The sequence below is a fragment of the Nothobranchius furzeri genome, chromosome 10 (assembly GCF_043380555.1).
Source record: "Nothobranchius furzeri strain GRZ-AD chromosome 10, NfurGRZ-RIMD1, whole genome shotgun sequence".
Taxonomy (NCBI): domain Eukaryota; kingdom Metazoa; phylum Chordata; class Actinopteri; order Cyprinodontiformes; family Nothobranchiidae; genus Nothobranchius; species Nothobranchius furzeri.
This window is the reverse complement of record NC_091750.1, coordinates 56,824,303-56,894,272: the sequence shown is the minus strand read 5'-3', so window position 1 is coordinate 56,894,272 and position 69,970 is coordinate 56,824,303. Positions and strand designations below refer to the sequence as shown.

Sequence of the window (69,970 nt, the reverse complement as noted above, 5' to 3'; positions counted from 1 at the left end):
ACCTAATGAAACAATAAGTTCTTCTGTATCCTCTCTGGTCACTCATTAACACGGAACTGCATTGTTCCCTGCTGAGAAATGAGCTCGAGACTCTGTGAAGGACTTATTACTTTCAACCAGCTTCTGCGAAGACAATTACTTTTGTATTAAGGACCCCCGGGGGTTTGCAATATGACCCGGCAGCGGTGAGTTTAACTGGATACTGTAGGAATTCCTCAGCACTAGAATAAGTCACAGCTGCAGGCCACAAACTTTTATTTGTGAGTATTTGTGTTTTCAGGTATGACTGCATGACTCTCAGTCTAAAAATGGGACTTTCATTATTAAGGGAGCATATCATTTTTAAGTGTGGTATGTGAAATCAAACCCTGACATAATTACAAAACGGGGGGGATTAGGGCTACAAAAACTGCACCAGATACAGTTTTATTGTAAAGGTCTTGAACATTTGTTTAATCAATACCTTTGCAGTGGTCTCTAGTAGGAATGACTCAGGTGTTGGGAGACTTATTTCCTGACTTTTGGACATCTTGCCTCTGATTGGATACCAGCAACGTGACTCTACCACTGACTATGTTTTATCTCCACAAATACAAGCCTGGAGGATTCTACCGTGTGGTGGAGTTGCTAATGCTAATGGTTAACTAGTACTAGCCGAGATGTTCTCTGCTGTTTCCTGGACGCTAACAACAACAGCCTTCCCCGTCACGAGTCGAGATGAATGAGTCTACGAATGTTAAGTGACAGCGTGAAGTAGATCTGTCAGGACTTTCACTGTCCATTTTATGTCAGAAGCTATTGTAGGAGGTAGGTGTAAGAGACTATTTTCATGTTTAGCCTGCATGAAAAACAGTGACCGGTCATAATAAGATAGATGATTTTAAAAAATGGTTTTTCGGTGTTCCACACTTTTAAATCTCACAAATACTTCATGCAACTTATAATTAATCAAAAGGAAGAATCAGCGTTGGTATTTTCCTGGATTTATTTAATTTTTAAGTGACAGAATCTGCATCACATATCCCCACAATGTGGACAGTTACCCTTTTAGTCTAAAAATTACTAGAAAATAAAGTGACACAAAAAAATTTAAGCAAGGCATACATAAATACACAAAAGTTAGAAAAATATACTTGCAAGTAGGAAATAAGGGCAAACACACAACTAATGACCCTCTTCCTGTTTCAAGGTGTGAGAAATCTCTATGACGCCATCATTATGGAAAACGTTTATTATTTTCACATCTCTGGCGGCTCTTTTCACCTGTCCCTGCTGACATATTAAGCTGAGATCATTAGGGTTGTCACGGTAACCGGTGTAGCGGTAAACCCCGGTAAAAAAGTTGACAATAATAATAACCCGTCTTGTTTTTAAAAAATATATTATCTCGGTGGATTACCGTGGCTGCGGTGTAGGCGTGGTGACCCTTACCAGCCACCGTATCATCGGCTGAAGTTGCCGGCGGCACATGCGCACTTTGTTGTTTACAACCAAAACTTTCTTGAAGCTAAAGCTGAAATAATGGCCAAAGGAGGAGACGGCAGCGCTCAGGACATTTATTATCTGTCAAAGAAGACAAAGTCGGAAGTACGGGCATTTTTTGGATATCTGAAGAATGCCGAGGGACAGCTGATAGAAGACGGCTATCCTGTTTGCAGCACGTGCAGAAAAAGTGTCTGTGAAAGGCAGCAACGCTTCAAATCTCATGACACATCTGCGTGACCATCACCCACAACTCTACAGTCAACGCAAGGCAAGCTAACGTTAGCGTTTTAGCTAAAATGCATGATCCGAGGATTTGGGTTGAGGGAGAATGCAACAAGTCGCTATATAAAGCAGCCGCAGCGCCGCTACCTGCATACAAACCGTGTCGCGGGCACCCCCATGTTGAAATGACGCTATGCATTACGGGGCTTCCAGGGGCAGATAAGAGTTGGTCTCTCTCCGAGAATAATTATGAATTTAACAATGATTACTGCCTGATGACATTTTCCCACATCTGCTAAGCTCACTGGAAGGACACAAACCGAGGACAATACTTTCCTGATATAGGGATTATTACTCAAGTAAGGGTAAAAAAGTATCTGATTAGAAGGCTACTTGAGTACTGAGTATCATCTGAACTAATATTTTTAAATTATAAACATCAAACAGACAAAAAATAAGAAGTTATGGGCAAATATTGGTATTTTAAAGACTAAAGGGGAAAAATGTAAACAAATAAACAACATAATTACAAATTAACACGTTTTAGGCAAAATTTAGACACAAACTGAGGACAATATTTTCCTGATATACAGGGTTTATTTAGCTGTCTGAAAATGTAACACGTTTAAAAAAAATCTGCGATAATACCGAAAACCGTGATAATTTTGGTCACAATAACCGTGAGGTTAAGATTTCCCACCGTGACAACCCTAGAGATGATGATGATGAGCATACTCTTTCTTTGAGCTACATTTGTCTCCAACCAGAATAGTAATTAATTTGTTTTGATGATCAATATGTTCAGCAAGTATTCTTCTATTTAGTTAGTCAAAAAGATTAAATTATTTGTGATTGTTTCAGATAGAAAACAATAATTCTATAAAGTTTAGATATTTTTTTGCATAAAAATCTGAAAAACAAACTAGTGATGACCTTTTAGCAACAAACTGCATCCGAGGACCCCAGCTGTTAGCTCGGTGTCATCCGGCCCTGCAGGGCTTCAGTAGCTGTCTCTGTCCTGCAGCATAATGAGCTCTGCTCCGCTCAGCTGAACACAGACTCACAACACACACAGGAACACACCCATGGAGGCCCCTGCGCTCATACTGCAACCACAGTGACACCAAAGTGACTTCACCAAGGACCACGGAACTTTTCAGTTTTCACAGACGTTACAGAACACAGACTGTCTACTATCCTGTTGGAGACACCACATAAAGAGAGATCACCCAAAGTCCTTCCAGTTCTACTACAGTACATAAAAACAAAGTTAAAGGAGGTTTTCTACATTTATGGTAAGTCACTCTCGGGTAAATGTGTTTTTTTAGAGATACTGCTAACTCATCTTATATTTGGAGACACACCGTGTCCTCGTGACTACGATTTCAAACAAAAACACCAAAAAAAGCTGATGCAGAATGATAAGCAGTTTCTGCCCAGGGTGACCAATCAGCAGCAGGAGAAGCTTTTCAGAAGGAGAGTAGTCCGAACTTCTGTTATTACATGAAACATGTAAATATGGAGGAGCAAATAGACTCAATTGTACACCAAACAGTGTTCAACCAGGAACATCTGGAGTGTTCTGATCCTTATCACGATGCATCAGGAGACAGATGAGGGACTTTTTAAGGAAAGCCGTCAAGATTCTGACTTTCTTTTCTCACAATTACTTTTCTTTCCAAAACAGGCTCTGCAAACGTAAAATATTGGACAAACCAGTCAGGAAATGTCAACATCCGACATTATAAAATGCATTGAACAAACAAACCTATTATCTAGCAGCTATCAACAGGCCGAACACCCGATGCTTTATGGCAAAATGGCACTCGTGTGTTATCTTGGATGGTTTGGCTTATTGGCAGAAGCAAGTGGAAAGGAATGTGTCCGATAACCAGCTAGGACAGGTAGAGCTGGTAATGCAAACAGGTTTTCGTCATCATCGGCACACAGTCCACCATTTAAATATTTAAAAGCAAACATGCAAACATCATTCAAGGATTAGAATTTTCCACCTTCTGCTTCGTTGTTTACCATTGACATAAGACATCCAGACTTCCAGGACACTAAGACCTTCAGTTAGCAGTCACTTGGTCACACTAAACCCTTTCATTCGTGTTTATGTGTACACTGCCGTGCTTTACTCGTGCAATGATCTCACCCTTCATCAGGCAGGTGAAAAAGCATTACAATAAGAGGACACTTCCTAGTAGAGCACAAAAATCTGCACACAGGACAATCACTGGGACATTAACCCACAGGATCGTGTTTCATAAAGCAACAAATGACATATTCCAGATGAGTTTCAAAGGAGCACAAAGACACGTACTCCAAACCAGGCCAGCTTCGTTCTGCCATCTAAAAGTCTCCTCGCCACATCCAGAAATGTCCAAATAAATAAATAAACCAATCAAGAAGGTTATGTTTCAATAGTTCCTATGTAATAACACTAATTACTTAATCCTTCTCTAAGAAGAATATGCAAGAGAAGTGCCAGTAGTGATTTTTGAAGATGCCTGAGCACCAATTATGAATTTAGGAACTGCGGGTGTTTAGCTCTGGATTAAAGAGCTTAAAAAGACAAATATTTCATTCATTTAGATGCAACAGATGGAAACGCTACTCACGAAAATCTTACCATCAACACTAGATCCTGTTCCCTTTGAAACCCCCAGTCTACATTATTGGAAGTAGGCGTTTTCCCCTCTTGTAATTGATGGACCTCCTGGTGGCTGAAGTCAGGTTACAGTCCTCAATGATCTATGGAGTTGTAGGACAACAGCATTCTTTCCACGGCCTTATTGCTCCCCTGGAACTGTCTAATTATAGGCAATGAACAGACAGCATGAAAATCCAAAAAGTCATACGAGCTAGCTCTGATGGAAAGCCCAAATTCCAGACTTCAACAGTAAATACACTCCCTGAATCCCTGGGATTCATGGCTGAAGGAGGAGGATTCTGCACACTCCCAAAGTTGAAGTCTCCCAATCCCTCAAAGATCTAATTTATTGAGAAGTTTTATTGAGTTCAGAGTTACATTTTTAAACATTAGGAACGTGTACTGGTAAGAATCTGGTGATATTAATCATAACACAGATGAGACAGTGCCATATTTTGCAACACTAAAAACAAGATGATATTGACAATTTTTAAGACTGAATTTAGTTGGAAAACTCAAGCCAGACGCTTCAAAGACACGTTATCTAACCTGAACCCTCATTAAGTCAAAAAAGATGGTAAAAACTGGTGCCACCTAGCAGTCAAAGTTCAATTTGCATCGCATCAAAGATATAAGGTAAATGTTTGTCTGTAAATTCAGTAAAAAATCAATACACTTAAATATTTATTCAGTATCATCACGTAATATTTCAGTGTAGCGATATTTTCCTACATCCCTAGAAATGGTCAATCAATCAATCAATCAATCAAAGCTTTATTTATAAAGCGCCTTCCGCAACCCTGTCAGGAAGCCCAAAGCGCTGAACATGGTACAGTTGTATGTAAATATATTGAATAAATCAACAATAAAAGAAATTCAAATGGTGTCTACAAAAATTGGTGAAAAAGCAGAGAAAGATGGAAATGAAGACAAAGAGTCATAACCCAGTGTTGCCCCTACATAGGTTCAGGCGTGGCATCACTGATCCGCCCCAAAAGGTGTCCATGGACATTGTTGATATTAAAGTTGTCCAGGCCCAGACTCCCCAGCCACTTGGGCCAGCTCCTCCAAATATTCAAAGTTTTATTCTCAAAATACGCTGTAATTTAATTCAATCGAGTGACCAGGAGAGTGGCTGTGTGACGTAAAAAGTGGTGTTCCAATGACCAGACACAGCACCATTTTTCATGGCACTTATTAGAAGACCACAAAGGGGCAAAAATTACAGCAGGGGATTTTTTTGGGCGTTGGGAGTTTCAAAATGGCTCATTTTGCTGCTGCGGATGAATGCTTTTCATTTTATTTTACTTCCATTCATCTTCACCAGCAATTTTACAAATGCTCTGTGACGTCTGCTGATATAATTTCTCTCCAAGTTTCTACCAATCAACATAAGTTAACCATAAGTCCAACCAAGCAACTTTACTGGGCTGAGTAAATACCCCGGTTTAGATACTTGGTCCTTAAAGATTGTCTTCTTGGGACAACTTGGTGAAATTAAAACTTACGTATACCATGTAGGTCCGGTAAAAGTACCTGCAGGTTCTAATAGTGGAAACGAACCTCTTGAAAACCGTCCTACAACATGATGGCATAAATATAACATGTCTGCCATAGAAAGGGACGTCCAGACACACAATCCATGGCACTGTTGAGCAGCAGCATTCAGGGCAACAAGGAAACATTTGCTCAGTGTTGCATGTGAGATTTGAATTGCAAACCAAGCCATCAGGCAGACAGGGACACTGTGTGAGAGCCAACAATTACTCTTCACTTTTCCCACTGGCCCCCACCTCTACATGGCTGATGGCAAAATCCACAACTGATCTGAAAGGACTGGAGGACATGTGTTGGAGACAAACACAGAGTGGTTTTAAAACCACGTGAGGATGGGGTGCAGTTTGACAAACGAAGCTAATTAATTATCTCTTGTCGAGTCAATAATCTGGAGATTTCATCATTAAACACCAGATTAAATCAAATATGATTTAGGATTAACAACCTAGCAGTGTGTTTTGTAGAAAATGGTGCAAAAAGCAACTTGAACTAGCTTAGTTGCTTTCACTGTTGTGAATGATTGCTCAGCTTTGTGTGGTCAAGGCTGTGTTACAGCCTCTGAAGGAGGAAATTCCTTTTCAAGCAAACATTTGCAAGAAAAAAAGATCAAAACTCAAAAACTGGCAAATATTCTGATGATCCGTTTTATTTTTGCCTTCACTTTTGTCTCCCACACATTCTTCTGGCAAAACCAACTCAGGTCTGAGAAGTTCAGACTGGTTTCTGCAGTGCCGCTCATCTGTTTTGGCACCAAAAGCTGTGCAACTATTTAAAAATCGCTCTGTAAAATAGATTTTCCGTGTTCTTATCTTACTTAAATTACAAGAATTACAAGGCTTTCAACTTTAGAGCCCAAACTGGAGACGGGAAAAACGGCAAGACCACTTAAAAAAATTATCTTAATAACATCTCGAGATATCGGATACTGGACTTTTGAAAGCATGAGATTTTAAGTTAATGTGCACTGAACTTTAAACAGAGTCAAAATCACATTTTATAACCTCTAGGTCCCAAAGTTGTTTGCATTATTCATCTATAAACTATATCAGCATATGGTTTAAGGTCAAAACATCTGGTAAATATTTACGTCCTTGCTCCTCATTACTCTCTCATTCTGGAATTCATGTCCAGGATGCACAAACTAAGTTTGATTAAGGACAATTTTATTTAATTATTATCAAATCCTGATGAAAATAAGAGTAAACCCTCTACCCGTCTGAGTCATCTCAAGCTGGATCTCTTTAGAAGGAGATAATATTATCATAGTCCCGCCTACATCCCCAGTTACCTATTTTACAGATGTCTAAATTAATTGGTGTTAAGTTTTAATTATCCTACTTTTAAAACTAATAAAGAAATCCAACAGTATTGATTATATTGTTCAGGAGTCAAGGGACTTTTATACACCATTGTGCTTCAAGCACCACACATGCCATCGTGGTTAATTTTAGGAACCTGATCACAATGGGCTCATTTTACTGCTGGCAGGGCGGGTTTTCCTACCTGCAGTTGAAGCAAACAGGTGGAGGTGGAAAGGAAAGAGGAGGGGATTTGAGGCCGTAAAGCAAATGAGATTATAAATCACCAGGAAACTGTGCAATTTATCCTGAACTTTGTCACCACGAGGGTCAGGTGTGTAAACAGTGGTGAATCGGCTTAGACCGTTTCCTCCACAACACAAAATCCTTTGACATCAATGCTACACACATTTACACTATTTAGCAGTAAAAATATGTTACAATTATTTAAAAAAGAAGAAAAAGAAGCACAAATGTTTCTATTTAATAAGCTACATATTACATCGCTATTTTTACCTAAAAAAATCTTAACCTTCAAAATTACCCTTGCATTCACACAACCGACTAATCCACTGTGGTCTTATTTTATTGTTATTTTAACTACAGACACACAACCCACGTGTTAAGGCCCTGTCTGCTCAGACTCAAGCATGCACGCCCACACACACACATAAAAACATGAAGCTTTTACTTCCAGCCGTGTCAGATGGTTATAACTGCCTCTTTTATTAGTCCACATCACAGCAACATTAATGTGTTTGTAGTCAGCTCAGGCCCACATTTTCATCAGGGGCCCGTGAAACATGAGAGGGACCTCTGACAGGCCTACTGGGGTGATATATTACACAGGTCCAGTGTGCAAATAAATCCTCCATCTGCTGGAGAACGTAACAGCCTTGCCACCATATTGGGTGGGTTTCTCACTCTCCAACTATGCCCATTTTTTTGTGAGGCCCAGGGGTTTAACAACTGGCGCACTATTGAAAAAAGATCACGTGGGACTCTTCTGGGGCTTTTCTAGCCTACCTGTTAGGATTTTATATTTTAACTATTTTATTATATTTATAGTTTAATCATCATGCCCTACCATATGTCTGATTTAGTTAAAAAGTATAATAAAATGTGTTTTTAGTTGGGTAAACACCTTCCTTAGTAGAAATAAATGCAATGCAAGACCCGAGATGTCGCCAGGTCACAACAGTAGCTGGAACGCTTGTTTGCATCCAAAGTGGATGTGGCTCTTAGGGAGCCGTCTGGCTGTGTCAGCTTGCAGCCTGCAAACAGGTTTTGACTGTATGTCAAAAGAGATGTCTCAAGGATGCTTGTTCTGAAATGGCCGGTTCGGAACTTCGCTAGAAACTGAATTACTCGGGAAGTAATTCTTGTTTAATTAAACTACTTTGTTATGATTTCAGGCCAAGTTTGGCCAATCAGAATTTGACAAGTTTCTAGGTATTTACCAACATCCCTCAGAAAGCCACGTCCTCCTCAGATACAAAAGTGTTTGTAACACTGTGAATGAGAATGGCTTAAAACACTTAAGTGAGGTGAACCTTAACCTTATTTTGTATCTTATGAAGATGTGTATGAGTGTAGATAATGATTAAATTGTTATATCAAACACAAACTGATCATAAGATCATTGTAAGAGCAATATTCATTTTAACTTCATTGATTTAAGCACAGATTATTCAAATATTTCTTTTAAACATCTTGTTCATTAAACCACATGATTATTAACGTAGAAGTTGTAAAGCCTTGTAGGATTCATGTAGATTCACTTTTATTCAGAGTGAGGAATCCAGCAGTCTAGGGCAGAGAGAAGGGCTTTTGCAGGAGACCTTGACAGTTTATTTATGTCTGCGTTGAAGAACAATAAGTGAGCAAAAGGTTGATGTGTGTCTGGATCCTCCAGATGGTGTAACCTTGACTTTGCAGCTCTGGCGTGTATGAAAGGTTATGCTGTGTCAATTAGATGGTGAGAATTGACCCTTTTGATTAGGGCTGCACAATATATCGAAAAATTATCGTCATCACAATAACAGGACGTGCGACAGGCCCATTGCAAAACGCGTCAAAAATGGCGATAAATTTTTGGTTCAAACATTTCCATCCGTGTCATACATCAGCTTTTTGTAAACCAGCTCTGTTTTTTACGCGGAAGTATTATTTGACCAATCAAATGTAGCCCTTCTAAAATGCGGCCAATCAGATGGGTCCGTTCACGTAATACGCCCGCCCCCTACGTAGACCCTTAGGATGGGTGGAACGCAACACCCGAACTGAGTTAGCGGCGCCGTTCCCTTGTTCGTCATGCAGGCTCAGATTAACGAACGCACTTTGTGCTGATGTTTCTGGAATCAGCGCTGCTTTCAAACGTGAACGTGACTCCGCTCGGTGTCGTTAAGCAGCTGATAATAACCGGGCTGACTCCGACACGTGCCGGTGAACCAACCCACCTTCATGTCGCTAGTGTTCCACCGGGTGGTGATGTTAGCCCCAGGCTCCGGTTAGCTTCCAGCTAAAAGGCTACAGCACTCTCCTCCCAGTCCCACCCTGCTAAAGTGGGCCTGGAAAAGTTCCCCCACACATCAAAGTGATTTTTCATTCATGAGCTTTTATAACCTTGTTAATCAGGATAGTTGATTTGCTGCTGCACTTAAACTGTCAGTCAGAAGCTCTGCTAGCCGGTTATCTTAAGAGGAGCTAGTTCAATTTGTTAGCTTGTTAGAATCATAGTTTCATCATCTGAGCCGCTTTTTAAGATCTAGGTAAACTTGTTCAATTTGGGGTTAAAACCAAACGTTTTCACATATTTTCCATGTAGTTTTTTTGCCAGTTCCTCTTCTGAAAGGTAGATAATTGTTTTTCTCTTTCCCTCAGAAAATCTTAATATTCTCCTAGTTTGGCCCAGCACAGTTCACTTCCCAATTACAGCAACAGCCTTATATCATAACCACATAAGTGGAGAAAATGCTCAATAGCAATGAGAGAATTTGCTGTTGCATTTAAGTGATGTTAACTATTATTTAACATTTAAACTTATTTTCTGATTGTTTTTATTTATTCAAACAACACTGGTAAGGGATGTTTTTCTGTATTTGGAGCATCAGAAAAAGTTTTATGGTGGAGGTGATGTTTTAAAGTCACTGAGAAACTGCATGCATGCAGTTTGTTGTTTTGTTGCTAATACAGTAGCAGGTGCAGCTGCATATTTTTTCAATAAAAATGTTATGTTGTAATGGAATTCATGCATTAGTTTTTGTTTGCTTTGAACCCAGAGCAGAAATCTCACGCCAGACGACACCAACACTGCATACTTTAGTATTTGTTCATTTATCGTGAGTAATATCGATATCGCAATGTTAAGCACTGTTATCAAATATCACAGGTTTTCCTAATATCGTGCAGCCCTACTTTTGATTCATAATAATGGTCACAAAATGCTCACCCCTCCCGTCAGTTATGATCCCCAGACCACATTCACTGGATACCGGAACCCGCATTGCAAGAGTAAACGACCAGTCAAAGTTTTCTACCTCCAAACACCTTTTGTTGTCCGCAACTTCAAATGGTGCATTTCTTTTCGGAGGTTCGGTAAGACAGACAACCGGATGGTCCAAATGTTTGTTTTGGTCTGAGCCGCGTTGTTGGTGGAAGTTTTTAGACAAATGCGAGAAAACCACTTTATTAATTTATTTTAATCTGCAAAATATATTTATAAGTATACTATGTTAGAATGGAGGCTGCACAGTGGCGCAGTGGTTAGAGCTGTTGCCTTGCAGCAAGAAGGTCCTGGGTTCGCTTCCTCGCCTTTGGTCTTTCTGCATGGAGTTTGCATGTTCTCCCTGTGCACGCGTGGGTTCTCCGGCTTCCTCCCACAGTGCAAAAACATGACTGTTAGGTTGATTGGCCTGTCTAAATTGTCCTTAGGTGTGACGAGTGTGTGTGTGTGCGTGATTGTTTGTCCTGTGTGTCTCTTTGTTGCCCTGCGATGGACTGGCACTCTGTCCAGGGTGTACCCCACCTGATTGCCTGTTGACCGCTGGAGAAAGGCACCAGTCCCCCCGCGACACTACATGGACAAGCGGGTTTAGAAAATGGATGGATGGACTATGTTAGAATGTTGTTAAGAGGCACGGAAAAGTTTTTTAAGCTAATTTGTTTTTGAAGGTTTTCCCTGTTTTAAGCAGTTTTATATCTTTGTGTATTGTTTTCTAGGTGTCTGGTCATTTAATAAAATCTTTTTTTTTTTGTACATGTTTTGGAGAAAGTTGATAGTTCAGATTAAAATAAAACTCAGTAAACATAAGTGGCACACTGTATTTTCTGGTTAATGATTTCATTACTATGTGCTGGCAAAGAATAGAGAAGAATGTAGCTAGCTTGTGAAAAAAAAAAAGTTTAAAGATGGATTTTTATATTAAGAGAAAAATAATACACAAAATACTGGTTAGACCAGGGGTTTGGAACCTGAGGCTTTTTAGCCAGATTAATATATTATAGATAATATTTTGAAAATGCTAGTTTTAGCAGCTTTTCAGTAATATTTTACATCATTTATTCCAAATGTGAACATCCAACAGAGAAAAGGTATCCATACTTTTTTTTGCTAAAGTTTTATTTTAATTTCAAAACCTATTACCGTATTTTCCAGACTATAAGTCGCACTTATTTTCGAAGTCTGGCTGGTCCTGCGACTTATATACCAAAGTGATTTATGTACCAAATTATGTAAACCGCGCTGCTGCAGGCCGGCTCCAGACCAGGAATGAGCTCCCCTGCCCCGCCATCACTTGCGGGAGACCGTTGCATGCTGCTGCAGGCCGGCTCCAGTCCAGGTTTCAGTTCCTCTGCCCCGCTGGGAGGGTTTCGAACCTGCAGCCTGTGGCGGGATGCTGCGGGTGCTCTCCCTGCCCGCTGGGAGGGTTTGAAACACCGCCATCCTCTGCTGCAGACCGTGGCGCGCTGCTGCGCCCTGATTGTTTATTCTGTTATTGTTACCGGTACTTGTCTTGCAATGTGAAATACTTGGTCTCAGATTTTGTAAGAAAAATAATAAAATTTTGCCCCAAAATGCGACTTATAGTCCAGTGCGACTTATATATGTTTTTTTTTCTTCTTCATTATACATTTTATGGCTGGTGCGACTTATACTCCGGAAAATATGGTAATTTCTAAACTGACAACAAATCTCTCATAGTAGATATTTATGGAGTGGGTGTGTGAAGGTTTCTGACTTTAATCTAAGAAAAAAGTCAGAATCATGACTTTCTTCTCAGATTTCTGAAAATATATATATTTTTTTTTTTCAGTTGCCATAAGCCTCTTCAGATATTTCTCAAAACTGATAAACTGTCTTTTTTCCAAAAGGTCCTGTATCAATTGCAGCTGTAAATGATATTTATTCCATCAGACTGAAGGAGGGAAACACCTCTTTGGATTGTAAAGGTTGCAGACCCTCTAAACTAAAGTTTCCCACATTTTAAATGAACTATTGCTTAAAAAAATCCACCTAACCAGGAGGGTGCAACAAGCATTTTGAAAGCAAAAGTAGACCACTCACTAATATCTGTGTGTAATTGGACACTGCTATATTACAATGAGGGTCCTAAAGAAACGTATAATAGAGTAGGTGTGTCTCTGCCAGAAAACATGCAGCCACACGCCTCTGGTATCGACCCCTGATGACCTCTGACTGACATTTTTCTGTTTTTATACCTACTATGCTTTATGTGGCTTTTAGGACTTTGGGAGGTCTTTCTGCTTCTTTGACAAAAGAGGGAGGGTCCAATAAGGGATCACAATTACAGGCAAGTGAGTAGGCGACCCCAGGTATTAAAAGTGTTGCTCCCGGCAACGGGAAGACAAAGACAGGAAACAAGACAAATATCTGCAGTGACTACAATAAGTATGAACGTAAGGATGGAAACAAGATCTAGGACAAAAAGACTTTTGTTAGAAGTTATCTACAATGTATAAGACAGTAATAATTTATGACTTTTTCTAAGAAACACACTAAAAAATCTCTTTAAGTGTGGGAACTTTCAGTTGGAGGCCCTTATCTTTGACACGCATGACTAATCATTTCAGGTTCCACTACACCGTTCTTATCCGTTTACTGTTTGTGTCACCCTTCAACCTAACCTCTGATTATTCTGTGGAATTTCAATAACTTATTAATCCTGTAGAGACATTTAAACTTGAAAATGCCAATGTTTCTCCTCCTCTGGGCTCTCACTCAGCAGAATCAAATAATTGGCCGTAATACCCTTATCAATGTTTGATGTGACCTTCAGTGATGTCCTGAATGGGTTTATTTGTGCTTACACATGTGCACCCTACTAAAATGTCATCATGGTATCATTCGAAAGGTCTGGACCACATGTTGACCAACCTCCATGCTAGCTAGGGTTTAATTATTATGTGACGGCATCACCATGGTGTTACAAAGCTCTTAAAGAGCAACGTCTGCATGACATAATGTCCCAGATTTCATCAAACCGAGTAGCTGTGAGGTTTTTTACCTCTTACACAACTAGAAATAATGTGTCTGGTGGACTTTGGTCCTTCAAGTGGCCTTTCCTTTTACATGAAACAGGCACATGTGGCGTCATGCTGTTATTCTAACAATCACAGCAGTAGATTTAAAAACAAGTAGCTTACAAATAATATGATAATATGATTAACAATTCAAGTTATCACATACAGTCTGGATTAAATATTACAACAAAAACAAAAGAATCTGTGATGAATCACAGGAGGGAAGGGATGTAAAGTCCCCTGAAAAGGTCTCGGTGCAAAATAGGTGGAATTACAGCAAGGAGGCAAATCCTTTACAGGGAAGACGGAACAATGAGGGTTGGAATAACAAAAAGCAACAAGAATTAGCTGGTTTACGCCAACGATGACACCTTCCTACCATCTGACACCTTCGGTTACGGTCAAAGCACACGGAACGATACTGATTTGATCACAGTCCCGTTTGATCATCTGATATTTTAACCTGAAGCAGTTATCTTGTGTGTAATCCAGTTTTAGCTGAATAGTAAATCTCGGTGCTTTGGAACATTTGTATTTGAACTGGTCTTATGTTGCTTGCCACCAGTAAGTTCATCCGTCCAGAGGTGAGCTGGGTGAAAGGTCACATGAAGAATGTAAACATCCGAGTCCGAACCGCGCGCTCAAACACACAAAGTCATTTTCCACGGCTTGAAAAACAACACAAACTGTCCTTATTTGTCTCAGCCTGAAGTCGTAATCAGCTTTTTAAATATCTTTGTTTTTCCCCTTTTCTTAGATAAAGAGAGACTGTAAAACAAAACATGGATGACGAAAGAGCTCACGTTTCAACACCCGGTGTGTTTCTTATAGTCTTTCCCTTCTATTTACTTCCACCTTTTGTTTTCGCTTCTCTTTCTCCTTTCATCTTTTTTTGCAAACTCAATAAAACCTGGCTTTGTACATGCCTGAAGTGTTACTTAAAAGCTTCGAATTTGTATAAATTAACAAACAATTTTGTTTCAGTCCAAAAGCTTTATTAAAAAAAGAACCTTTCAGGCCAATGTGCGTGTGTTTCTGCATAAAAGTGATAAATATTTACTATCTTACTCATTGTGAAAAGCTTCCTGAATGGCCTTGGTTTGGAGAAACAGGTAATATGAGAGACTGGACTGATGAGCTATACATATTTATGTAAACAGAGGCTGTTCAGTGGGATAACTACAACAGGATTTACACCTGTTAAAGTGGTGCAAAAATAAATGCAACACATCTGAAGCCTTTAGATCATCTACACTCTGCACACAGTTGTTTATAAAGGACCCATGCAGACCTGGGCATGACATCCAGTAGCAGCAGCACACAAAAAGGGCCAGTGTGCTCTTCCTGCACCCACCATCTGACCAACACACTGCATGAGTGCATCAACAAACAGCAGTGTCTGGTTTCCCCTCAGAGCCACCAAGCAACAGCAGTGGTGCCTCTTTGTTCCCACTTTAAATAAAAGATAATCCACTCATTTAGTGAAAAGGGGCCTCTGTGCATAATTCAGAGCCAGGTATCAGTTTGACCTGAGTGAATGGATGAGGATAGGCAGACTCTGCAAGGCAGAGAGCATGGCATTAGCAATTAAATGTGTTTTGATGACAGTAGTTAAAAGAACTAGCCTCTCCAGGGCAATAAACACCTCCATTACATCAGTCTGCTGTATTTAAAGTCATAGGTAACATTTAAATCATTATAAAATAAGAGTATTTTGCAAGATCAAGGTGAAAATTTTTTGGGAAATAAAACGTGATATTAAGTTTGATTTGCAAAGGGAAAACAAAAACGGCAGCCATGTTTAATTATAATAAATTAAATATCACTTTATTGTCTAAATTATTATTTTAACATTTGTTCAAGCAAATTTTTCCAAGTGTATCAAATTACAAATTGGTTGTGTAAATAGCAATAAACAAAACTGCAGGAAGAGAAATGGCTTTCAGTCAGATGACAGTTGACAACCGAAACTGAGAAGTCCAGGCGATACTAAGAACACCTGCTGCCTGCTTTCTGTACCTGAACGTTACGGTTTCTATTTAGTTTTTAATTTATATTCCTGGTTTCCCTCGCCTGTTACTTATCGAGTGAAGAAAAGCGTAAAAAACGAGGTTAAACCCTACCGGGAACCTTCTCTGTAGAAGACTGCTGCGCCTGGTGACGTCCAGTAATGAGCTTTCCTTTTTCCTCCACGAGCAGCTACTTTACCTTATTCCCTCCCTGGGGATGAAAGGTAACGGAGGACCGAGCTGACCAATCAGAAGACGCTAAAGGTGGGCTCTTTGGGAAAACGCGACATCCTATTGGTCAAATGGTGTTAATGGGAGGAACGGGGAAAATGTGGAATTCCTTGCATTGTTTTGATTGAATCACTGAATCCTGATTGTGTAAGATTTAAAGCGGTTTAATAAAGACAAGATAGCTATTTAACTCAACATAGTTAATTAAATCAGTCAAAAAATGGCCATACATCGGAAACCATGTTTTAAACCCTATTTTTAAACTATTTATAGTTATTATATTCATTTATTTATTCATTTATTTTATTCTAGGGGGGGAATGAAGTAAATATATGTAGTATACGTATCAACACAATTTGAATGAAAGGAGTAATAAGTATTTTATCTGCCCCTTTTGTCAAAATAAAATTAGTATTACATTCCTAATGATCATTTGTGATATTATAATTGAAAATTGCCCAAACAAGATTAAAATTTTTAAGTGATCTCAAAAAGCCAACAAGAAAAATTCATAAACTGCTGCTAAAAGAATCAAACTGTCGAATTCTAAATAAAATATTAAAGAAAACCAAAAAGGTATCACAAAGTGATGCACAATGACTCAAACAGACTCAAAAGTAAAAAATCCTAAAGAAGCATTAAAAGGATTATGAAAATGTTGTTAAAAATAAAAACACTAAGGTTAAAGACAGAGACAAATAAGCATAAGCAGGACAATCCAATGAACTGAGGGGTGCTGTGTGCCAAAAGGCACAGCAGGCAATTGCTTGGGGCCACCAGGGGCCACCAGAGGGCTGACAAATTTTGAACCAATTCATAGCTACAACAGTAGTGAGACAATAAAAAGCTGTCGTTTCACAGCACCGTTGGACTTCTCACACTCCCTGGCGGGGCCCTTCACCACCTTCCCAACTGCTCAGCCAAAGACGGGCCACACACTTCCTCATTTTCAGAACCCACAACAAACACGCCATTACCGTTTCCACACAGACAGTGAAACAGCCCCAAGCTTACTTGTTTGTGTTGGACAACAGGTGTTTTTGCTTGGGCCTCCATGACCTTTCATCCCCACTGAGTAAACTTAAAATAGTTTTGTGGTTCCACGCACAGTGACTGAACACATATTTTCCATTTAAAGAAAAAACTAATTGAGCATAAAATATTGATAAGATTATCTGAGGGACATAAAACTTCAATTGCTTATTTAAAGTGAATGGATGAAGCAACTCATGATTTTTATTTTTTCTGACAACCTTGTTTTCAAGCAGCAGTCTGTGAAGTAAATGGCATTATGATCTTACCTTGTAAATATCTGTAGTATCTGATAAATCCTTCAATACAGTAATATTTGGAGTAAACCCAATTACTGATGGCCACCACAACAAAAATTGCCAGAATGCTAATGATTTTACAGAAATTAAGCTGAAGATATTAGCTGATAATCATTCACATCAAATACTGACTGCTAACAGATCATACAATTAAATATGTAATCATAACTTTTACTCATGTAAGAGGATTATTGAAATTTTAAATAAAAAGTACAAAGGAGCCATCAGTAAAAACCTTGTTTCAGCAACCTATTTAGCTGTTTTGTAATTGTTTGAAAAAGAATTAAAGGTGTGAAACATTCGTTTAATCAATAAATTTGCAGTGATATCTAATATAAATGAACGCCTTGTAAGTCATACTCTGGAGCCAAAAAACACTGGTGCACCATTTCCAGGAACTAAAAGTGAACCACATCACAGCTGAGCTTCAGACGGCAGGATTTGGAGTCTTATTTCCTGATCTTTGGACATCTCTCCTCTGATTGGCTAACAGCAACACAACTCTACCACTGACTCAGTTTGCTTTGCAACACTGATGTTTTATATCCACAAATAACACAAGCTTGGAGGAGCTTCTGCAGTGTGGTGGAGTTGCTAATGCTAACAATTAGCTTCTAATAGCAGCAACACCCTCTGTGGTTTCCTGGACGCTAACCAACAACAGCCTTCCTCGTCATGATTCAAAATGGTTGTCCATGAACGTTAAAGGTAGAGCAATCAATGTTTCTGAATTTCAGGAAAGAACCGCCCTCTCCACATTGTGCAACACTCTCCCAGCGCCTGTTTCCAAGCAGCTGCCGGCCGTAATGTGTAATAAGAGTCTCTAAAAATAGCATGCAGAACATTAGCTTACCTCTCGAGCAGAAAACCGGCAACAGCGGCGTCTGTGGGGAGTGGACTGGACCGCGTTAGCCTCTTCCTGATTTCCATGAGAGTGCAGGGGTGCACAGAGTACGCATGCGCAGGAAGTGAAAACTAACCCAGGATTGGCTTCACCAGAAATTGACATTTTTGCGGACCAATGGTTGACGTGATCCACCCAGAAGAAAAACGATTGCTATACCTTTAAGTGACAGTGTGACGTAGATCTGTCAGGATTTTCACCATCTATCTTCTATCAGAAGCTAATTTTGGAGATAGATGTAGGAGACCATTTTCATGTTCAGCCTGCATGAAAAACTCGAAAAACGATAACCCACCTAAACATATCTATATATATATATTCCATTTTTGGTTCTTTTTAAAACACAGGAAAGGCTTTTCTTTACCTTGCTGACGTACGTTTCGTTTGCCGACTGCAAAACATCCTCAGAGCTGACGCTGATGGTGGCATCACTTCCTACTCCGTTTATCCGCGGGCAGCAGAGGATGTTGTCGCCTTCTGCTGCCTGATCTCTCCTCTCCGATGATGCAGTCCCATGCGAGATCCAATGAGTAAACGCCATCGTCTCTGTTCATGGTCCCCCATCCACGTCTCCTTATCTCTATAGCTTCTTTTATCCATCTTTTGTATTTCTGTTGTCCGGTGTTTATGATCCTTGTGTTGCATCATCGGAGAGGGGAGAGCGGGCAGCAGAAGGCGACAACATCCTCTGCTCCCCGCAGATAAACGGAGTAGGAAGTGAAGCCACCATCAGCGTCAGCTCTGAAGATGTTTTGCAGTCGGCAAACGAAACGTACGTCAGCAAGGCAAAGAGAAACCTTTCCTGTGTTTTAAAAAGAACCAAAAATAGAATTAGAAACTAAACACAGTAAGAACACACCAAAGATATCCATATATATTTTATTCTCAATACAGCAAAATACAAAGAATATTCAGGACAGACTCTCATTAGTCACAATTAATACTCACTTCACAAGAATGCTTTTTTTAAATTACATGACCTAAGTTTGAAGATCAAACTCAACAGGTACCTTAAATCATATTGCATCCATCATTTATAGCATCTCCATCATCAATTCTGCTAAAACTAGTCCAAATTCAGATTTTTGTACATAGTGTTTGCTGCCGGCCTCACTCTGGAGACGCGTCATAGAAAAAGGTGTTGTACAACATACTGTATAAACTGCTACAACTGTTCTGATGAGAAATACCTCTGTTCGAAAAGACATGTTGGAACAATTGTTCAAAAAGAGACATGGTAAACATGTCTGTCTCCGGAGGACGCGGACGCACTGTACATGCCATGAGAACAACAATATACACTTAATGAAATACACAGCTCCATATTAAATATAGAGAAGACAAAATATTCGCACTTGGATTTAGAGACGTTAAAGATTATGTGGTGACTGATACTATCGGACAGTGAAGGAAAGGACAAAGTGTACGAGCACGTAAGAAAAGGACAGAAATCAAACTGATGTACAGTGTTAACAGAGGGTGATCATCTGTAACAACTTAGGGCATGAAACGAACACTAAAGTTCACGGAGGACGAAAGAAAAATGTGCATAAAGTCTTTCACAATATATTTACAGCATTTATGTTCTTAAATTTAATAAAAATGACAGCCTGTAGTAAAAATTGCCCCTTTAAGACGCGTTATATTTACAATTTACACAGCTGTATTTAAATAGAAACATGCAAATGTTAACATCTTTCTACTTAATGTCAAAAAAGACCTCTTCTTACCCTGGATTCTTTCAAGTTAGAATATTAATTACTACTTACAATGAAATCTCTTCATGACCCACTCCGATAACATTTACAGCTTCCTATTTCATAAAATCCTCATCAAGGCAAAATAGGAAGAAAACAAATATGCAAAAAGGGCAGAAAAATAAATAAGTGTGAGTAGCAAACTGTTAAAAATGATTCTACTGCTACTTTTGTTATTACTTATAAGATAGTGTAGGGAACACAAACCTCTACTTACAAAGTGTACCAGTGTATGAAGACATGACTGAGGAGTTTCTATGAGAAAACTCACCTCCAGCTTTAAGTACAAAGTGACTAGAAGTCACTTTTGTATGGTTATTTAAAAAATCTATACATAGGTATATTACACTAAATTGCAAAAGCTAAAGGCATTAGCATTTTTCAGTTAAACAGTTTTTAATAGAGGCAGAACAAAAACAAAAAGGAAGTCCCAAGCTTAAAAATGATATTCTTCCCCCGATTCCCCTTCACACAAATAGACTTTTTGTTTTTCTAATAAAAAAAATCCTGCATAGATCAAAATAATACCTCCTCTGACTTTCTCTTATTCAACTGTAAGAGAAAATAACAGTTTCCCTGCTTGCGGTAAAGGCTAGGGAGCCGGTGAAGGAAAAAAGAATGAAAAAATAAGTGACAAGCCAGAAAAATGGTAAATGCTTAGCCAAGAGAAGACGATGTAAAACAGACACCTTCGCTATGCATTTTTTTTTAGCAATTTAAAAATATCATAAAAATAATATTTGGCCCAAAGTTAGAATTTTCAGCATGTTTTGGTAGGAAGTTGGCCTAAAATAACCAAAAAGGAAAGTTTCTCTAATTAGCCGTCATGACCTTCAATCAGCTAGGTATAATATCAGCATTTGCTTGTTTATATCAGTAAATTCACATGAACAAAGGGACAATTGTTCACATATATAAGAAAGCAAATAGCATTTTCCTGCTGTGAAACATCTCCGTTTTAAAACCCTTGTTCTCATAACCTCCGTTCAATCCTGCATTTTGCTTGGCTGGAATAAAAAAAAACTGCTTGGTATATAAATATAAAGTTTGTATTGGTCATTATACGTCTTCTTTGATAAATACGATCATAAATTTAAAACTCTTCACTGATGCAACACTGCTAACCCCCTGTTGTACCAAATCAGCACAAAAAACAACCCAGTTCTCATAAAATCTACTAAATAAATAACTGTGCTGTTTATGTTGGACACAACCTTCAATACTTAAGACAAACCCTGCAGTTCTTAAGAAAAATACACTCGATTAAAAAAAAAAAAAGACTAAAAAGACAAGTAACACTGAGGAAGTGGCTCTGGTTTGAGGGAAGGTCTGAAACAACGGCGCTACAAATGTAAAAACATCTCAAAAGAGCAGAATTCTGATGCTTTTATTAATATTACTGCCAATTTCATAGTGAGAGAAGTTATTTTTATAAAGTAAAGCAAAAACCTCTTCCAACATTTTGACTTTAAGAATTGGAAATAAGTTCACGGTTTGAAACAAATAAACTGAAGATTTTATATGAATTCAGTCAGAAATGTTCCATTTAGCTGGCATTTATAGGATTATCCTCAGCTGCTAAGAGACTACAATGAAATATAAATCAAAATGGTAGCTTTAGAGCAGGGTTACTCAACCCTAGTCCTCAGCACTCCCTGTCCTGCATGTTTTCTGCTTCAAGCACACCTGGTTTACATATTTGAATAGCCTCCTCAGGAGGACATCAAGTGCTGCAGAAGCCTGTGAGTCCATCATTAATTTAGGTCAGGTGTGTGGCAGTAAACACCAGTGTTTGAAATGGCAACATGGAAAACATGCAGGAGAGGGGGGGAGCTGAGGACCGGGGTTAATAAACCTGGTTAAAAGGACTTCATCCACCAACTTACTTATATATTATTGCATGTAAATAATTTTATGACTGCTAACAATTGTGGCTAAAGCAAAAATCAAATAGAATAAAAAGAAGTAAAATCAGGTATTATTGGTGACTGTTTTCCTGTAGCTCACACACAAGGCACAAAAACGATAAAGAGAAACATTCATTTTAAAGCACCTTTGGTGTTCCTGGAAGGTACTTTGGTGGAACAAAGTTAAATAAAAAGCTAAAAGCCAAAGTAGCCCACAAACAAAATCTCAGTTTTAGTGTACTCAGAATAAATATTTCACCCAGTGCCAAAGAGATAAAAACCAGGCCTTCAGAAAATTTCATAAGAACGCAGATGAACGATCAGTTGTTTTTGATTCCTGCTGCAGCTGCGACGCTTGGTGCAGTCGAAGGGGAGAGATGTCCGAAATTTGCTCAAAAGTCTTTTTGGCAAGCTGGTGCAAAAAAGAAATATGGACACAGTGCTGGAGAGAAGTCTGCCAGGTTAACCACATGTGAGCGTATGTGGAGGACTAGAGGTGAAGGAAAGGCTGAGGTTCGGGTGTGTGACAGGAAGCAGCTTGCAGGGAGCGAATGCTCGCTATGGAATGAGATCAGAGTCCAGCCGCAGCCAGTGGAGACCCTGCCGAGTGTAACGCACCAGTTCTGTCATGCTGCTGGTGTTGAAGATCAGTGGGCCCATCGCTTTGTCCAACTCCATGAAAAAATCTGAAACAACAAAGCAAAAAAAGGGTGACCAATGGCCGGGAGATGCGAAGGCTCGGTCCTCTTAGCTGTTGTCTCCATACCAAATCGTCTCTTTCAGGACTTCTGCTAAACGTCAGCATATTGTGGCCATTTCAGCAGTGAGTGATGTCACTCATCAGCACCCAAAGTTATCCGCAGATACTTATATTGTATTCAGAGGACCAGGAGAATGGTTGTGTGATGAAAAGCCGGCTTTCAGTGGCGAGAAGCCCCAATTTGTACAAAGAAGTGGACAATAAAGAATTTCAGGGGGATTTTTTTCAGGGTTGTCAAGTTAGACATGGCAAATTTAAAGCAGCATCCATGCTTTTGTTTTCCTAACATTCCGCTTCACTATGAAATCTTCAAACTTTACAAAAACCATTTTTTGGCAACATAATTTCTCACCAAATTATAATCAGCCCAAGTTAAGCACAAGTCCCGCCCAGCGACTCTACCGGGGCATTTTAGAGTACATGCCCCTGTTCAGGTACTCATTTAGCTCCTGAAATGGCTCAGAAAACGTTTAAGGCTGACCCAGTGAAGTGGAGACACGCATGCCATGAAGGTTCTGTAAAATTACCCGGAAGTTCTGAAAGCAGAAGTGGATCTAATGTTATTCATAACCAACAAAATTTGATGAAAACACATGATTTATTCAACACCCATTCCAGGTCAGAAAATTAAACCTTCTCAAACACAAAAATTGCTACTTTCATATTGATGCAGTAGAAGTTATGATAAGATATCTACTGAGAATTAATAAGTGTCTCAACAACATCTGTATTTGTTTGCAAACACAGTTAAACTACTGAGTCACCAACTTTGAAGTAAAGATACGGCAGAAACTCCTACCTTTCTGCTCCTTGGACAGTTGCTCGGCCTGGTCCCAGATCTCGGTGGCGTACAGGAAGTTGGAGGTGACCTGGACGTAGCTAGCAGCCATCTGGTGGATGCGCTGAGGTATGGTCACGGAGGAGCTGGTGTTGCTGACAGTCGAGTAGCCTCCTGCAGTGCCGGGCGACAGTTTGGGCGATACCGGAGAGGGCATTCCAGCTGCTTTACTGTTTGAAAAAAACAAACAAAAGAACGTTTGTTGGATGTTAAGGTAGCGCGACTCGTGTTGCGAAGGACCACAGTCACCAATTCTTGTCACGTGTCTTGCCCATGTATGTCTGATCTCTGAATTGTGTGTACTGAAACTCTATTTCATTTCTCTGTATGTCTTGCACATGTGGTAAAATTGACAATAAAACTGACTTTGACTTTGAAATGTCAAAATGCATTTACTCACTAGTCACAGGATTGATGCCATTCGCAAATAGAAATATTAGGGGTGGGACTTAATTAAAAAGTAATCTGATTAATTAGAGGCTTTGTAATTAATTGATTAATCTTAATTAATTGCATTTTAATCGCGCAAGAAAACTTGCCTCAAAAGCAATTTTTCAATTAAAAATAATTAGGCAGAGAATCAAACCATACCAGTTCAATGACCTAGTGGCAGAGTGTCAGCCCTGGGACTGGGAGATTAGGGTTCAAATCCCCGTTGGGTCATCCCAAAGACTTTACAAAAATGGGACCCAATGCCTCCCTGCTTGACATTCATCTTTAAGGAGTTGGATTAGTTAATAGTTCTCGAGTGCGGCCAAGTCTGCAGCTCACCGCTCCCCACAGGGATGGGTCAAATGTGGAGGACAATTTTCACCACACAACTATGGGACTTTAACAATAGACAAAAACTCAGGCTCTTTGAATTTCTAAAAAAAATGCTTTTAAATTGTGCTTAAATAGAAAACAGAAAAAAAAGTAGTTTTGAACAGCTGCTGTGTGTCATACTTTTAAAATGCACTGCTGGCATAGGCTGGAGCTATACCAGAAGCTTCACTACACAGCTTTCTACCTTTGTGACTTATTGGTCAATTCGGATGATTGACACCTCTTAGGTATTTTTAGGGCCAACAGAATGAAGCGTGACTCATCAAAATTAGACTGACAGCTTAGTCAGCCAACGAGACTCATTGTAACACGGACATCCACAAACCAGGAAAGAGAAAAGTCCTACTGGATGTTTGAGTTCTAAGCCTGTTTATTTATTTATTTATTTTTGTCAAACTGGCTTAGTTTTCTGTCTAATCTGGTTTCAGTGTGACAAAAGAGGGGGGAATACCTTCTGTTTTAGTTTCTCTCTGGCTTCTATCTCTGTAAAACTTCAGTGTGGAATGTTGGGGGATACATATTTAGAATAAAACGGGTGAATAGAATGTGTGTAAAATGAGATTTTTGGCAGTGTTAAGAGACTGAAATGAAAGCAAAAACACTCACACAGGAAGAGGGATTTCTGATGAATTATTTGATTGTAGTTTTAGTTGTGAAAAAGGTGAAAACAAGCACTCTGTGCATAGTGAAGAACCAAAAAAATGGAGTAGTTTTAGTTGTGCTTGGAGCACAAAAATAAAGTCTTGTATCCAAGGTTCTGATGGTTTTTCTTAGATGCAGCTTGACGATGTTTATTGATATTCAGGAAAATTATTTTGCTCCTAAACTTCATAGCCCCCAATCATAGCCCTTGAGCTCAAAGGGTCCATTTTTTAATGCATTTTTTTTTCTAATTAATCATAGTTAACTATTTAAATTCCCAGCCCTAATAAATATATTTAAAATCTTAAGGTTTTAATAAACTTGAGTACCGATTTACCTAAAATAAAGAAACAGACCTCCTTTTTCCATAAGTTCACAAAGCAGCAAAGAATACATGACTTACTTTCCCATTCCAGGAGAGGGAGCCTGGGTGTTACTTAGAGAGTTCTGTGGAACAAAATCAAGAACATTATGTTCACACGACATTTCACATTTACATCCTACATCTGCACATATGGAATGGATGAACATTTTTAAACATTTGAGAATGTGTGAAACCCAAAGCACCTTCAAGTGTTCTGTGAGCGTTTTGGAGTACTTTAGAGCACTGTCTTTCCTCAGTTTGAACAACCGCAGGTAGAGGAGTGACTGGCATCGGAGGCTGGGGGAAAAAACATGCAATTATTGCACTCTGGAGAGGAAAGCAATGCGCAGGCAGATAATTTCAGCAAACTAATAATCTGATGAGGTGAGACGGTCTACTCACCAAAGCACCGCTAGCCTCTTGTCTGCTGAAGTAGCGTCTGGAGCCATGTAGCTTTTTAACTTCATAGTGTATCTGAAAGCAAAGGCAGGACATGTTCCACCAAATCTGTTTGTACAGCAGATCCACGCAATATTTTCTTCTCTGTCAAAAGCTAGTTCTTACATTACCCAGAATGCATTAGCATAACTATTTTCATGTTTTAAATCTTTTGTAACTTTAAGGACACATATACATTTTTGTTTACACAAATCTCATGACCAGACTCCATTTTTGAATGTGAACTCCACAAAACAAACACTTTGATGTCTATTCTTACTTGATGAGCTCCACTGTCTCAGCATACATGGGGAAAGGCGACTTGGCTTCTTGGGCACTCTTCTCCAGGGCGTTGCCGCACTCGATGAAGGAAACCACGGCATCAAGGTAGCAAACTGCCTTCACAAAACGGTCCAACTGTGAAGGAAGATTGGGATTTAAAACAGATTCTCGTACTACATTTCGTGTTGTTACTGATTTTAATTGGTGATTGACTTGTCCCAGCTTACCAGAGTGTCTGCATTGTGCTTGAGTTTCTTGGCTTCTTGTAAATAGTGATCAGCCGAACAGACCCTGGAAAAAATTTATTAGCAGGCCAAATAAATATTGGGCATTTATTCCTATTTCCTGTTTATTCTCTAAATATAAATCTGAAACAAAAAAAACTGCTACAATTTCAGAAGCTTAATGTTATGTCTTTATAATGTAAAATGACCGCAAAAAGTCTAGTCCTTTAAATATGGAATTTTACATAATCTTTCTGGCACTCAGACACTTTTATTCACGACCTCCCCAACCTCCTGTAGTTTCGTGCATCAAAAGCAACCCTAGAGCCCCCAAAGCAGCATTTTCCGACTCCCGCTGAGGGGTTATCCACAGTGAAAAGGGCTCCGCTTACCTGTCCTCAAAAGCCAGCTTGGCTCTCTGAGACTTCGAGCCCTCCATGGAGAGAGGAGGCACTGCCATCTGGTTATTGGATACTTTTTCCTGAACAGACAAAAATAGAGATATACTGACATTCTGAGTAAAAAAAAATGCTCTGGTAAAATGTACTGAGTGAATTTCTTTACTCATGTAAAAAGTACAGGTTCTAGAAAATACTTAAGCACAAAAAGTAAAAAATATGTTCACCTTAAACAACACAAAATAATTTCTGGATTGGGTTAAGAATTTTATTTAAACAACAACAACAACCATATGTTAAAATGTACATAAGAAAATCCCATTTGGCTGAAGCTGCGTAGCTTGTCCTCGATCCTCAAAAAGCTTTCCTAAAGAAATTATTTGTACAACCGTCTCAAAAGGAAAAAAATTCAAGACACACAAAATAGCTTTGTTTTCATCTTTTGTTTATCAGGACTGTGCTGGTACAGAAAATAACACAAATTACTGACAACCTTAATATTTTAGATTTCAAATGTTCAATTACAGTTTGGTCTCAAGAGCTGGAATTTGCATTTGTCTGCAATTATCACTGCAGCTGCAGTGGCTCTACTACTTTTGTTCCATAGACTCCAGCACTTAGAAAATGCTGAACGAGAAGGTGTCTTGTAGGTAGCGTTGGCATTTGTCTCTGAGGCACCAATCATTGACACCAAGTTCAGGAGGTGGCAGGCACAGTGATGATGTTGGTATTCTAGACCATCATCTTTATCCAACATGGCTCCAGCTTCGACAAACTCAAGATCCACATTTTGCCCTTCATCCTTGTCATTCTTTTTCTGCCTTGTCCCCTCAAAAGGTTCACCCTCTTCTTCCAGAACTCCATAGAAATGTGGGCACTGTTGACATCAGTGTTTAAGTTTGTTTAAAAAACAAACTAATTCATAATTCTAACCCGCTACTGCCTATGTTCGGCCACATTTGCGGGTTCTACTTTTTATAAACTCTATGGTTAACACTTATATGGTTAATATTTATATGTCAATGGGTTAACAGGAAGCTTTAGCTAGGCATTAGCTCCGGAAAAGCTAAGTGGAGATCTGGAGCTAGTACGGCGAAGGAACGCGTTCATAAACCCGTTCACACACGCCAGGACGAACGCGCTCACTTTTACATTCATCAGGCAAAATACGAACCAGTTCAGTTCACGTTCACAAAAAAACAAACAAAAAAAACCAACTAACAAATTCACGAACGATCATTCAATGAACGCGTTCGGGCACAACACTGGTTGACGTTTCATTGATTCCAAAAACTTTGAACTAATTTTGGGAACTCAAAATTGGTTTGGTAAGCTCAGTGACCCTTGACCTCTATGCACAGGTTAATCTAATTTATGAGAAGGGGGGTGGGGGGGGGGCAATTGTAAGTTTCCCTCCTCTTTGAATATTCTCTGAAGAACAGCAACATGGGGTCTCAAAACAACTCTCACATGACGTGAAAACATCAAGTGATGTAGACCAAAGACCTACAACATCATCTTGCTGCAGACGAAGTCACTGTGCATCATTTAACTATTCGGCGCACTTTACACAAGGAGATGCTGTATGCGAGTGATGCAGAGGAAGCCTCTTCTTTGCCCACAGCACAGAGCCACTTGAGGTATGATAAAGCACATTTGGACAAGCCAGCTTCATTTTGGAATAAGGTGCTGTGGACTGATGAAACTAAAATTGAGTAGGAAAATTATGAAGATTAAACATGGCTGCCTAACCTTTCACATCCCACTGCATGTGGTTTAGTGCACCAGAAAGTGCAGAAAATGTGTGCGACCCTTTTAGCTGTTTGCACGTTAGTGCAGTAGAGCATCTTTCCATGGTTTTAGGCTCCATCCAATGTTCCGTGACACCAGTGAAACTTTGTGTGCAATCCAGCTGTCTGTGGTGGCATAGGCTGCAACCTCACTCATAGCAGCCTTTAGATTTTTCATCTCCAGTTTAGCTTTCTCAATTTTCTTCCCTTTTTTTTGGTGCCTCAAGACATTACAGTCACACCTGGTTGTAGTTGATGCACAGGAGTTTAAAACCCTCCTGTCTGACAACATAGAGGGTTCAGACCTTGTAAAAACAAAGTTAATGATGGCATCACCCATGCTTTTCTGTGAAACTCTCTTGGTTTCCCACAGTTTAGCAGTTTGTTTGGACCACCGTTGGTGGTTAATTTCCACTTCAGACTAGTTGATGTTAGATCGTTATACCTTTCCAGGTGATTTGCGTGCTTCCTTTATACAAACAAAGAGAAGACCAGTGTAGTTAGGTACGCAAAAGTACAAGATGAAGAAGAAAAGTGTATTTGTGCAGGGCCTTCCGAAATAAAAAAAATCCCAAGGTGCTTGAACTGGTTTTCTAAGGCGCTGTCCACACGTAGCTGGGGATCTGCCAAAACGTAGATATTTTTCTACGTTTTGGCCTGTCATCCACACGAAAACGGATCTTTTTAAAAACTCCGGCCAAAGTGAAGATCTGCGTTTTCTCCGTTTTGGGTGTCTGCGTGTGGACAGACAAAACCGGAGTTTTAAGGTCCGCAACGTCACTTTCCGCGACAAAAAATGCTGACATCACATGTGCGACCTGTGTTTACACTAGCCGACAGCATGCGCTCGCTTTATCAATTGTCCAAGCGCTTTTTGCTTGTTTGTTTTTGCAAGCAGAATTGCTGCTCCTTGCGGAAGACCACAGACGAAGGACGAGGTTAAGAACGTGGGAAGTACTGCCGCCTATAGGTCAGGCATGTCCTTAACAACGTATTTATCCGGGTACGTGTGGACAGAGTTTTTTTTTAAACGAGGTGGTGTGGATGCAAGTGTTTGGAGGGGCGGATATTCGTTTTTAAAAAACCCCGGCTACGTGTGGACTAGGCTTAAAAGGGTAATTGACAAATGACTACTGTAGCAGAGCTCTCAAACAGCCTGAGACACACACACACACACACACACACACGTGTGTGTGTGTTCAGAGCTCTCAGCCTCAAAAATTAGACATTTTCCACTTGGTACAAAAACAGAGTGGGGCAGAGGATCATCTGCGACCACAACATTTATAATCTGTAATTACTTCAACATCTGCAGAAATTTGCTCACTCTGAAAATCCTATAGGATTACCAAACTTATAAACTTACTTACAAAACATGCTAAATTAGCTCATGCAGCATACCTGTATGTGTTTTTTCAGATTTGATGGTGAATTCTTAAATGCTTGAAGCTCATTGTGTTTAGGCAGGCACAGAACACAGCGCATTTGCCATGAATCGCTCTTGGAGTCAACAACTTTAAAAAGCTCTTTTAAATAAGGCCAAGGAAGAAGAATGCAGCGCTCCTTCAAATCTGCAGCATTTCTCAGACCACTGTCTTCATCTATGTTGATAGAGTTGTTCTGTGTCTCAAACCGTGCTCCCACCGAACGCCTTCTCGCTGCTCCGTTTTCCGCCTGTTTTTTTTTAACATAGATGTTCGTGTATTACGTAGTACGTGCACTACGTGAGGTATGTGTCGAAGTAACGAGGCCATTTTGAAGATAGAAGGAATAGAAAGTACTCAAATGCATGGAGTATTATTAAAAAGCCATCAGAAAATTAAATACTCAAGTAAAGTACAGACATACTTGAAAGAAATATACTATTAAGTACAGTAACAAAGTATTCGTACTGTGTTAATTTCCGCCTCTGAAACACAGTAAATAGAAAGTTTTGGATGTTACACAATGAAAGAAAGGTGAGTGAAGTCAGTAAAAGAGCATGAAGGCTTCACTCACATCAGCTTTTCCATCGCGCGTGCGTCCCTTGTCCTCTCCTTTTCTGTGTTTGGAGGTAGAACTGCTCTTGGCGCCGTGGCTCCCTTCTTTTTTACTTCCGTTCCCACTCGACAGCACGCCAGAGGACGAGTTGACTGTTCCCTTTCGACTTGGATGCTCTCCCTTAGGTGTCCGCTGAGAGCCCGACATAGAAGGAGAAGGGGCGGGCTCCTCCTTCTTCTCCGACGGTCGCTTTGAGCTGGTGGAATATGAATCATCGCTGCATTAAGGATTAAATACGAACATCAGGGGAAACTCACAACAAACCAGAGACTATAGAAAGAAGGTTACCAAGTGAAGTTAAGGAGGACGAGTAGAAAATAAACAGGCTAAACAAATGAGTCTCTGATTTTACCATCATTGGGAAAAGTTAAAGACTTTTCCACTGAGTGAATCCTAATGGGGACAAACAGATAAAATACTCACTCTTTACTGCTGTTTTTATGATGGGAAATAGACTTTTCGTCTTGCTTGAATCTTTTGCTCTCTGGCTTTGTGCCTTCCTCGTCGTTCTACAGATAAAAACAGACAAAATTAAACACACTATATGAGTATTTGGATGTATGATGGTTGTTTTGATTCGACTTGCTTTTAAACAGATTTGAACATGTACTAAGTAGAGTAAAATTACATTTCTGCAACAAAAAAAAACCATACCCCCTGCTGATTCCAACATCTAGTAGACCCGGGTGATGAAACAATTTAATCAAATAATTCAAAATAGCCAATTATGAAGATTTAATTTAGGAAAATCTGGATGTTTTTTCACTTTCGGGCAGAGAAGAAGTAGAAGCAGCCAAATCTTCCACTGCTGTGTTTTCACTCATACGCAGTTAGACCACCGTTCAGTCAGCGCTGTTGACACTAAAACCCACTACAGCTGGATTTTTACCTTTGATGATAGCTGTTAGCTAATCCAGCAGATTCTGGAACAGTCACGCAACGGAGCTTCCTGTTCAATCCAGTTACTAGCATTGATGTAGCTAATTAAGGTTCAGTCGCTAAACACACTAGTGTTTAAAGAGGAACTTTTAATGCATTTGTTTTGGTCTCCAGTAGGAACGAATGCCTTGTAAGTCGTACTCTGGGGGTAAAAAGATCAGGTGCACGTTTCAGCACAGAAAAATCAGCCAGAGAACAAAGTGGCAGAACACGACAGAATTTGGACTCTGATTTCTTGATATTTGGACATCTCGCCTCAGATACATACAACACAAAGCTAGCATTGGCACACTAGCCTCAACGTAGCGAAACATAACATTAGCAAACTAAAACCGATAAAGGCTGTCCAAACTATGTCTGATACGTAACGTGCAAAGGCTTCAATGATCACTGGAAAATAGTTATCAAAGTGTCGGTGGTTAACATAGCTGCATTCCAAGCATTAGCCTGACCCGGGTGTTGAATGTTTATAACTTTAACAGTAATTAACAGAGATCTATGGTAATTTCTTGATCTTAAAAGCAGGCTTTACAGCTTGTATTTAGTTGGACTTTGAATTCAGGTCAACTCCTATAAGGAACAATTAAACTAAAAGCAACTTTTTGAACATTTTTCTGTTATTTGTAATTTCTGTTTGGGGAAAAGGAGAAAAAATATCAAACTGAATCAAAAATCGGATTTGGAATGAAAAAAAATTCCTAAGATGTTATCTTTAAGCCATATCGCCCAGCCCTACTCTCCAGTATTTTTTTTAGCTAAAAAAAAACACCCATCCAATGGATGAAAATAAAAATCTACATTTCTTTGATTATTCTTTGGTTTAAATAGATTTTTTTTTTTGCTTCAGTAGACACCAGGATGAAGGTTTTCCTAAGAGTTTCTATTCTGAAAATAAATATAATTTTTAACCTGATTTTAAAAAATTAACCTAACAGAACCCAATAACAGGAAAAAAAACACTGAAGTGGACTCTACCTTGTGTTTCCTCTTGGACTTGCTATGCTTACTGAAGTCCTTGCTGTCTCGATCTTGAGAGTCTTCCCTCTCCACTTTGATCTCCACGGGTTCCTTGTACGGCCGCCCTGGGATCCTAGACAGCAAGCTGAGATCTATGGGAAAGGGAAAGGTTGTGCTTACATTTGGTCCAAAATAAAGAAAAGCATCAGCTACATCAACTGCAGAGCCGTTCGGACCAACCTATCTTGACGAGTAAAGACTGCGGATGAGGCTGCCTTGTGGGGTAGCGCTCCTCAGGGTCGCTGAGCGGAGACAACACCTCTTTCTCTTCCATAGGTGAAAACACACATACAGGGGTCCTGATACTCTCTGGGTACTTGGGAGTCTGTGACGAGGATGGGATGCTGTCATTTCCCTCCGAATCAGAGGATGAAGAGTCTGTGCTGACAATTTCACGAGACTGGGGCGTCTTGGTAGGTGCCTTGGTTTTGCGTTTGTCTGTAGTGGTGGTGACGGTGGCTGCAGAGGGCCTGGGTGAGGACTTGGGTTCCTTTTTGATGCTTGGTTTTCGGGAACCCTTAGTGGGAGCTTTGGGTTGGTGAGGAGGTATTTCTGGAGCCGGCTCACTCTCCACCTTCAGACCTCCCTTTGGTTCCTCCACCACAGGAGGCTTCTCTGATTTTTTAGGCTGCTTTTTGCCCACTCGGGAGCGAGAATTTGTACCACCGTTACCCTGGCCGGGCGATTTTTGACGTCCACGTCCACCCTCCGAACCCTTCTGCAGTGCGCGCAAGTCCCTGCTTGGAGGTGCTGGGGCCGTATCCTTTGACCCTCCTCCCTGACCACCATAACCGCGCCCTGAGCAGCTTTCTCGACTTTCTTTTTTACAGTTGGATGAAACGTTACGGTTGTTCACAGGAGACGCAGGAGAGGGCGGCTTGGTCTTCTGCAACCAGTTGTCCAGCTGCCAGCTCATGTTGGTCGCAGGTGGTTCAGGCTGAAGGGGTGACGGAGAACAGAATTAAGATGCTGTTCAACCATAAGGAATAAACTTTTTACCTAATTTGTGACAAATGTGTGACAGAGTCCTAAAATTAGCGCTAGAGCTTCGTATAGAGTTACGGTGAAATGATTACGTCAGGAGAGGCGGGTCGCGGGCGCTCATTGGCTTCGCTGTCCGTCGAGCTGCTTTCACTCTCGCTGTCAGAACCCGAGCTGCTCTCGGAGCAGCTGCGGCTGCTGGGGTCATCCCTGGATGGCTCGGCTGCTTCGCTGTTATGGGACACAAGAATGTGGACGTGTGGAAAATGTCTATACATAAATAAACTTATTTCTAATATTAAACCCAAACTTTTATTTACCTTGCTGGTACGTTTCTTGAGGGATTCTTGGCATCTTGTTCTCCGTCGCTGTCTTCACTGCTGCTTACATTCAAATCTTCCTTTAGCATACTGAAATCAAATATTTAAACTTAATTACTTTTCACTACTTTATGTGCAGACAGTTTCAGTCTGCTGGACCTTCTGTAGGCTTTTTGTTTTGATACTTAAGAGTAGGCTTGGGTAGCTTTAGATACGTTTTTTTTTAATCAATCAATCAAAGCTTTATTTATTAAGTGCCTTCCGCAACCCTGTCAGGAAGCCCAAAGCGCTGAACATGGTTCAGTTGAAGGTAAATATATTGAATAAATCAAAAATAAAAGCAATTAAAATTACAAAATACAAATTACAAAATAGGTGAAAACATTCTGGTACAGGACAAATGTGTAAAACAATGGATAGAGTGTAGAGCCCTGCACTGAAGCCCTAGGCCCTCGGGTCGGCCCTCGGGTCGGCCCTCGGGCCGGGCTTCGGGCCAACGACTGTGTAATTACCTCAGACACGGGCCGGGCGCCTTTATTTTTAATCGAATTCATTAAAAAAATTGAAACACTTAAACCAGGGGTCGGCAACCTGTTCCCATCAAAGAGCCATTATTACCCGTTTCCCACAGTAAAGAAAACACTGGGAGCCACACCAGTACTCTAAATGAAGCCTGGTTTTTGGTACCGATATCTATTTGTTTAAGAGAAAAAGGTACTTGAATATTTGTTTATTAAACTAAATAAATAACGGTGGATAGCAGAAACTCTGCAGAAGATGATTTATTCAACTATCTGAACAAACATTTAAACTGGTGCTCTTCTCCTTTTAGATAAGTGGGTTGAGGATGGGTTGAGTAGACTATCCAATCTGCCTAATAAAGGTTAAAACTGGGATATCGCAAACTTAATTCCCACCAGTGAAGTTGTTATTGCATCCTTAATTATAATTTAAACTTGTAACACAAATAGTTGTTTATATCTTTAATTCCAATTATGACGTGTAAGGACACCAACTGGACTAGAATCAAACACAGAGGTGTAGATGGCGATTAAACGTTAAAATGCACGCATCAGCTCACAAACAAAAGCCATGAATGACGCGGCGGCACTTTGTTAAATTGCTGATATTTAAATGTAGTTTAGTAACACAAATCTCATCACAGATGTCACATTTAGCTCTGTCGCTGTTTTCTTTCACAAAATGCAGCAAATTCTTTTCCCGGCGTTTTCTTAGTCAGCAAACTGGGAGAAGTGTTGTAAACAAGCTACAGTCTGTGAGCGAGAGATCAGCCAGCGTCCTCCAGCCCCATGAGGCAGAGCAGCAGGAGGAACGGAGCTGTACAGGACTTTCTTTGGGGATTGTATTGAAATTTTGCACCGAATAAGATATATATTTACGGTGCCAGTGCCTATTGAATATTTCTGGTTGGTACTAAAGTGGTACAGAGTTTTGGTACCCATCCCAACTCAAGAGTTTATGCAAATCAATAAAAGAAAACATACCCACGACAAGGGCGAAAAGATTTAGCTCTTACGTGGGGTGGTCGCTGCTGTCCTTCGGCTGGTGGCTGCTGGAGCTTTTAGATGAACTGACTCGCTCTGAGATACAGGTGAAAAATAATGCATGCATACATTAATAAATAGCATTTATAAAAACCATGAACAATTAGCCAAATTTAACACTTAGTTATGTGCAGAATGGATCTGGTTTATGATACTCACTGTGCACACTTGGATGTGTATCCTGAGATAGTAATAAAAAAATCTCAATTAATTTCATGAAAGTCATTTTATTCCTCCACTACTATAAAATATATCCGTAAAATATAATAAATGAGCTAATTTCCCTTTAAATCACGTTGCTTTTTAATCCAATGACTGTGATTTTAGGAAACCAAAGATCAAATTAGTCATAAATGCCTTTTTTTTCAGTTGCGTGAATGTAACAAATATTTATTAGCCAAATGAATCCAGAACAAAACAATCACTTAAGTCAGTTAAAACCACGGCAGCGATGCTGACCTTGGTGGGGAATGGAAACTTGGAGGGCTCCGTTTTACAGGGAGTGTGGATGGCTGTTAGCGGAGGGGGCCACGACTGAGTCATTTCCTGAATGAAAAAAAAGAAAACACACACACACACACACACACACACGAGAGAGAGAGAAGAGGAAAAATGTAGTGGATGGGATGTGAGTAAAGTGAACTGCTCCTTTGCTTATTTCAGTGGTTTTTCCTTTTATTCCAAAAGCTGATCACAGAAACAAAAAGAAAGAAGCATACCTTCAGAATTTCGTCGACACAGTTGGCATCGCTCGGCCCCTAAACACACAAACACCATGTTCAGCAGACATGTTCATAACTATGCTCTCATTACAACAGGTGAGAGGTGGCTTCCATTTAGAGTCCCGTGAGTCACCCTGAAGGTATTTTATGAGCCACAGGAGTTCCTGCAGCCCTCCGGTGGCGTGTTAAGGTTTCCTATTGGGCATCACTAAGAATGCAGTTTGTTTAACACAATAGTGAAAGAAAGAAAATGATCTTTTATATAGCGCCTATCAAGATAGAAATCGCGACGCGCTTCACAAGAACAAAAAGTTCAAAATATAAAAACTATTTTAAAAAAAGTTGAAAAATATGATTAAAAGGAGAAAAAACTTGTGATTAGTGCAAGGGAAATTAGTGGAGTATAGTGTGTAAGTAATAGATTACAGATGAGATTCCATGTAGCTCTCATATTCAACTATTGGCCAGTCTAACCAGAACTAGCATAACGCGATCATGTCCTAACTAGGACTCACCTCTACGGGCTGTGAGGGGATCTTGAGTTTGGTTAGCGAAGCCTTGCCGTTGGGCTTCATCTCTCCCATGGTGCTGCTGTGTGACTGTCCGCTGTAGTTTTCCGCCTGGGAACTTTTGGGCTCTGCAGTTTCTTGGCCATCCATAGGCCGAACGTAAGCTGTGGGCTTCTGCAGCATGGAGCTGGGCTTGGACATGAGTGACGGAGGAAAGGTCTGACTCGAGTGTCCACTGGGGAAGGAGGTGTGAACCCGTGAGGGCGAGTCCCAGTTGGCCTCCCGGTCTCTTGGAGACTTGGAACGATAGCGCTCCTTGCTGTGATGCTGCTCGGATGACAAGGAGCTCCGCGAGTGGCTGCCGGAGGAGCTCAGGGAACCCTTGGCTGGACTGGATGTATGGGACTTTGAGTGGTCTGATCCTGCACCATGCTTGCTCGACTTCTTTTCTCGCACTTCCCCTCTTTGGCTACTGTTGCTGCTACTGCCGCCGTTGCTCCTCTGGCTACTGTGTCCGCCCGAGAGTCCAGAGCGTTTTTGGGATTGTGATGATGATCCGCCCGCTGCCGGGCCAACAGGAGTCCACTTACTGCTCTGGCTTCCACCAACGCCACGCTGGTCCCCGCCAAACAGAGGAGGGACGGATTTGTCCTCAGTGGAAGACGAGCTGTTCGAAGGTTTATTACCGGGCTTTGGAAGCGTGTCACCGATCGACTCTTTCATCTCGTCGTAATTACCCAGCATGCTCTGAATACGGTTGGACAGTTTATCTTCTTTGCTGACCTGAAGAGAAGCAAAGATGTAATTACGTCGGATTTATCATCGTTTACAGAATTGGGGGTAAAAAAAAAGGGTCAGAAAATACTCATCAGTAGCCCGTGAGTGTTGTTTACACAGTTTAAACCCTTGTGAATTAGAATAATGGTTCCAGCACGCAGGTTAATCAATCACTTTGACCACATGTTGTAGCCCACACGGTCTCCAGTTTCACACCTCAGTTTTGTTTGACAGATTCACACCGGGGGTGGGGAAACACAAGCCGTTATCTGCAGCAGGAAATGTAACTGGCTCGGTCATAACACGCTCCCCACCACCTCCTGTTAGCGTGGCCTGGCTCTCATTTGTGCAGCTAGAGAAGAGTAATACCAGCCATTTTTCTGTCAAGCTGCTGGTTTCAGTTTGTGGCGTCAACAGGAACGGTGCTCTCATTACGAACATGTTGGAATGCCGTCAGAACAGAAGATGTTCTCAATCAACTCACTCAGCTTAGGATTCATCTACTGCTACTTCCAAGTAAAATTGTTAATAAAAAGTATGAAAAAAAAAGACTGTAAATAAAGTTTTATTTTTGTTAGACAAAACCTCTTTTTGCTGTGTTTGTAAATTAATATTGGATGTGGTCCACTGCGCTCATCCTACTGCACTTCTGTAACAAACCACACGCTGACATATAAAAGCTCATTCAATTTGCCTTCTAGGTGCATAATAGTGATTATTCTGTCGTTGCTGTGGCAGTGGATCTCGGCCAGTCAGGAACGAACCTTTCCATTATTTCTTTAAACATTACACTTTCAAAACATTCAGCTACAAAGTCCAAAAACATATTTTTTTCCACTTAATTTGCTTAATTTTTGTGTTTTTAAGACAAAATCTGCATGAAAAATGCATCAATCAATTTACTTTTATGTATATAGTTATATTGAAGATGACCACGAAGCGTGCAGATGCACTGTGCACTATAAAATCGTTACCGCTGTGCTGGTCTACAGTTGGGAGGCCACAGCTGCAGCTGTGTGCACACATGCTCTTTAATGTAGAACACTGTAAAACTTCCACTTAGTGGAGCGTGACAGTCACAAAGTCAAACTAAAGCTTACGTAAGACTCGGCACAAGCAGGAGCAGAGATAAAGTAAGTACAGAAAGTCGTGACTTTAACCGCTTTAGGGTCACACAGAATGCTATAAACAACAAATCAACTAAAAAAGCTGCTTTTTCAACAGGTAACGGTCAAAGACTTTACCCGTCTTTAACGTCCGTTTTTATCCCTCGCTTTGTTGTAGTCCAAAACACAAACACCCATCACTCACCTCTGGTGGCCTTTCAATTCCCAACCTGTCAGGACACATTCCTCAGTGCGTCTTTGATGGCTAGTCCTGGCTAAAGGAGAGGAGCCACTTACATCTGCTCAAATCTGGTTAGTGGCAAAGATTAGACCAGTTCAGAGAGCCTAAATCCTCTTTACAATTACATTGGTTGGTAGGAGCTGACTGGCCTATATCTGCATCTGTGAGCACAGGCGGAAGACGTAGAGGAGGAAGTGGAGTGAAGACACAGCGTTTTGTTTGTTTACGTCTAACAGCTGTGCTACAAAACAAGCACTGGGTGTGCTAATAGCCTGTTTTGCATTAGTGTAAAAGTTTGTCAACTTCTTATTATGGATTTAAATCAGAACCAAAGAAAAAGTATTTAGTATCAATACCCAGTAACCACATTCGGCTCTCGGCTGCCTCGCTGATCAAAACAAGATATTAAAGCTGCACACGTGAAGCTTTTCGTTTTCTGCCAATGATGCAAACTCCTCCAAACGGCTCGACAGGGCAACAGAGAGAGTTATGTTAAACAAACTTACTACTTTATAGGGTTCAGGGAAAAGAGGGGAATTGGCTGGAAAGGCTTCTCCTCCGCCTTGCTGGATTTCTTGATTTCTCCTTTCTCGTTCTTTCATTCGGAGCACATTCCGGTCCTCACAATTCATGTTGCTGTTAACACAAACAGGGGAAAAAGGCTCAACTTAAAACAGACAGTAAAAAGGCTAGGTTTATGGAAGCTGAACAAGCTGGGTGCTTATTAAAGTGACAAAATCAAAGAAGATCCTGTGTCTATGGGAAGTCAGACACTGTCTATCTGAAATCTGTTGTCAGGAAATCTCTGATCAGTACTTTGCTAACATTTTTCTGTACTTTACAAAAAGAAAAGAAAATTTAGCAAATTCTGTTAGAGATGACCTTTGTAGCGTCTAATGAGCGTAGGCTTGTTCAGACACAAAGCAGTCATTTATTTCTACTGCAAATGCTTCTTATACAGATTTTCTGTGCAAATTAGCATGCAATGAATTTTGCTTTGTAAAGATTAGGAATGTAAGAAAATACTGAAATGCTGAAATATTACAATGTTTAATAATGAATCAATATTTAAAAACAGTGTATCCATTTGTTTATTGGGTACTTACATGCAAACATTCATATATTAGTGATGGACCGATATGAAATTTTTGGGGCAGATACTGATATCGAGATCACTGTTAAGGCCGATAACAGATATTTGCCAATACCGATATACTGACATTAATGCTTCTAAAATCAGCAGATTTTGTATAGAATGAAATTTATTAAAGCTGAATTATGTACATACAACACACACACTTACGGTTCTGAGATGATGTCATTCACTGTTCACATGACTAAACAGATGCTGTGCTACGAACTGGATGGGGTCCCATGACTTTGTTTAGTCATGGGACTCTACCCCATCTGGTCTGTAAAGCCTGATTCTTGCTTCTCCGTCAGCTCCGCAAGGGACAGACACGCACGGATTGACGGAAGCGTTTTGCTCTCATACTTCTCCGTCTCCTGGGGAGTGTAGCAAAGCAATTCCCCTTCAGGACAACAGAGGGCATAGCGCTGTTCTGTGGTATCCTGGCATGTATCCGGTCCAAGATAGTGTGTTTATATTGTGTTTTTGTATATAAGAGACTTTTTAACAAACAAATTTGTCTCTCATACTCCACCTTTTCATGCGCTTGCCACCTCTAAACCCACGTTTCCTGTCCTTTCCGTCCACAAATAAAACGCTTGCTACGCATCTTTTCACTCCTCCAGTCACGGGGGAATTAAACGTTCATGTTTTTAGAGTTTGTTCGCGAGGTATTCTTCAAGCTGCTCCGTGTCGGCCGCTAGTTATCCTCTGCTCTCTTTATGTTTTTGAGGGCGCAATGGCGGCGGTGAAGACAACAGCGCCGTCCTGACCAATCACAAGCTTGTGTTGTCCGTCTCGACGGATGGATGTTTGGAAAAGAGAGCTCGACTCCGTCCGTCCTTGCGGAGCTCTCCAGCAGGTCCGCAAGGACGGATAATGGCGTTGCGTGTCTCCGCACGGACGCAGGCGGAGAAGCATGAATCAGGCTTTAGAAGGGAAAGACGATGAGCAAATGGTGAATGATTCAAACATTGTAGCTAGAGGCTGGCCGGTATATCGGGCCGATATATTCAATCTTTATGTCTTATTTAATTTATATTGCACACAGTGAGAGTTCAGTTGTCTTTCACAATCAATGTGCTACTAAAACATATATATCTGCCTTAAAAATCAGCTTTAGATATCGGCCATCGGCGAACAAATTCTTTCAAAATCTATATCGGCACTGGCCTAAAAAAAAAAACATATCGGTCGGCTTCCTAGTTGTAGAAGTGGGTGGGGGTGTTCTGACTATCCGTGCTTCCTCGTCGAATTTTCCTACCGCAGCGTGTTTCGACAGCTGATTCCTATGTACAGGTTTACTGAAAATTGGTAGCTACTGTTAATTTATTTTATGAAAAAAAAAGTGGATAGTGTAAGAAGCAGTTTAGTCATTTTGTAAAAATTAACCCTTTAGTTGCTAAAAACATTTGAATATTCTCAGAACAATAACGCTGTGACGCAATAATCAGCCTGCGCATGCGCATTTCCCCAAAGTAGCACCTTTCGACGGGGAGCACGGATAGTCGGAACGGGGCAGCAGGGAGTGGCCGGCAGAAACAAACCAAAATGTTGCCATGTTGAAGGATTTTTGTGGGAACAAGCTTCTCACTGGCCAAATCTACCACCGCTACTGCTCCCTCTACATGCCGCTGAAAGTGTAGTTATTGTCCTATTTATCTTTATTGAGGCGAACTGCTCGATATATTGTGATATTTATTCGAGGCAACTATGCCCTGCCCTGATATATCGTATCAACAGATTCCGACCAATCCTACTCCTAATAAGGATATGTATTCCTAAAATTCACATATTTCCTTCTCTATTTAATTCACTAATAAAATAAGGGTATTTTTGCTCTTTACTGTGGTCTTAAAATTTGAATGCTAAACAACAAGAACAGGAAACTTTATGGAGAGCCTTTACAAAAGGGTGCAAAATAAACCAATCGTGGATCAGGTCAACATCACATGGATAAACACGCCTCCATTCACTTGTTTTTTTCCATCTACAAACACAAAAACCAAAGGCAGGGCAAAGTCTGTGGGGATAAAAACACCGAAACTGAACTTGCCTCTATTTGCGTTGCTGATTAAAAAAAGGTTAATGTGTTTAAAGATTTGCAACATTTCACAAATATTGATGTCCACTAAAATATAAAATAGGCTGCAGTTTTCAAAAAAGAAACTAGCACATTTTTACTGTTGCTGTTAAAACAGCTTTTACTTCTGCTGGTGACAACAACAATTATAAGGATGTTTACTCCTGTACTCCTATATAATAAACACATCACTTTAAATTCTCAACAAGCATGACCAATTTGGGAACAAGATTTTAAAAGCAGACACAATAATTCATAAGACAATATTTACATATAACCAAAAACGGGTGCAGCTCCAATTTAGTAAACAAAGCAACTTTTCATGTCTAACACTTGCAAGGGAGTCGAAAATGTCATTTCTCAACTGCTCTTCTTAAAAAACCTCAGTTTTACATTCTTAATACAAGCCAGATATGAGTCAGTACCCAGAACAGAGAACGGGATTTACACAAATGAATGTAAGTCATAACTATTATTAATTATAATTTTGTTTGTGGCCATTAAACATCTTTTAGCATACAAACCCAGCTGAGAACTAAAAACCAAGTACATAACAAAACACTTTTCAAGATGACAAACTTACAGCTGACCTGACCACTGATTACCTCCTGCAGACATCTAATGTCTACAAAGATGATTTACTAGAGCCACGTTCCAGTAGATTCTGCTTAATGATAGTCATTTTCTCTAATTTACTACACAGCTGACAGGCACAAGCTTTCATTTGAGGGTCTTTCAAGCTATAAATGTTGTCTGTGGTTTAAGAAAAGGCACTGGAAATAAGACGGGTCGGACAAGTAATCAGGCTACACCGTGTACCTGTATTTACTCCGTAGCATCAGCGGTACATTAGGATGTAAATAGGCCTGTTGAAGTTGGCATGGAGTGGGACAGCATGGCTGAATGAACTGCACAATGTTAATCAAATGACCCAGCAGCAGGACCCTTTGTAAACACAGCTCACGTCAACAAACCAACATGATGTGTTGATTTTCATGAGTTGAGTTACCCCCAAATTCCACTACCGCCGCTCCGCTCCGACACGAACGCCGGAGCAAAATCGGTCCCGTTGTAGTCAATCAGAGCAATTCCACTACTGCGGCCGTGCTCCGGCAGTGCGGAAACGTGCGCCGCCCTCTGTTCCGGCGTCCGGCAAAAATAGAATCGATCCTATTTTCGCCAGACGCCGGAGCACCTCCGCAGTCAATGGACAGAAATCACAACCGCCCAACAGGAAAAGGAGCAAGCACAACTTCCGTTTTTCACAATAAATCGATAAACAAAAGGCGTTTTTTGTTTCATATGCACAGGTTTAACAACTTTTAACAACTATCAATGGCGGCTGAAGTTTAAATGCACAAAAGTAAGCCATAAATACAGTTTCTACTATCAAAGTAGTCACACTTTGTTGATCCAAACATTGCTGATCTCTCAACACACATGATGGGCAGATTAAACAGTTCATGCCGATGCTTCTCCCACACAACGGGTGTTTGGATCTAACTTCCGCGTTTATTGCTCGGACTGTATCGCAAGATCGAGAAAATCGCGCGCATGCTTGTTTGCCCACCTCAGGTCTCCGCACCAGAGCGGAGCCGTTGTAGAGCGTGTACCAGTAAAAATTGAGTTCGGAAGCGAGCGGCTGCGGAAGGCGGGGCGGACCGGAGCGGAGGTAGTGGAATTTGGGGGTTAGCCTGGCAAGCCAGACTAAATAAATGTATTATTTAGTCTGGCAACGCTTCATTGACTACGTTTACATGCAGCCAATATCCGGGTTATGATCGGGTTAAGGTCGGGATTCGGGTTTCTGAGTTGATCAGAATAACCCGTTTACAAGCATAAATAGAAAGAGTTACCCCTAACTTGCATAACCCGATATAAATGCGGACGTTGGGGTAGCGTCAGGACGTATGGACTACGTCCAGACGCAATATGCGTCATTTCCGGTTCTTCTTGTTCCAGTATCCGTGAAAACAACATGTTTCCCAGTTCGGAAGAGATAGCGACCGCGTTTGTTTGCGCTTTAGTTTCCTCGTCACTCCAAAAGTGTGGTGTTGTGCCGCAACTCGCCATTTTGCTCCCAACTTGTTGTTTACTTCCGGTGTTCTGGCGCATACGAGACGTCTCGCTACTCAAAAGACCAAGATTCTTTGCGAACAGAGCATGCGCAGAATACACGCTTTGATGGGGATATCCCGATATGCGTTTACACGACCAAACATTCTGGTTAGAAAAGGGTTACCCCAGGTGTAGTAACCGGGTTTTTAAAAACCCAGTTATGAGCATATCCAGGTTTTTGGCGGTGTTTACATGGACCTGCGGAACTGGGTTATTGTGAATATTCGGGTTTCAAAAGGGTTACTGGCTGCATGTAAACGCAGTGATTGATGGCTCTCGGTTGTGGGGCGGGTTCTACCATTGTCTTTCAAATGATCTCCGCATTCCACTGGACAATGAATGTGACATACTCTTGTTTCACTCTGTTGCATCATCCCACCCACCAGGCATATAGAGTGCCCTGATTGGCCCACAAAGCGGATAAAGCTCTGTGATTTGTTCACTAAGCAGATAAAGCACTATGATTGGCCCACCATTATGGACCAATCACAGCTCGTTATGTGTTTGAAACCCCTCTAGAGAGCTGTGATTGGCCAGCCAGAGTCCTGGAAGGAGTTGCGGAGGTTCCAATGGAGCGTGCCTAGACTTTGCAAAGCAAGAATTTGGTTTAGTTCACTAGGCTAGAGTTGAGTAGGAGTGAGACTGTCACTGTAGTGAAGTTCTAGAGGAAATCCTCATGCAAACCTTATCTGTCTCTGGTTTCAACCAGCTAGCACAGAAACTTGCTGGTAGACAAGTTTGTCAGTCTGGTTTGTATTTGTCTTTTACAACAAGCAGAAATAATCAAAACAGTATCTTCATCTTGTTTCTCACTCTTTAAAGACTATAGCCCTTTTTACAAGACACACCGTGCCAGCAAATCGACGTAATATTACAGCAATGATGAGTCTTTTAAACGCGCAATGCCAGCATGGTGATGCGTGAATTTTGCGGCATTTGTTCCTCCCAACTTGGTAGTAATATTGCAGTAATTGTCTTTCTTAAAACGGCAATTGCACCTTGGCGCAACACAGGGAGGTGTCATGGGGAGTTACTGCCAAGCTCCAGCTGGCAACTTAATTGAAAATTAAAGTGAAAACAGGCCGCAAGTTTTGCTTTTTGAACAAAATCAGTTGAGATGGCAAACTGGAGCAAAGCAGAGCTCCAGGAGCTTATTTCTGTTAAAGCTGGAGCTTAGATCACCAGAGACTGCATGGGGACTGTAGAGGACACACACCTTTAGGGGTGTCTTGTCAAAAAATACCTGATGAGCATGGCTTTGACTGCAATAAAAAGGCAAGTTATGTCCAAGATAAAGGCAGAGGTGCGTGCGGATCATTTAGCTTCCTTGCGTTGTCTGCGTGTGTGTGTGTTGGGGGGGAGGGGGTAGCCGTGGCACTGGAATTCCAGATGAACCGATGTAAGGGAAACACTTTACTAGATTATTATATGGTTACATAGCCTGAGTGGGAGGGGGTTTCTAGTGTAATATGTCCAGCCCTCTTTGATGGATCTCCGGTCTAAGTCCCAGTGGCTTCTTTTTCTCTTAAACTTACAGTCCGGAGAACTCCTGACTGGCACCGACTGCAAGAAGTCCATCAGAAGCCCGGAGGCGCCATGGCTGTTATGCAGTTGCATTACATTAGCAATTATGACAGACAAGGTACCAACAGTGGGTTGAAAAGGTAAGCTAATGTATGTTTTATGGCTGTTTGACGTGTCTGTTGCATCCAGAGTTATACCATCAGATTCTGTGACTCTAAGAAAGATGGTTTAATCTTGTGATTGTTATTTTTCAAATTGCTTGAACAGCTTCTTCCAGGAACATCGACTCCACCTTAAAAAGAAGTATGTGTAAACATGTCCTACTGACTACTATCATCGCATAGATGGTGACTTATTTGTGATTCCCACAAACATACAGGATGTCATGTTAACTTACTGTAAGAGTTATTACTTCAGGTTAAGTGGAAGGCTGCCAGTGCCTAGTTAAAAACCCACCAAGCCCAAAATATCTAAATGTACTTGTATTCTTCAATAAAAGGAGTACAAGAACTTCAAAACAATATTAATCCTGCCTTGAGAATTCCAGACTAAGCTACTGATAACTTCCACATTACATAATTTGTGTTTAAAGTTAAAAGACAGTCAGATCAAATTAGCTTTGATTTGCATTCTTGACCAAGCCCATGTGCTAGGAAAAAGTCCTTCTAATCTAAGGAAGAACATCTATAATCTTACAAAAGATCCACCAAACACAAATGATTTCTGTGTGAGTTTAAACAGGATTATCAGTGGGTTTGCTAGTGATTCAATAGTGCGCCAAACTGAAAAAGGTCAAAATCTTCACTTCAAAGCTGAGAAGCCATCTCAGTTTGCACCTAAATTAATCGGCTTGTCTTTTTTCTTCCTAACTCTCAACATAACAACCGGGCCTTGTGAGAGATACTAGCAAATAAGAGCTGATGGTTATCTGATCACCATGAATTCAGCGTTGGGCCTTCATGACACAATCATTATGAAATGTAATCAAAGGAAACAAGACCAGAAACAAAACCCTCAGTAAAAACTGAGTGTTCTATTCCTGACATAAAGCAAAATGTAAAATAAACCAACTATTTGAGCATTTCTTACCCTGACTGAGAGGCCATGGCCCCAACCACTGAAACATTGGAAGGAGGGGGGGAGTTTCAAAAGCTCTCCCAGGGATTCACAAGTATCCTTGTCATTACTTGTTTGGTTAAATGTGTCCATCAACCCCCTCTTGTGAAGGACACGCAATCCTTTTTGTTTTAGCTAGCCTATGTGTAATTAGGCATCCAGCTGAATGAGTCTAACTAGATTCCTTTACCCAACTCAAAGGTATAGTGCATTTCCTTGGAATGGAGACAAATCTGACTTAGGGAGGGGAGGCGACTGCCTGTTCTTGGGAGATACCATGTCAGCAAACAGCGGGGGTGGTCACACTCAGTAAAGTCTAGAGGCAGAGGCAGCTTTTGTTTCTGTTTTGTTGCTCTGAGGTTAAAGAGTGAATGGAGAACAAGCCAGCTGCAACAGGCTGGGGGGTGGGAATGTACGTGGATGTCAAAACTGAACATAAGAGAGATAAACCTCCATTAAAAACAGTCATTCCTGTTCTAATCGTCAACTTACAAGGACATTTTATTCTCTGTTAATCAATTATATGAATCATCAGAAGAAAGGGTGGAAAAAATATTTATCAAAGGTAATACATGATTAAGTCTAGATGAGTTTATGCCTCTGATAAGAGATTTTACAGAAGTACCAGAACTTTCAAGTTAAAGAGAGAAAAGAAAACAATAATAAAAATATAATTAAGTAAACAATGATGAATTAAAACAGCTCAAATTAAAGAGTTTGCTGAAAAGAGTAAAGAGGAATCCCTGAGAGGGGATCAAACCTCACCTCTCTCTGCTAATGGCCCTGTCCGCCTCCTCCCATAAAAGGAGATGTTATTTTACACCACAGGCCCTCTCCTCTACGTGACGTCTCTTCCCTCAGTGACGCCTGGCCAACCGGAGCTCGTTTTTTCGTCAACAATGTCCCTCCCTCCCCTGAACCGCCCCAAGCAGAAGGCAGAGCACCAGCGGAGCCTCTTAAAGAAACCGTACACAAGTTGTCTGCCTGCCGTTTGTAACAAACATGACACATTTTCATCAGCAACACATGATGATGACACATGCTGACAAATGTGGCATCATCCCATGTTGCAAGGATGTTTAAATGGTACAAAGACTGGTTAAACAAAGCCTCAGTAAACATTTCCACACGTTTATCTCAAGATTTCCTTGGCAAATTCTTCTTCTTTTTTACGTTTTGAATAAACATGTTGTTTTAAAGTCACTGAGGATAATCAAATTTTCTTATTGTCTTCATGCAAATTATGAGTGACCAGTACAAACTCAGTTCCATTTAGCTGGTTTTGACTTCCTACCAGGTACTTCTTGTACCAATTTTCTCAAATAAATAAGTTTAAGCAAATACATTTCTATTCTGATAAAAAAGAAGTTGTTTTGAAGCCAGAAATTACTGAACATTTAGTATTATTGGCTGACATAATCCATTATGTTTTACAAAATCACAGCATGCTTTGACTAAGTCACAATGACTTACTAGTATCAATATTAACACCTATATATTGTTGCATGAAAGGGCTGTCTCTGGGAAGTATACTGTTCAAACTTAAGATGGATCATTACAGATAAGTTTTGGTTATTTTAAGTGTTTCTGTGTGTTCGGGGCAGACTTCTGATTTCTATTCAGAGAAAAAGGATTCATGCCCTGATTGAACATTTGGAACTCTGATGAACCCAATCGGTTAGTTAGATTACAGGCTTGTCTTGAAGACATAAAAAATTGGATGACTCAAAACGTTTTGCTTTTAAATCAAGACAAGACGGAAGTTCTCATCTTTGGACCTGAAATTCAGAAAAGGAAATTGCTTAGTCAATCACCTGACCTGAATGGCATTAAATTAATCTCTGAGAACAAAGTAAGGAACCTTGGTGTTATCTTCGACCAGGACACGTCATTCAAATCCCACATTAAACAGTTTTGTAGGATTTCCTTTTTCCACCTTCGGAATATTGCTAAGATTAGAAGCATCCTTTCCAGGAGTGATGCTGAAAAACTAGTTCATGCATTTATTACATCAAGACTGGATTACTGTAATTCATTACTCTCAGGAAGTCCACAGAATATAGTTAAAAGTCTTCAGCTTGTCCAAAATGCTGCAGCTAGAGTTCTGAATAGAATTAAAAAGAGAGATCATATCTCTCCTGTCTTAGCTTCCCTACATTGGCTACCTGTTAAATTCTGAATAGATTTTAAGATCCTCCTTCTCACATATAAAGCTCTTAATAATCAAGCTCCATCATACATCAGTGACCTGATTCTTCCATATGTTCCTAACCGAGCACTTCGCTCTCAGACTGCAGGTTTACTGGTGGTTCCCAGAAAATACAAAAATAGGATGGGAGGCAGATCTTTTAGCCATCAGGCTCCTTTCCTGTGGAACCAGCTCCCAGCTTTAGTCCATGAGGCAGACACCTTGTCTACTTTTAAGACTAGGCTTAAAACATTTTTATTTGATAGGGCCTATGGTTAAAATCTGATGTTAGCCTAAATCTGGACAAGTGGGGGAGTAGAGGAAGGTGGAGTGTAGTCGGTAAAGATGTCTCTCCCTTGCCCTGCCTCCAACATGTCTCCAACGTCAAGAGAGGTTATCCTCTTCCCCTTAAGCGTTCATCATGGTAATGTCTTGTCTCCAGGGTTAGGGTTGTTGTCTACATTCTGGAAGAGTGTCATCACGAACCTCAGAGTGAAGGTGGATGACGATCTCTTCTTTGAAAAGCAGGTTAGTGTGACTCTTACCTTATATTTTTATCATCTGCGTCGTATTTGAACAATTAGAGCTATGTTGTCACATGCCCACTTCAAAACGGTCATACAGGCATTCGTCAGTACACGATTATTGTGATTCCCTGCTTGTCGGGGCGAGTCATCAACCATTGCCAGACTACAGTTAGTTCAAAACTCTGCTTCCAGGTTGTTAACTAGTACAAATAGGAAGGACCACATCACCCAGTGTTGGCAATGCTACACTGGATTCCAGTGAGATACAGGATAGAGTTCAAGATCCTTGTTTTCATGGCATTACACAGAGGGGCACTTTCATACCTGTTTGAGCTGACTCCCTTGTCAATTAAACAGAAAGCAAAGTCGAGCAAGCCTAGCTATAGTATCTAGCATACTAAATTATTATACGGTTACCTAGTCTCAGTAGAAGTAGTAGAAGGGGGTACCAATGTAAAACAGAGTCCTCTCTGCTGGATCTCAGATTTAGGTCCCAGTGGCTTCTCTAATTTGAGATTTCAGCAGACAGAATCCATGGAACTCCTGAATGGCATCAGACGGTGACAAGTTCTAAAGCTCAAAGGCTCCGCGGCTTTACATAGGTGCAACACTTTAGGATTTATGGCAGAAACGGTACAAACAATGGGACAAAAAGGTGAAAAAAAGTTATGTTTTAAAGGTTGTTTGACAATATCAGTTGGGTCTGGTGTTAAACCATTTCCTGCGACCATCAGCTTCTGAGACTGTAGGAGGGGGCCTGATGAAAGGGGGTTGGACCCTATAATTGTTAATTTCCAAAAATGTAGCTTGCTGGAACAGCTTTTTTGCAGGAATACCAACCCTACCAACTCTACCTGTAATTTATAAACCTGTTCACAGTCTTCAATTTGACATAAGTTTTTTCAGCAGAAATGTTAAGAAGCTCTTGCTTAACATGACCTCTGGATGCATGAAATGCTCTACATTTTGCTGCTGCTGCTATTAAAAAACAAACAAACAAAAAACAGTACTTCAAGTAAATAAAAGTTATTAAGTATCAAATTTATGAAATACTTCCACTTTAACATGCTGGTTAAGCTATTAATAAAACATTTTAGTTAAGTTATATTTTTTATATATAAATTTTCATTATGAGTGGTTTAGTATGTCTCACATAAACAGTTAAACACAGCAACTACTCTGGCTAGATGGGCAGTTGGTACCGCCACTGATGCTTTGTGAAACAAACCTGCTGACAGCAGGAATTCCACAGGGAGCGTCCATTCGACTGATGTCAACCTCCCTCTATAAACATCTGTTTGGGCAGGACTCCTGAGGACTGCCGCCATAACCACAGGCAGCCAAGACGTCTTTCAGATGTGGGCTGCAATATTTTAATGCTGATACTTTTAGCTAGAACTTAATCTAATTTTCATCAAAAAGCTCCAGCATTTAAAAAGAAACCTGCATTAAATCAGAGTCTATTCTGAAATCAACAGAGGAGAACAAGAGATTTTTCATCCGCCTTTCATAAAAAGTGCTGACATTTCAAAGGAAACGATTAAAACCACCTTTGTTTAGCTCTTGCTTTAAGAATAAAGCGTTAAATACCTCTTAGTGCCATCTGAGTTGATAAAAAATATTCTGTAAACTTCTCTCAGACGGGTTTAAACCACTGGGATAAACTAAGTCACCCAATCAGCAGTCTGAAATAGCGAAGGGAACCTTTAGCATTTACCAAACTAGACCCGAGCTGCCAGTGTTGTGCATTAACAAACTAATTAATTATATTGATTCTGGAGCTTCTTCTGTCTGACATTCAGCAAATCGGTTTACTGAGAGGTGAGGGGAACTCTCCAACAAAACAGAATGCCAAAACAAAACAATATCCCTCAAAAAACCTTCTAACATTTGTACAGATAGTGTCAGTAGCCTTTTAAAATTACTCTAAACTGTTTACAAGGTTAGGTACAAGGGATTTTAGACTAGTTTCACCTCAAGATTAACCTAACAACGTTCTAACCACAAAGATCTGACACAAACTGTTCGGGCTACTTTTTCTGTCACTTTGCTTAATTATCTTAGGCTTTGCGTCATTTGAGCTGATCCCTGTGCGCTCAAAATGTGTTAAAAAGCTTCAATTTTTTTAAACAATCCCTTCTCTGCCACCAAATAAGCTTTTAATTAATAATGCAAGCTTTGCTTGTGAATTTTAATGTAAATGACTATTAATCTTCTGATGTAGCATGAATTTCACTTACTCTTAGCTTGATTGGTACAGCAGCTTTGTGGACAAAAGGTTGTTTGCACTAGGGCTGCAACGATTCGTCGACAAACATCGACAATAGAAATAGTCGACAATGAATTTCATTGTCGACGTTGTCGCCAGACGTGTTTTTTCCGACCGAGTGAGGCATCTCACTTCATTACAATCTCTGCCAAGAGTCGCACATGCGCAATAGCTTCTCTGCTGAGCGTCAACAGAAATGGCTGCATCTAACACAGCAGCTACGCGTACCAAAACATCTAAAGTTTGGGAGCATTCTAGCCTGGATTTGGCGAATAAAAAGATTACCTGCATTATTTGCAAAGCAGTCCTTGTGTATCACGGCAGCACCTCGCGGATGCATGAACACTTACGTCGGACAGTTGAATGAAACAGAGTCTGACTCACCTCGGTAAGATTTAAATAACACGAAAGCCAATACGTTTTGTTTTGGATGTACACTGTACTTTTTAATGTATTTTCGCTTTAAAAAAAAAGATTCAATTTTATGCCTGACTATGCCTGACAAAAGTATTTTTATTTTATTTATGCATTTATGTCTATACTGACTGAGCACTGTGCCTAATTGGTGTTAGACAGGTTATTTTTATTTACTTTTAGTATGAATTGGCCTATCAGCAGCAAAGTTCAATAAAATATGCATTTTCCATTGAAGTACCCACCTTTGTTGTGTTTATTATCATTTTTCACATTATTCAAGCAATCTCATGTTAAATTTAAGAAAAATTTAATAATTATCCGATTAGTCGACTAATCATTTCAATAGTCGGTGACTAGTCGACTATTAAAATAGTCGTTAGTTGCAGTTTGCACAAATTAAAATTATGCATCATTTTGGCTCTAATTATGTGCTGAACAGGAACTTTTAATGTTGGAATAAAAATATTCACCCCAAAAGCAGGCATGTTTAGGTTAAACTGTAAGACCCTTTGAATGGGGTGAATGACCGCTCTTATGCAGAAAAAAAATTTAATTAAATAAAGAGTCCAAGACATAATATCTGATAAGGCCCCTGAAAAAATAAAACAATAAATCCACGTAACAGAGAGTTCAGTATCCAAGAGAGTAAAAGGCAGAAATTCCCTTTTAATCCCAAAGAAGGTACCGTAATCATTGCTTTTTAATAACAATGTATTGGATTACATTCATTACAATAAAGTTAAGTTAAAGTTTGGCTCCCTAGAATAAGCCTAGCACAACCTTGCTGCTGCTGTTATAATACCAAACAGGTTTACATATATTAAAAGTCCAAACGTATGAAAACTTTAAAAGTAGCACAGGGCCCAACTCTTGCTAAAATATTATTCTAATGAACTAAGGCAGCAGAGAGCCTGTGAGTTACAGGTGAAACCTGAAAATTTTGAACATTGTGAAAAAGTTCTTTTATTTTAGTCAAATCAAAAGGGCCACAAACCAAGTACTGAGTACATATGTATGATTATACATTTCAGAGGTCTGACATTACTCTATTTAAAATCCTTGTTTTATTGATTTCATGTAAAATTCTGAGATTTCGTATTTTGGGTTTTCCTAAGCTGTAAGCCATAATCATCACAACTCAACGGCCCAGGCACTCTGCCTTTTACATTCCCATGGCAAAGCGTTAAACAGCATCAATTAAATTGATTCAGGACATTTTTTTTAAACCATTAAGAAAGGTTTGTTCCTTGAAACATAGCTCATATCCCCCACCCTTATTAGATACTGGTTTTAGACATAAAACCTTTTACTTCTATAGAAAAAAAGTCTGAAGTTGTTTCACACATATTTAAAAAGACTGGTATTCTTTTTATTTCAAGCACTAAGTTTGGCCTACATGTAGACGGCATACATCAGTCCAACAAATGATGATGGATGATATTTGTGTTTAAACTTTATAGGCCAGCAGACCACAAGGGTTGCTTGTGTGAGAGATCATTGTTTAGTCAACAGAATATTGAGCTGCAACTGGTTCATGCTACACATGAGAATAGGGAGCGATAGTTCTGCCCTATCATTTTTATGCAGATGACATCCAACTGTACATCTCCTATAAGTCCCATGAGATGTCTAAGCTGCAGCTGTTACACACCTGCTTAGATCCTGTCAAAACCTGGATGGCTGGGAGCTTTCTTCAGCTGAATGAAGATAAGACTGAGATCCTCATCTGTGCCCCAGACAAGCTGGTTTCCAAAGTCAGAGACTCTCTTGGTCAGCTTGCTTCCCACACCAAACCTTCTGTCAGGAATCTTGGCGTGACCTTTGACCCAGCTCTCGCCCTGAATTCTCATGTCAGTTTTCTTGTTCGCTCTTCCTTCTTCCATCTCAGGAACATTGCTAAGCTGAGTCCCATTCTGTCCCGCTCTGAACTTGAGACAGTTCTCCACACCTTCATCTCCTCATGCTTAGACTACTGTAACTCTCTTTTCACGTGTCTGAGCAGAACCTCCCTGAACTGTCTGCAGGTGGTTCAGAATGCCCGTGCTCAGCTTCTGACCAAGTCCTCCAAACACACCCACATCACCCCGCTTCTCCTCCAGCTTCACTGGCTGCCAGTCAACTTCAGGGTTCATTTCAAGATCCTGGTTCTGGTCTATAGGGCCTTACATGGACAAGCACCATCTTACATTGGTGATCTTCTTAGTCCCTACACCCCCAGCAGGTCCATATATGTGTGTGTGTGTGTGTGTGTGTGTGTGTGTGTGTGTGTGTGGTGTGTGTGTGTGTGTGTGTGTGTGTATACATATATATATATATATATATATATATATATATATATATATATATATATATATATATATACACATATATATATATATACATATATACACACACACACACACATATATTATATATATATATATATATATATATATATATATATATATATATATATATATATATATACACAAACACACACATATATACACATATATATATATATACACACACACACACACACTAGGGCTGGGCGATATAGACCAAAACTTATATCTCGATATCTTTAAGCTGAATTCCGATATACGATATAGATCTCGATATTTTTCCTCCTGTAAACTGTTGACAAGTTAACTCACTTCAAGCTCTTGAGAAATTATATACATAAATCAGTAGGTTAAATGCATAAAAATGTATTGATTCTTGTCAAACTTTAACCGTAGTGCCTATTCTCTACCAGTCTGAGCTTTAGTAACACAGGTACAGCTGTCTGCTAACACACACACTAGGGCTGTAGCGACGCCTCAATGACGTCGACGGCTCGATTCTAAAAATTTGTCGACGTCAGATCCGGTAGTCGACGCACCGCGCCCACTTGTTGCATCCCTAGGAGTTTGTAAATAGAAGAGGAATCTGCATGTTTTTCCTCTAGTTCGCCCTCTTCTCCGCCTTCACTAACATCTCCGCCAAATACCGAAGACCCGGAATAATGTCCGTTCTCTACTAGATTCCTTTCCTGTTTTGCCCGCCTTCGTCTCCCGGCAACGGACAACAACTTCCGGGGTCAGATGTGCTGCTCCGTCTCTACCGCAGATGTAGAACATCACCGGGAGTGATTCTCCCTTCATAAGGGAGCTTCTTTCAGACATTAGGAGAGCTGTTTTGGTGGTAGCAGTCTCTCCTCCGTGGTGGTCTGTTTGCTGCTGGGTGTTTTTGGTTTATTTAAACTTGGTAACTTGAACTTAACATTGGTAAAGCTACTGTTAGCATCTTCGCTAACAGCTTCTTGCATTTGGATAAGCTGTTACGTTTTGGTTTAGAGTTCATCTTTTTTTGTGGCGTCGATCTCCCTTTTATTACATTTAGAGTGTTGTGGGTTTTTGGTTTCGTTTAAAATATCACCTTGAGTTTGGTTTAACCGCCCAGTTTAGAGTTGGACCTTTGGAGATTCTTATTTTTGTCCAGAACCCTGTAATCTTTGCCCAGTGGGACATCCCTACTTATTTGTACTTTTGTTTTAATTCCCCACAGGCAGAATTAGTTTTATTATTCCCAAGCTGTGGATGGAAAGGTTTATGATTTTTTGTAGTTGTAAATAAACCTGATCATCATTTTAACTTTTAAATCCCGTTATTGTCCCTTCCTTTTTGCACACGAGCCAAACTCCCCAGGAAGAGTCGTAACACCACTCACCTCACGCACATAAGTGACCAAAACAAAGCAGCATGGAGACACTCCATCTTCAACCACCTCTCAGGCAGCAGCCTGCACTCCCAAGTTCTACACGTCACCAGAACATAACCAACCAACACAATAAAAGCAGTGTTATACAAAATGAAGGCCTGTAGTGTTTATTCTCTTACAGTAACAATTTATCAATTTTTTTGAGGAATTTATTAGAGATTTTTTGGTTTTTATTAACTGTGCAATAGAAAAATAATCATTAGATTAATTTTCTAAATAGTCATTAGAATAGTCGACTATTCGATAAAATAATCGTCAGAATAATCGTTTTAAAAATAATCGTTTACCCCCAACCCTAACACACACACACACACACACACACACACACACACACACACACACACACACACACACACAGTTGAGAGCCAGAGGTGTATCAAATGTCCCACAGGCACTTTTTAATTATATATTTATAATTAATGTAAAATTATTTAAATTTCATCTAGAGGTGGCCCATGTTGTATAGGTCTTGTCCAGAGAAAAAAATCCATCATGTTAAGCTAAATGTACGATGATGTAATTACATCTACTGAAGATCACATGGGTCATCCACCATGGAGTTAATAGTTATTAGAAAAACTAGTTATTAACTAGTTGTTAGGTATTAGTTAGCAGTGTTGGCTCAAATCAGCGATTATACTGTAATGATTCAGAGTCTCTGGTTGCTCTTTAATGAGTGTTATTTTCGGGCTACTGTCACCATAACCCACACCTTACAAACTCAACTTTTTCATCAGAATCACTCGTAACGGAGTATTTACTAGCATAGCAAACCAGAGCGGAAAAAAAACGGAACCGGAACAACATTTCTCACCCGCTGAGTTCGCCTTCAAAATAAAACGGTAACCCTATAGTTTACTATTCAAGCCCTTACAATATGTTTCAGGTCATTTGGCCACTCTGGCTTTCCGTAGCCGTTTCCTCATTACACGGGGAGGGAGGGTTTTGGCTCGTCTCTCCGCACAAGCAGGATGGAAAACAGAACTCCGTTGGCATTGAACGTCCCCAAATAATTAAAAACCAGGAGGCCAAATGCAAAGTTTAGAGCAGCACATTTACCCAGAGGCTCTCAGACTGAGCAAACTTGTAAGAATACACGTAATAGCCGCTTAGAGACGGAGCAACATGTCGCTAGCATAGCGGCTAATCGCTAGCATAGCAGTTTGGCCAGTTACATCGATATAAAGTCATCTTATATCTTGTTTAAAAATTATACCGATATTTAAAGAATCGCCCAGCCCTAACACACACATATATATATACACACACACACACACACACACATATATATATACACACACACACACACACACACATATATATATACACACACACACACACACATATATATATATATATATATATATATATATATATATATATATATATATATATATATATATATATATGCCCCCCTGCCACCTGTCTTTCCCCGACCCCTCCGGCTCCAATTCCCGCAGATTACACCCCCGGGCCTGAATCGATCACCAGCGGAGTTTTCACCCCACTCCCCCCGGCACGGTGGAGCGAAGGATCAGACCCGGTTCGAGCTGCTCGAGCCCCCCCGCCAAACCTCTTTCCCCGACCCTGGACACGTGGAACATCGGACAAGGTAAGGGCTGGATGGGCTGGATGGGCTGCTTGTGTAACCGCGTTGTCGCTGACAGACTCCCTGTTGCTGCGCGCTGAAGCCACACTTTCCATCTCACTAGAAGACCGCAGATCATCCTCGGAAATATTCTTCCTCCGAATCCAAATCTGCCAGTACTAGACGAAGAGCTTCGTTAGCACTGAACATTCCACTCGGCATTGTTTTTCCCTCTACCACTCGCTCACTCTCACTTGATCTGACAACCCCCGCGAATCTGCGACTGGTGGGCGGGGTTCAAGCTCTAAATACTCCAAAAGTTTGAATAGTAACACACCCACAAATGCTGCCTGGATTGAAGTTACAGGTGTCTGCCACCCCGCTGTGTAACGTATTAAGTGCATGAGGGCTCATTTCTGCTGCTGTGGCTTATTAAATCCAACGTTGCTGCTTGTCGCAATTCTGCGACTTTGGCGCTTAAAGGGTTAACCTTACCATGCACATTACAGCTTGTATATGGAACCTCAAAATACATAACTGCACTCTCCATAACTGACATGCAACCTCGAGGGAGAAAAACACCACTAATCGGAAAATGTCCAATCAGCTAAAAAATAATATATTGTCCAATACATTCCTTTACAACTGATGAGACATCTCACTCCTCCAACATATGGCTATCACACCATTTCTAAAGCAAGAACAAGGTTTTTCACAGTAGCCCTATGAAATGAAAAGGCCTTAATGAGTTTCACCTTCACAGGACCATTCAGCCACATGAGAGCTTAACTCTCGTCGCAGAGAACAAAAGCAGAACAGATGTGTGAGGTCAGGACACAATGAGTGGCAATAGTTTCTGCTGTGTGAGCAACAGAACAGAGAGTTAAAGAAAAGAGTGGCTGATGTCCGTTAAGTTTTGGACTAATTAAACTGGCAGACTCTGGAATGAGCACTTCAAGCAACCTACTCATGACAAGCTGTTCTTTGAAAATATTCGATAACAAACCGACATACCTTTAGCTACTGACTCAGTTCACTTTTTCTGCCTGTAGGAATGTCGATTCTGAAAAGACTTGCTATGTTTTCTTTTATTTCTCTATCAATTGAGCTCAGTATTCAGAAAGACTGAAAATTGTTTAAAAAAAGGCTAAACAGCGATGTTTTGTTAACTCAGGTATGATTTTCTGAATCATTGGCAGGTAATTCAGACACAGGATTGCTCCTGAAATATCCCGCCTGCAAAGTGGCGCTGTAGGACGACTGCATTGTACATTAGCCGAGTCAAGGCCAAAGACAACAAACTCTCAGCTCTGTCTGAAATAAATGAGTCACCAGAACATCTTGACAGAGCATTTGCCCTGTGCCTCGACAACCAGGGAAATAGTTAAACTAAAGCCTCTAGGTAAAACCCTAAACAGGAAGTGAAGCGGATTCCAGCAGCGAGCTGCGTCACTGGGAGCACAGTTACACATTACTAATGTTGTTTACGTTAGTTGTTTGTTTTCTCTGTATTCATATAAACAAAAAACTGACATCTGGGAGCAACCAAAACAAGTTTGTTCATTTGTCAGCACACAGCAATCGGTGGCTACCCTAATGCAAACTATTCCACCCAGACATCACTCAGTCCAGCGTTTCAACTCTCAACAACACCAGCGAGCCGTTTGTACAAATGGCTTATGTTACCTAAAACTTTAAGTTAAAGAGAAAACCTGATGCTGATGTTTTAATCTTGGGAAAGGCTTTTTCTAAAGCAAGGAGACCCTTCCAGAAAGCTTTGCCCTGCATTAGAAAATGCTAAACAAACACTTCTAATTTTGTACTCACATTTACCTCGATGCTTTTTTCTTTCTACTTAGACTGGTATTTTCAGTTTATTTTATCTACCTGCAATTAAGTTTCTTCAATTAGACGACTAGGCCAGTAGCCTTTAGCTATAGTCTCTTCTCAAGGTCAAGCATTTTCTCTAGTTTAATCATGTCAACTTTAATGTAAAACACTCTACAAAAGACACATTAAGAATACACTGCATGATCAAACCACAGGCTCTATGTACCACCAGTGCCAGTTTACAGCTGACTGACAGAGGTCAGTGACCTTAGGGCCACCCCAGAGCTCTCATTAATATAACCTGAACATGTAATCATCTTTAACTCTTCAGAGGAATACTAAATGACTTATGGTGCATTTTCTGGCCCTTCCCCCAACTATGACATGTAAAATGGCTTCCTAAAAAACCCATCATCATCAACCTTTTGATAGACTTTGGTGCACCTTTAAACTATTTGTTTGTCACTTTACAAGAGCCTTACGCTCTCATGGGTTGTGGACTGGCTACACTGTGGTATGTGAAGTAAACAAGTGTACTGCTAGTATGGTTTAGTTTATCCTGTGTATATTTTGCAACGTTTGTTTCACACTACATAACAGATTGTTTATTTCTACAGCAAACTTACCACCAGTGATCTCGTTGTATGTTACATAACATCGTATTTGTTTGAGTATTATCTGTTTTTAAGTGGTGTCAGCCACGTTTCTGAGTTTATATCAGATGTCAGAACATCCCAGGAACAAAAACAAATTCACCCCTAGTGCGAGGCTTTTCGCAGGTTTAGTAAACGTGCACGGACTAAAGGTGACACAAATGTCACCAATATAAAAAACGTTTCCCAGCTCCAGAACTCCTAAAAGACACAAAGTCCAACCGTGTATTCAAAATATTTAGCATGAGGCTAATGTGCTTCCTTAGGACTACCTGCATCTCACCGTTAGCGTCTACATGCTAGGCTAGTTAGCTTCGGAAGCTTATAATTTTGCGGAAATTTTAAATAACACTGACTGTAATGTACAACAACCATGAGGTCAACAAGTAACGTTGTTTTCTGACAGCGAGCATTCTCACCTCTTGTCTTCTTTTAGGCCCAAACCATTCTAGCTGTTGGAAAGCTCTTTTTCTCTTTGTCTTTTTCCACTTCCAGTTCAACGCAGAAAATGGACTCGGCGAAACGCTGTTAACAGTTAAAATGCTAAAACTAAAAAGATGCGCCTCATATTTTCTTTGAAACGCGACAGCACATCGAGTGGAAAACAAAGCAAACCATTTTATCTCTCGCGAATTGTATTACTCTTCAATACAAGTGGCTGATAGCTAAGTTACGCAGCCCGCAGGTACTACAGACAGCAAGAGGAGCCGCCTTCGCGTGCTGATGGAAAAATGTCAAACCTAAGAACTGAACGTGTAGTTAGTGTGTAGTATTCTTACAAAAAACCTAAGGACCCCGAGTAAGTACCTCTAGCAACAACAACAATATCAACATTAGTAATAATAATAAGAGGTTACGCCATTTACGTAAAGAAAACCGATTTTTTTAAATATGCTTTTTGTAATGTTAAAATAATTAAGATCGTATTAAAGAATGAAGGTGTTCATACTAAATAAAAATGTATAGCTTTTTAGTGAAATGTGTATTAATTAAAAAATAAACAGAAATTACCAGTAGTGTATGGAGAGCTCTTGAATTCCTACTACAGTGAACGCAACATTTCAGTGACGCAAGGTTGCCCGTGTTTGACGTACAGGAGAAAACCGAGCACGTTTTATTGTTCCCAGCTTGTTTATTGATAGATTGTCTTTTAACCGAACAATTTTACTGCATTATGTTTTATTTTAAGATTAAAAATACGAGTAAAAAATGAGTTTTTTCCAAAACACAGTTTTGCGATGCTCAATTTCTGTACTTCTCCGGGCAGCAAAGCCCCAGTCATTTTAACATCATAATCCCTTCGTTCATTTCTGATTAGTTGGATTTCATTTCAGATTAGTTGGATTAAATGACAAGACAATTTTCTGACGCCTCACCTTTTAAAGGAACAGTTTATGTTGATCACCATAGGCGGAAATATTTTTGATCAACCAAACACAGACGGACCTCAGCAACCTACCCATCTGTTTCTAAACTTTACTTCTAGTCTTTTTAAAAATGGAGACATTAAACTGCAGCCTGGAGATCAGCTGGCATGATCTGATATTATTTCATTTCATTTATAAATCCCAAATTTGACAAGCTGTCAAAAATCTAAAGGCCCTGATAAGTACAAATTAGTTTATTTAAAATGAAATAACTTTACAGGAACAAACTTTACAGGAACAATATTTCCCCTTTCTTTACCAGCTGTTACATACATTTGTGATTATATGGATTAGCTTAAATATACATTAAAGTATTCGAACAATTGCATTGGTTCTATTTGTTTTTTAAAAGTTTCCTCTTTAATTGCAAATACTTTAAGAAACTTGAGAAAATGCCACAGTCAACAAAACAGAGACAAGAAGTTAGAAAAACAGAACAACACAGCTTAAACCAGCCTCTTGTTCATCTGCCATCGTTGTCCAACTAAATCAAACCTTATAAACCAGCTGAAAAAAATAAAACACTTGAGGACTTTTTGGGGAAAATAACGCAGAAAAATAAGATGCAAACAGAAAGCCAACTCTTCCCAGCATGCTCATTTCTTCTTTCTCTTCTTCTTTGGAGGCCCTTGATCTGAATCGCTGCTGCTTCCCGAGTCTGAGCTGTTTGATGACGAAGAGGTGGAGGAGGAAGATGAGGAGGAGCTGTCGTCGCTGTCGCTGCTGCTATCGTCTGAAGATGAGCTGGAGGAGTCGCTGCTGTCTGACGAGTCGCTGGAGGAGCCGTCGGCATTGCTGCTGTCGTCGCTGGAGTCTTTTGCCCTAAAAGCGCGGCACAAGGAGAGAACAGGATGGGAGCAGTAAAATGTAAACCTGTTTGCAGGGTTGTGTCAGTCAACACTGCGTCGCCTACAGGTTGTGCAGAACAGCGCTGCCAGGTTCCTGACTGGGACCAGGAAACGGGACCACATCAGTCCAGTTCTGGCCTCCCTGCACTGGCTTCCGATTTCCTATCGCTCACAATTCAAAATCCTCGTCTTTGTTTATCATTTCTTCCAGGGTGGTGCTCCCCCCTATCTGGCCACACTCCTGAACAGACATTCCCCATCACGCGCTCTGCGCTCCTCTGACCAAGGCCTGCTTGCTGTCCCTCGGTCTAGGTGTCGTACCCGTGGGGACCGGGCTTTCTCAGTCCTAGCACCGTTACTCTGGAACCAGTTGCCACCCTCAGTTAGGCTGTCCCCCTCTCTGCCAGTCTTTAAGAATCACCTAAAAACACACCTCCTCCACTTGGCGTTTCCAGAACATGTTTGATTATGGCCCTCTATTATGTTGAATCCATTCCACAGTTTTCATTGGTACACTCAATCCATCCACTCAATCCAATTGTGTTTCACACATTTGTATTTTACCGGAATGTTTCATCTATTTTGTTATTTCCATTTTGTATTTTGTAATTTGAATTTCTTTTATTGTTGATTTATTCAGTATAATTACTTACAACTGTACCATGTTCAGCGCTTTGGGCTTCCTGACAGGGTTGCGGAAGGCGCTTTATAAATAAAGCTTTGATTGATTGATTGATTGATACATCTACTGGAATGTTAAACAGGCAGCTGTGGGTGTCATCTTGCACAAACATAGTGACAAAAAGATTTTCACATTCGTAAAATAACAAAAAATGTCTGAAATGTTGGTTCTTTGCAGCTGTCCTGTCTCTGAGATCATATGAGATGATTTTCTGCAAAAGTACATGTTTTCAAACAAATGTATTGGAGATTTAGCAGTAATACCCTTATTTATGTGTCTTCTTTAGCCAATAATAGCTTATTTGAAACACATGTAAACACCAGTTGATGCAACAACAAAAAAAAAGCATTTATTGCAAACACATTAAAATTGAATTTAAGTACTTTTTACTGAACAGTTTTTAACCCTTTAGGCCCAAGGCCTTTTTTCTTTGGGCCCTGGCACCTCCCAGTTGGGGGCCTTTGGAGTTCCATGTCCCAAGTCCCCGAGCACAACTACAGCTACTATCAAAACTGTTTAGATTGTAAACAAAGTAATTTTTGGATTTTGATACATTAAGATAAAATAATACTTGAACTGTATGTTAGAAGAGCTGCCCTGTGTGAAAGTGCTGACAGGATGGAGGTTGTGAGTTCAAATTCCATTTAGGAAATGTTGTCAATTGTTTTATTTATTCCAGGGTCCTCAACTAAATGTGTTCAAGGGTTTTTTCCCAGCAGACACCAGAGAAGGTCAGATGCTCTTCTAAAATAAAGTTCAAAGATCGTTGTATCTTAATTTATTACCATTTAAAATGGCCTTGTTTCCCATCTGGGCTGTTTGATTGTGGTTTTAGTTGTGTTTGGAGAACGTGGACAGTTGTAGATGTTTGGGACATGAAACTGTAGAGGCACCCAATTGGGGGGCGTTAGGGTTAAACAGGCTAAGATACATTTAAATCTTTTTATAATTACTTTTTTAATTGACTTTCCAATTAATCTGTAACAACAATTTAACTGATGGAAAATGTGAAGCTGTTCTACTATCACAGTACAAAAGAAACAAGAATCAAATGTAAATTCACTAAGAGTCTTGTCTAAAAACAGACAATAACCAAGAAAATGGTTTCACTTCTCATCAACTGCCACTAGATGGAACTGTTAAGTCACAATTCTGTTTAAAGTGGTACAAGTTGAGAAATATGAACATAAGAATTAAAATATCATCTTTATGAATAAAAAAATCTTTTACATCCAAAAATGAATGACTAGAAATGACCACACCACAGCTATGAAACTTCTTTAAAATATTTCAATATAGTAAATTATAGGGATGTAAGAAAATATCGATATGACAATATATTGTGATATTTTTTCCTGCAATATTGTATCGATCTTTAAAAGCCACATGGAATTTACATGCAAACATTTGTGTATTTTCTTTTCTTTTGGTGCAATTCAAACGCCGACCACTAGGTAGCAGCAGTGTGCAATGGGTTTTGTTTCCACCATTGAAATATAAATCCCTTTCTCTATTCCACCTTCCTCAGGATGCACTGATTTCCCTCTTTCCTATTCACTCTCTCTCTCTTTCTTAACATTTTTTTTAATCACAATTGTCTATTTTTTGCTCATTTTAAATATATTTTTAACCATTTTCTAAATTATTTTTTATATTTTTACATTTTTTGTTTTTGTGAAGCGCCTCGTGATTTTTATCTTGAGAGGCGCTATAGAAATGATATTTTCTTCTTCTTTATAAGATACCTTATATTGAACATGTTACATTTCAGTTTGGACTGGACTGAGTTTCCCTACAATAAATTCTGTCAAAAAAAAATGCTAATATCATCTGGCTGAATGTATCACAATATATTGTGATATATCGAATTTGTCTCCCCTGTATCTTGATACGTATCGTATTATCAGAGTTTCACCAATACACATCCCTAGTAAATTATCAGATTACTTACTTCTTTTTTGTTTTCTTTTCACTGGAAGCTTCTCCTCCAGGTCTGTGATGTGGAAAAATCACAACATTATATATAGTTCAGTCACTATTGATAAAATCATTTGTTTGTATTTTTATGTATTTTAGTTAAACAAATTCAACTTCTATTTGAGATCATTTGAAACACTGTCAAAATTTAAGAATTATTTATAAATCTAATTTCACTGTAAAAACTGAGTTCTCAGTTATAATTATCATTTTTTGTGGGTTTATTTATGCACAGTTAGGCTGGGCGATCTAGCCTAAAATCAATATCACGATATATTGAGGATTTCACCTTGGTATGCGCAGAAACAAAAGTTGTCCATAAATGGGGCTGTCACATGTATTACGTTGAATCAAATTTTTAAGTCACTCAAGGTTGCACAGCTTCTTAAAGGGACATGGATTTTGCCAACCTACACACATCTTTTCATTTTTTTATTATCAAATTTAATGACATGGGAACATTTATCGATAAGAGTCAGAAATTTCAATAACGATACATTTTCGATTTATTGCCCAACCCTACATGAAGTCCAGGTGTAAATGACTTGTCCTTCAAACTGTCAGAGATGACTCACCCTGTGATGCTGAGAGGTTTGTTTTCTATCTCCTTCAGCTTCTTTTTCATTTCGGTTGTTCTTGACGGTCGGTGCAAATATTTCCGTTTCCCAGTGCACTCGTAAGTCCAGTGTCCCATCTCCAAGCACTTCTGACAACGCACATTTTGTTTGTTTGCCTCCCTGTAAGCAATAAAAATAAATAAATACCTTCCAAACAGGAAAAAATACATAAACTACAGAAGTAAGACATTTGCACATACATGTATTTGTTGTCAGATTACTTAAAATTAATAATGAATGGAACAAATGATTCCAGTATAAATTATGAAAAAAATGATGGCTGCCGTAGTTTAACTCCACCAGCAGGTGTCACTATAAGCAATGAATGATGCATCGAAGACGTGAACCTCTGGGCAAAGAAAATAGTTGAGAAGCTACACGAAGCTTTATGTAGCCATCTCATAATTAATACACTAGTAATGAATACTTCATTTTAAACTCAGAAACTCGCAGGTGTTCCACCAAAGAAACTGAAACCCCACCAATAATCACAAATTATCAAAACTCTGCCCAAGTCCCGATTCTTCTCAATACTTTGATCCGACTATTGGTTATAACTATATTGACATTAACATCGATGTAAACAAAATTATTTTTTACTTAAACTGGGGTATTATAAAAATAAATAACAGCTTCAGAAGAGTACAGTTTCACACAACGTAGCGCTTCGTAGAGCCGCGGGATGCCCGTCCCTCCAAGTTCGTTCTTTACAGGCTGAATGTAAAACTGTAGGTCAGCTATAGACCGCACGTGGTAACGTAACAAATGTAGACACAAAATATACTAAAATAATATTGCTACGCTAAGTTTAAAAATGTTTTACTCACGCTTGTCTTCTCGCTATTATTCTATGCATGGGAGTCGCCATGTTTGAAGTCTCTTCTTCGTTGGTGTCAGCTCAGGGCCTATTTCCGGAAATGTAAAGGAGTGAAAAGAATACGTAACCACCCGTGTCGTCGCCATTTTGGATGGGTCTCTTCATTCTCCGAAGGCAATGCAGAGTACGCAACTATGCCCGTTTTTGTGCATCCCACGGTTACAACAACCCGCGTACAATTGTAAATAGATCATGTGGGATTACTATAGTGACTTTTCTAGCCTACCTGATAGGATTTTAGATTTGTATTTGTTTATTTATTTTGTTTAATTACACTGACAGACACACTGACAGAGGCAGACTCGCCTCTGGTAGTGTGCCGAATGGAGACTAAGATGGCAGCCGGCCACTTCGGCAGCTCCAATAGGCAGCGCCATCCCATGAGGTGTCTACGTATTTACTCTTTGTATGGGGTGACACTGGCACAGGAGTTAAGTGCTCGTCCCATAATCGGAAGGTTGCAGGTTCAAGCCCCACTCAGTCTGTCGCTGTTGTTGTGTCCATGGGCAAGATACTTAACCCCCCTTGCTTGCTGATGGTGGTCGGATGGACCAGTAGCGCCAGCGCTCGACAGCCTCGCCTCTGTCAGTGTACCCCAGGGCAGCTGTGGCTAGAATGTAGCTCATCGACCAGACCAGGGTGAGCATGACTGTGTTGTAAAGCACTGTTACGTCCCCGACAGGAGGTGTTAAAATGTGAAGGAAGGGGAACACAAGAAACATGATAGTGGGTTTAAAATGGGTTTAATTGTTATAAAAGGTTCTAAAAACAAGTGCAAACAGATGGTGAGCATTGTTTAAAAAATGCCAAACAAAAAAAAAACTCTCAAAAAGGTTAACACTAAAAGACCAATTACCAACATTAAAAACACCTGGTTAAAACTTATATTAAAAGTTTTACTGAACAGAAAGTGTTTCCAAAATCTTCAAGTTGATAGTAAAATCTGACACACTAGAAAAACACTGAGTGTTTTAAAATCCCAAAGTCAGTAAACTACAACGTTAACCTTAAAACCAAGTCAACCAAGTTGACATCAAACAAAGATCCCTTTGGATCACTCAGAGTTAAAACTATTAAAATTAAGACTCATCAAAATGAAGGGGTTGAAACCAAAATGAGGCATGAATAACAGCTTAGCCCCTGCACTGCTGCCTCCCAGACTGCTGAAGGCACGGCCTTTTTATCCCAGGTGTAGGTCACCAGATGATTTAGCTCAGCTGTGCTCCTCAGCAGCCTGGAAGAAAGGAGGAAGAGGGGCGGTGCCTGGCTGATCACCGAGGCTGGGTGATCCTGGCTCCTGCACCTGAAGAGGCCAGGCTGGTGGCCACAACAAGCTCCTTGGGAGGTTCCAGGACTCTAGAAGGTGCTATGTCAAATACAGGCCATTTACCATTTTACTTTGGTGCCTGTCACTATTTAACAGGCACTCAACCCGTTAGAGAATGCTCGACTTTCAATTTGTTTAAAGGCAAATGTTAAAAACTGGTTATGGACAAATCAAGTGTGTGATCATGTACGAGTTGTATAGTTTTGATGTTTTATTTGTGAATAGAATGGCGTAGGTTTGGTGATGGAGTTTTGATTATGAATGAATGATGAATTTTCATGAATCATTATGTCTTTTTATGTCTAAGGACAACAGATGGAAATTAGCCTTTGGCTATAATCTGGCATGTTTACATTCATGTAAGCTGCATTTACATTTATGTTCATTAACATGCACTGTCCTAAATAAATAAATAAAGAGCACTTTTCCTGGTATGTGTGGGGGGTGTCTGCTCTGTTTCCTCGATCCTCAGTGAGTCGTGGCGGATGGCAATTCCTACTGAGCCAGGATCCTCTGGAAGTTTTTCTTGTTAAAAGGGAGTTTTCCACTGTCGCTACTTGCTTAGTATGAGGATTGCTGTAAAGTCACTGACACCAGTCAGTGACTCCATGCAATTTGCTAGGTTCCTTATATAGGAAACTTTTTACTGATTGGCTTAATGAACTGAACCGCTTTAGAATGTTTACTTTGTGAAGTGCCTTGAGACGACTCTTCTTGTAATTTGATGCCATATAAATAAACTGAATTAAACACAATTTAATTGACTTCATCATTTAGGACTTGGTCCTGATGATGGATCTACAGATGTTCTTTGGTGACTCTTATTTACATGCGTGCAGACATGATGCTGGTGTGATGCTGGCACGATGCACACACAGCGTTATGTAACTGATCACATGAGTCAATGGTGTTTCATGTTGAGTCATAGATGGAGACAGGGTTTAAATGTGAAGCAAAATGTTTTATCCATGAGTGCTGAAATATTGTAATTTGAGTCTACATCTGGCCTACAGAGTCACCAAGGCAACATCTGGTGCAACACCCATGAAAGAGATACAGGCTGGGTAAGTTGTTGTTTCTATAGAAGCTAAACAGAGAAAACAAAGTTGAATGGCATATAGCTTTAAATGCAAATGTAGAGGGAGATGTGCGTTCAGTTTTTCTCCCAGAAGTCTAGGTCTGAAGGGATGAGTCAGAATAACTGTGACTAACAGACCTATTTTTGTTCTGGACAGCATCTGCATCATGAATGAAAGCTGGTTCTACAAGAGAATCCTGAGATCTGCTCTGCTTCCCAATTCACTTAATTCCACTTTAATGTCAAAACTGTTTCTTCACATCCCTGGCGCAAACAACAACACAAGTAATGATATAATGACAAAAAACATATGAAGTTAAAAGAAGACAGAATACCTAGTGGTATTGGTGCAAGCAGCAATGGGGAAAAGCCTCCAGTTGTGCAAGTTCTCCCAGTTAAAAAGATGAGTGGCCTGTAATTTTCATCATAGGTATACCTCAACCATGAGAGACAAAATGAGAAAAATATCCAGAAATTCACATTGTCTGATTTTTACAGAATTTAAATGAAAATAATTGTGGAAAATTACTGTTTGGTTTCCTACAAACAAGCAAGATTTCTGACTCTCACAGATCTGAAGGCTCCTTGTCCTCCACGCGTTACCTGTATTAATGGCACCTGTTGGAACTCGTTATCAGTATAATGGCGCTTACACATTAGCGTTGGCATGGTCGGGGTTTGGTCGGGCTGGATGGCATGAGTTCGGTCTCGAACAGGTGGTGTAGTGTTAAGGAAATCAGAGGGACTTCTCAGGAATGCGGAAATCCCCGAGCCTGTGTGCGGCGCTTAATATGCTCCATAAGGTAAACAAAAGGTGGGCATGAGCCGTGTTCCTTTTGTAGACTCTGAACCACATTATTTTATTAATTTGCTGTGTGTGTCCTCATAATCTTGTGCCACACACACACACACACACACACACACACACACACACACACACACACACACACACACACACACACACACACCAATTTCTCCCCTGAGCAGCTGTCTGCTCGCCAGGGCAAGAGCTCCGATGCGGAGAACAGGCACACACACAGAGCTATTCTCTTCTGCCGTTCCCACACTTAAAGGCAGCTCCGGAACGGCAGCTTCATGCTACAGACAGATGTTTACTCAACAGCATCCAGCATGAGAATGTTTGGGTCTGTTTTTCTGCAAAGAGACCAAGATGACTGATCCATGTAAAGGACATGGGGCCATTTATGATCAGATTTTGAGTGAAAACCTCCTTCAATCAGCAAGGGCATTGAAGCTGGGTTTTTAAAACATCATA

The 69,970-nt window shown here is 40.1% G+C and overlaps 2 protein-coding genes across 6 annotated transcripts; both read right to left on the bottom strand.

Annotated features, from left to right (window-relative positions):
- Positions 1-22,238: 22,238 nt before the first annotated feature.
- aff4 (AF4/FMR2 family, member 4) lies at positions 22,239-60,418 on the bottom strand. 4 transcript variants are annotated; one of them, XM_015961379.3, is made up of 21 exons: positions 60,281-60,418; positions 39,185-39,314; positions 36,561-37,337; positions 36,043-36,081; positions 35,783-35,869; positions 35,483-35,504; positions 35,296-35,359; positions 33,759-33,848; positions 33,534-33,669; positions 32,638-33,394; positions 32,416-32,549; positions 30,925-31,010; positions 30,460-30,718; positions 26,666-26,754; positions 26,277-26,340; positions 26,048-26,184; positions 25,732-25,803; positions 25,533-25,626; positions 25,369-25,412; positions 23,460-23,668; positions 22,239-22,586 (listed from the first exon to the last, which is right to left on the bottom strand). In XM_015961379.3, exons 2-21 carry the CDS (start codon positions 39,308-39,310, stop codon positions 22,459-22,461), a joined length of 3,414 nt encoding a protein of 1,137 aa, XP_015816865.3. In that variant the 5' UTR covers positions 39,311-39,314; positions 60,281-60,418; the 3' UTR covers positions 22,239-22,458. The 4 variants fall into 4 exon arrangements, with proteins under 4 accessions (XP_015816865.3, XP_015816862.3, XP_015816863.3 ...); XM_015961376.3 differs by lacking the exon at positions 60,281-60,418 and adding an exon at positions 46,622-46,839; XM_015961377.3 differs by lacking the exon at positions 60,281-60,418 and adding an exon at positions 46,622-46,839 and having other exon boundaries at positions 30,460-30,697.
- Positions 60,419-61,467: 1,049 nt separating this feature from the next.
- On the bottom strand, positions 61,468-66,365 carry zcchc10 (zinc finger, CCHC domain containing 10). Of its 2 annotated transcripts, XM_015961380.3 has the most exons (4): positions 66,240-66,365; positions 65,371-65,532; positions 64,770-64,811; positions 61,468-62,110 (listed from the first exon to the last, which is right to left on the bottom strand). In XM_015961380.3, exons 1-4 carry the CDS (start codon positions 66,278-66,280, stop codon positions 61,885-61,887), a joined length of 471 nt encoding a protein of 156 aa, XP_015816866.3. In that variant the 5' UTR covers positions 66,281-66,365; the 3' UTR covers positions 61,468-61,884. The 2 variants fall into 2 exon arrangements, with proteins under 2 accessions (XP_015816866.3, XP_015816867.1); XM_015961381.3 differs by lacking the exon at positions 64,770-64,811.
- Positions 66,366-69,970: the final 3,605 nt, after the last annotated feature.

Excerpts from the sequence above, each read along its gene's own strand:
- aff4 (XM_015961376.3), bottom strand. Across the intron at positions 33,670-33,758 it reads TCAAGAAACGTACCAGCAAG|CGAAGCAGCCGAGCCATCCA; the intron begins GTAAATAAAAGT and ends GTCCCATAACAG. Across the intron at positions 32,550-32,637 it reads GTCTTTACTCGTCAAGATAG|ATCTCAGCTTGCTGTCTAGG; the intron begins GTTGGTCCGAAC and ends CCTTTCCCATAG.
- zcchc10 (XM_015961380.3), bottom strand. The coding sequence starts at position 66,280 with ATGGCGACTCCCATGCATAGAATAATAGCGAGAAGACAAGC. Across the intron at positions 65,533-66,239 it reads ATAATAGCGAGAAGACAAGC|GGAGGCAAACAAACAAAATG; the intron begins GTGAGTAAAACA and ends TATTGCTTACAG. Across the intron at positions 64,812-65,370 it reads AAACCTCTCAGCATCACAGG|ACCTGGAGGAGAAGCTTCCA; the intron begins GTGAGTCATCTC and ends TCCACATCACAG.